Genomic DNA, 59,690 nt, shown 5'->3' with positions numbered 1-59,690 from the left:
AATTTCATAGATGCCAATAAATTTATGTGATAAGAATAGTTTACTGAAAGATGAGCAAAGTATATCTTTAAAACTTTACTTAAGGTGATAAATGAGTTTATTAGACTTCAATGAGATTACCAATTTTATATCAAATACGTTTTTTGTCTAGTATGTTTCAGTTGAACAGTGGTCTGCCTGAAAAAGGCTATAAAGACGAAGTGAGAATCGAGATAACGTATGTATTTTTCTACTTTAATTTCGTTCAATGACTGCAGACTTCAACGATTTAGATTGAAAACTTCCTATTTATAATTATATTAACCCATAAACCTGCTTTAACGGGCATTGGTTAGCATTTTCTTTTTGTTTAATGTTTTAAAGTCATTCCCAGTATTAAGTACTAAAAAACACAGATGGCTGCTACTCATAATTATTAGGTTATTAACTATGGAATTCAATAAACGACAGTCTACTGTGAATGTCAACTGCCTACTGTCAATTGCTTACTGTCAACTGCCTACTGTCAACTGCTTACCTTCAACTGCTTAATGCTTACAGCGACTGTTTATTGCTTACTGTTCATTGCTAAATGCCAACTGTTACATCTGTCAAATACCCGATTAATTGCCTGAAAGTAATGTTGGCTTTTTACGTACTTCTTCCAATGTGTTTATATGTTAGAATGAGGCCGTTTGAAACAGTATTGGTCAAGGAATTACTCTGTATCATTTATGAAGACTTTGACTGAAACCTTGGAACTCGTTACATTTATACATTAGCATGTATAATTCTCTTTGTACTAAGCAGAAAAATAAGTATATATCTTTGCAGACATCTGGAACCTTTCGAAATAATAGACCTGTAAACTTTATTTGTATCATAGTTTGGGGACTTTCTGTTGAAAATGTGTCAGAGTTAAATCGTTAACATATACATGCACAGTGCGTTAACTGGAGTGCAGGTATTAGTTACCCGCACTCCAGAGCATGTCCATTGATTGGCTCATTTTTGCTGGGGTTTACTTATTGTGGCGGAAGAGAAAGGGAAAACGACAGGAATATGCTATTCAGATGCTCGTTCATTGGCTACTTTTTCCGGGATTTCATATTGTGACAACAGGAAACGTGATATTATGTTTGACTATGATACAAAAGAGAAAGACCATCGAAACACTCGGCATGTTTGACTATGATACAAAAGAGAAAGGGCATCGAAATACTCGGGGGCTTCGCCCCCTTGTACAAATCAGATAGCCTTGTGTTTCGATGCTCTTTCTATTACAAACCAAATATTACAAGTTTTTTCTGTCATTAAATCTTGTTCGGTAATTTTGAGCTACCAAATATAACTGCTGGCTTAATTATTTATACATGTATATCCCTGTTCAAGCTTCTAAAAGACAGACATTTAGATACATTTACCATATAACATGTATATTATAATATTTGTTCATTAAATGATATTGACCCTACCCTATAACTATAGAGCTTAATGGTATTTTTAAACGGAGGCCTTGTAATGTCATGAACGTTGTTGCTTTTACATTTAAATTACAACGGTCAGTTTTATGTTAGCATTTTGAAAAAAATGCTATAATGTTTTGTTAAAAAATAATCTTAATAATGGTGCCCAAACATAGATATATAGATTTTCAGACAAAATTATCATACCAGTCACGTTTCGGATTACCAGTTGTTTATTCAAGTACTGTGAGAATACACTTCACAGCCTAAATCATACATGGAACCTTTTAGTTCTATCTAAAAAAGTTAATACTTGTTCTGGTGATTATTTATACCTTAATTCTACAAAGCCTTAGATTTTACTCAAGAAAATGTTACTTTAGTTTATGTTAAAAAAATTATTCGACAGATGCATGTTGACTAACATGTCAATTATTGTTTTATAATTGGAAAGTCGATGCATAATAAAATCATTGAAAGATCTTTGAGTTACGTTGGCATTATTAGTAATACAAAAGAATGTTAGTATTTGTTTAACGATATAATGAACTGCGCTATCCTAAATTTGAGTCAATGTTATGCCTTCTGCATGTAATTTCTTAGTTTTTGCAGTATTGCCTGTTTTACTTTCTGATTTTTAAAACTTATGATAAAGGCATTAAAACTACAGGATAGAAAACAGATTAATCAATATATTGCTGTACGACCGTCTTTTTATTTCAATGTCTTAAGAAAAGAGTGTTAAGGTTAACTTGTAAAGCTGTTTTGAAGAAAAGTATTCAGTAAACTTGCCAAATATTGGAGCTTCAGATGTATTTATTATGGAACTATTAATATAACGTAATTTTCATCTTCCTAATACATACTTTACGCGATCCTATGCATTTAAACTTGATGGACTAAGACACTATTTAAATGTGGACAACGTTGAATATTGTTTTTTTCCAACTTGGTCATTTTACAAGAATGTCAGACGTTTCACTCCCAAGACGTTTCACTATTGAGACGTTTCACTCCCAAGACGGTTCACACCTAGACGTTTCACTCCCATTTTGTCAATGTATGGACGTTTCACTCCCATTTTTTTTCTAGGAAAGTTAACAAGTTTTAATTTCATTAATATTAAACAGTGTTAAAAGGAAATTCAATTTAATGTTTCATTTTGTTGATTTCAATGGTATTGTTAATACAAATTATTAGAAGATTACTCATTTAATTACATATTGAGTGATAAGAGGTATAAATGAAAGAAAAATTTCTGAAATATCACTTTTATTATAAGTGTAACAACATGAGGAAATTCTATTTATAGTAAATTTAAAAAAAGATAGAATAACATAGAAAGAACAACAAAGACATAAGTACATGTTTCAGTTTAAATATTGAAATCACTACCAGTAAAGTAATTAATATTATTCAAATAATAAAACATATGGATCAAAGAATAGAAAAATACCTTATTTCAAAACAACAATTAATAAAGAAGATAAGATAACTGAAATAATTGAACTTAAAGTACTGAGTGTTAAGTCATTGACAAAAAAGTGAAATCCCACTTTTTAATTTATTTTTATTAAATTTAAAGTCTATTTTAGTTCAATTCAATAGTTAAGGTCTATTATCAGTATAGTATATCAAAATTATCAACTCACATTTGGGAGTGAAACGTCTTGGTGTGAACCGTCTTAGTGTGAACCGTCTCAATAATAGTGAAACGTCTGTCTACCATGTTACAACATTCAACAAACAAACTTTGCTTTATGGTTAACATATATTTAACCAATTTATATTGTCACAATTTTCTTTTCCGGGGAGCTAAACATAAACAAAATTTCAAGAAAATTATAATATTTTATTTTTAAAGAACTTTTTTATTTACAATTAAAACGAAAAACAAAATACACTAATTGATTATAACACCACATAAAAAGTATGTTTTGTCGCAATAATGAGACCAGTAAGCTATTATTTTCTTGTATACACCGTTATTTAAAAAAAATTATGACACGCCTGTAAAAAATCAAAATCTATATAAAATATGTGTAAAGTTTCGGGGAAAGTAATTAATATAAAAGCAGAATCATAATTAAAAGTTATGTTATGAATTATATAATTGTTTACCTTAGTTGTCAAACCTCTAGAACCCTGATACAAATAGTTATGACTTTCATTGGGTGATTCTTGCAAATACGAAGGCAGATTTGCTCATTGGTTTTACTTCCGGTAATTGCAAAAAGAAATAGAAAAAATAACCAACCTAAAAGTTCACTTTTAAGTGTGTATGTTAACAAGATAATTATAAAAAATATATAAAAGATGGAAAGTATCAGAATTTTTTAAGTAAATTTAAATAGTTAAGAATTTAATATTTCTCAGAGTTTTTCAATACCACAATTGAATTTAAACAAGAGGATAACGATGGCTTTTCATAAAGTAAAATAAGCTGATCCAAACTGTAATTTATCACTTCATTTTTGCACGCTTTATGTTATTGAAATATTGAACGTTTTTGAAACAATTTGAATACAGTCAAGTTTGTCTTTGTTTATGCTTTCAGGGTAGTCCTTTTCCTCTTCCATTGTAATTTCAATATCTTAATACAGCTGAATTGGTTTTGTTACTTGTCCAGATCTTCGCCTCTCAATCGAGGAATAGTGGGCTCAAGCCCGTCCCTGTTGATTGTTGAACACAGATTCTTTGTGAATAATTTATTATTAATATGATTTACCCTAAAATGAGTCCTATATTTGACAATTTATCAATCACCTGTGCAGGAAGCAGTGGAACCATTTCATAACATAATCAAAGCAGTGTGCAATGGTGGGACGAACACAAGTCATTGTAATAAATTCGAAATTACAAATTATTAGGCTTAATTATAAAATAATCCTTTTAAATTCACTTACCATTGCAGTAGGCAATGAGCAGCAGGCTGTCCAGTTAGCAGTAGGCAATGAGCAGCAGGCTGTCCAGTTAGCAGTAGGCAGTGAGCAGTTGACTGTCGTTTATGGAATTCCGTAATTAACTATGTGTTTGATGTATAGTTAAAATTTCTTTCGGATAATTGTTATTTTTATCTAAACATATGTAGCTTCTACAGACAGTGTTTTTTTGTTATCCTAGACCTTTACTTTATTAAATAATGGTGTGGCAAATAAGGCTTTCATTTTCGGTAGATAGTACCACCAGGATATAGAGCAATGCCAACCTCAACATTGTTGCAGTCTGACCAGACTCTATGCTCATGGTGGCTGCTGTGTTTGGATACTTACCTCTTGCTCTTTGGCTTTTTAGAAGAATAATTTTTTCCCTATATACATTATTATAAGAAAAATAAATGACCCCTGGGACAGGGCCTATTTTTACCACAAGAATTTTATTTGAACAAACTTGGTGGACACCCATTAGAAGATGTTTAGCACTAAATATCTGAATTCTAGCTCTTTGGCTCCTTTAGAGGAAGTTTTTGTTTTGTTTTCACTAATATATACATACAAGGAAAACAATGTCCCCTTTGGGTGGAACCAAGTTTTACCCCAGGGTTTTTATTTGGACAAACTAGGTAGGCACCTCCCAGAAGATGTTTCATGCTTAATATCTAAGCTCTAGCTCTTTGTGTATGTTAAAAGAAGAGTTTTAAGTGTTTTCTTTAAATGCCATGGCAACCATCGTTTTGTATGGAATTCAATTCTTTGAACAATTTTCAAAGGGCATTCCTGTAAAGTTTGGATGAAATTGGCCAAGCGGTTTATGAGGAGATGTCGTTTAAAGTTAAAGTTTACGGACGAAAGACGGACGGACTGTCCATGCCAAGTTTTTAAAAGCATGAGAGCCTACTGAATCTTGATGATTTATTTTATTTGTGCTGTTTATTTTACGAATTTCGATGAATTCATTCCGAACGCTTAACGTTTTCAGTGTAAATGAAGTGGAAACATCAGACTCAAGTATTATTATTGTACAATCTGACAGCAAACACAACAAATCTGAATATTCCTTTCCTTTCGACTGGAACAACCTATGTCCATTAGTGGAATGCAAGATTTCAGTTCATATCCTAGACGGAAAAATAGAGGTAAATCATTTTAAAACTTAAAAATGAAATTATAAGTACACTGGTAAAATTTAAATTTGCGATGATTGTGTTCTATTTAATATCTTATTATACGAAAATAATTAACAATCCATGTGGCTCACACACGGAAATTTCAGCAGCTATCGGTACACTGTATTATTTATTTTAAAAAGAGTGGGGCAGATTTTTTATTATATAGATAGTTTTGATATGCCAGTTAAAACATTTTAGTTTTCGATATCAATTTGTCAATCACCTTAATCTTTTGAATTATATTACTTATTCAAATAAACATTATAGCGAAAAAGGAAATGAGATTAATGCCATTTTAATATGCAGATTCTTGCAAACGATCAGAAGATGCAAGGAAGCATTATAGAGGTACCCACAACTCTGATTAAAAAGATGAAAAGGGTTTCAGTTTTAATGAATTTACATGGTGGTGTTGGTTATGAAAGACTCGACCGCTTTGAGTTTACAAAACAAGGAATGCTTACTTTGTCATAAAGAAACAGCTGTAAGGGGTAATTGTTGAAGTATTTTTATATTTTGGAATAGAAAATAATAACTATTCATTATGATGGAAAAATAAATTGGTATATTTTACGAATAGCGCTTGCATTGACAACAATGACTTGTTTGAAGAAACACATTAAAAATAATGCTTTTTTGTAGACTGAGCAACTTAAAAAAAACACTAGTTTGATCTCTATCAAACAAACATATCAAAATCAAGTTATCGTAAAACTATGATTTTAACATTGAATATAATAAAGTATTTTCACTAAGATATGAACATGTTAAATGTAATTATCATGACCATAAACATCATCTGTAGAGATTTCGTTCATATATATATCAAGATCCATATATTCTATGTCAGTTCCAAAGCATTGAGTTAACATAAAAATCAAAGTCATGTATGTAACCCATTTGCTGAAATATCTTTGTGAAATATTCATTTTGTGCCAAGTCTAAGTAGCGCGTGAGCCATTACAAGTGAACGATCTTATTATATTGTATAAAATATATGTTGTGTTAGTACGATGGGCAGGGACATGACCTTAGCGAAGTAAACACTGGCCAAACGTATTGCGGGTTTTTGTTTTCGAAAGTATTTGTTTAGTTTTTGAACTTTTGTCCTGAAGATTAAAACATCTGGTTATTTGCATTTAACATCAATATCCTGAATGGCGAGAGCCCGAGTTGTAAAGAAAATGGTATGCATTACCTTATTTTTACTGGCTTTCCGTTTTGCAATGCCAGACTCTTTAGCCAAATTCTTCTTGTTCTTTTTTTTCATTCGACTAATAGAAATGATTCATAGAAATGAGCCCATTTTTTGTAACCACTGACGACAATTGCAAAAGACCGCCGTGCAATGTAATTTGGATATTCTTTAAGCAACATCTTAGCGCATTGCACGTGAGCCTTTTTCATCTCATCTGTCAGAGAATGGGAAACCATTTGGCACAGATCTTCCTTGTGAAAAGAAAAAACTTTTAAAAATGATAAGAGCTACATCTAACGAGATACCAACGATTCTAACTTTTGTCCGTATATGGAACAGATATCTTCAAAAATATCTTTACACCATATGTCATGGGCACAACTATTCTTGATAGAAGACCGCATTTCAATGGTACATTCTGATATTCTACAAAGAACTTTGTTGATTTACAGTAGATAAGTGCACAATTTTCAGCAAGCTATTAACAAGGCAAAGTGAGTATGTGGTATCAATATAATGTTTACCTGTATATCTATCCGATAACCTTCATTTCCTCGTATTTTTCGCAAAATTTAGCAATACAACGTTCTAGATAGATTCACATTTCAACATTTTTTGTATAACAAAATAAAATTCTGCCTTCGAAATAGATAATTAACTGTGCCAAATTTAATGGACATATTTTATCATATTCAATGCTTGAATCAGTAGGAAATGACTGGTGTTGTAAGTCACTCCTTATTTGCGATACTCTTGTAACCCTGCATTCGATACTCAAAAACGTAGAAAGATGGTGATTTTGAGATGTTCAGTGTACAAGAATTTAACATCGACCTGGTTTAATTTCTTTAACTGTTTATTATTTTCTTATTATGGAACTGTATTAATATCGATCGCTTTCTTTTAAATGATATGAGATTGATGCAAACTTCTAGTATATTTTCTCCGGTTATATTTTATTTGGAATTAACCCTTTTGTATTCTTGGCATTCAGTGTTTTTGAAAGTTTTTTTTTTTTGGTAGAGGGAAAAATTTTTTAAAAACCCTTTTTAAATTTGAAAATACGCCCCCTTGGGTTCCAATGTAAATTTACGGGCCCAATGTAAAAAATAAAAATTTTGGGAAGAAATTACAATATTTGTAAAAAAAAAAATTTGGTTGTTTTTTGACGAAAAAAAAAATTAGAAAATTTTAACAAATTATGTGAATTTTATGTGTTTTGTATATAAACATGTAAAAATACATAAAAGAAAATTTTGGATATTAAAGTCAACAATTGTAAATGAATGTCATTAACAACTTAGCAAAAATAGACTTTGTATTGTGTACTCAAATGTTTCTTCGAAGTATGACTGGTTATATTTTCAGTGTATTTTTACAAATAATGAAATACAATATTAAGCTGACACAATGTTTTTATAAATTCAATTGTTAATATATGACTTTACAAAATAGCTTTTATATTATCAAATATTTTCAATTATGTTTTATCTCTAGTCAATATTTAACTGATAGCATAGCTTAAATGACGTTATTTATTACACTGATAAAGTTATTGGAAAATATTTGTTTTTATAAACTTGAAAGGTCTTAAAATATTAAGCTGACACAATGTTTTTATAAATTCAATTGTTAATATATGACTTTACATAATAGCTTTTATACTATCTAATATTTTCAATTATGTTTTATCTCTAGTCAATATTTAACTGATAGCATAGCTTAAATGACGTTATTTATTACACTGATAAAGTTATTGAAAAATGTTTGTCTGTATAAACTTGAAAGGTGTTAAAGTTTATGTCCAGTAATATGAACTAAATGTTTTATAAATTATACAACATCTAACAGTTAGTTTGTGTTGTTTTTACACCAACGAAAATAGTATTAAAAGAACAAAATAATCAAATACCTCTCCCTTGAGTGTCACTGTCTAAGTTTGAAAGTTTTAGTTGTGGTTTATAGTGATTGTGACACAAATACTATTTTGATAATACCAATACTATTTTGATAAACCAGTCAATGACTTTTTTAACTACAATTTACGCTTTAAGGGAATCCGACAGCTCCTTGAAAGTTTGGTTGTAATACAATAAAATACATCATGATACATAATTGAATAATTAAAACCCCAAAAAAAGCAAACCCCCACTCAAGGTCCATTCATGTTACAAAATATCAGTTATCTAAAGTATGAACAAAATTAATCAATAAACAATTATGTTTTCATAAAAGTAGATTTGATATATTTTCAAAATATGACTTGATAAACAAGTATATTCAGAAGGAATATAATATTTACCTTGCGTAGTATGACAATATTGTACAACATGTTGTCTGCCAAAACATGAACAAAGTCCTGCAATATATAATTTAAGTTCTCTTGAATTAAGACATGAATTCATATCAAACCTTGTCTTTCAATTTCAATTCGAGCCCGAGGTATTTGAATTACACTGGTTTTTCTCAACCTTTTATCGAGATAAAGCTGTAAGATAGAAAAACAAACAGATTTGTGCAATTTTTAAATGTTGTGCAGTCTCATTTCTTTAATCATTTACATAGTTTGTGCATTAACATCTTGTCTCATTCTACATAAGAATTTTCTAAAAGTTGACAAAAACAGGAAAGGTAATAACTTTCAAAATGGCTTACTATCTAGTTAATACTATTAATTTCATTTATGACCTTCTTATGAAAGAATAATTCCATGTCAGGATGCATCTTCTGAGAGAAATCAACAAAGATGATAAAGACATCCTAACAAAGGGATATTTCATTTATATAAATTCTTTTGCTCGGAATGGAGTATCTGTAAATCACAATAGAATTAACCAAGTCTAAGGAATTAACCAAAATCTACGGTAACATAAATTCTTTGCACGATTAGCTTATTATGAATAAAAAAATAATAAAACTTTTATAGTGCAGAAAAAAAAACATGGGGCAAACAATCTTATTCTTGATTTTTAACCTTGTCTTCCAATTTCAATTCAAGCTCAAGATTATACCATGGGAATGTCTTTTTTGTTGTTTTTGTAACAAAGTTATAGTCTATTTTATCACGATTCAACCATTTGACCATTGAAATCAAGGTAAGGTTTAGACCGAGATGATACATGTATGAATTGTCCTGTTCTGTTCATGTATGAATAAGTTTTACCAATTAAAGCAAACTTTTAAAGCAATTTGACCATTTAGGTGTAAAAATATTTTAAAAAAGATAAAGAGATTTATAGCCTTGTTAATGCAAACATGGTAAAATGTCTTTCTTAAGGAATTTTATTTTGAATATATTTTATTTCAGAACAAACATGTTACGTGCAGCACATACATGCATCATTTAAATTGCTGTTCCATCGCACCTTTGCAAGTCTGGTTATATCACTAATTCAATGACTATCAAATATTTGAAGACATAAGACACAAACGATCTGTAAAATACTTTAATTTAAATATAATATACCTTTTGCTCGGGTTTAAGTCTCTGCAAATCACACCAGAATTAGCCGAGTGTAAGAAATAAACCAAAATAATTGCCAAGTTTGGTTTGTAATATATAGAGATTTCATACAATAGAACATGTGCTTCAAGTGGCCATTTTAGGGCCGAACAATATGTAATGCATGTTGAGATTAGGAAACTGGAACAAAGGAACCACGTCTCCCGTGATGAAAGTTTTCAAATCAAATCAGAGATAAAACAACTAATGAACAGGTAACACAAATTGTTTACGAACGCACTCATGCAAAAAAAAAACGACAAAGCCGCTTATCTCGTGTTGGGACGACATAATAAACATCTGTACTTAGTGACAATCATAAGTTTATAAAAAGCTAACAATATGTGGAAGGTATAAAGTTTAGTTTATGCAAATTTTTGTTGGCAAATAACTCTTGTTATCTTTGGTGAATTAACTTTTCAGATTTAAGTCCCTTTTAAACAATTGTATATTCTTCATTATAATTAATAATTGTCTCCCTCTAAGTACAAAAAACAAACAGAATTTGCTTGAACGTATTGCACTTGAATACAATATTAGTTTGTGTTTTCTCATTAAAATATTCTTTTCTTGCAAATGTTTGATTAAATGTTTACCTTCTGCCAAAAATGTCTTTTTACACGCCCAATCATAAATTTATCACGACATTAACAAAATACATGTAATCTCAAAATAACACTTTTACACCAAGCTCTGTCTATGATGCAAAATTATGATGTTAATTGGTGCAAAATAATAATCTGGAAATTAAACTAATGAAGTCACTTTTGTATCCATTTACGAAGGTCTTTAGCCTTTAAAGTGAATTGATCTATAATGGAAGGTCTGTAAAACAACGAATAATTACGTTGATAGTATTTTAATAGTACAAGACATAACTACAAAGCACGAAATAATTATACATGGAAGTTGTGTGAGATACATGACCCCAATATGTACATATATTTATACAGCAGATAATAAAATGTCCTAGAACAAAATATTAGTATTTATCATATAAATTTTCGTTCTAAATCACTTAGATCTTAATCAGAATATCCGAATGATACATTTCTATTATTTTAATATTACTTGAAATACTGATGGATACTGTGACATTGTAGACTTATCCACTTAAAAGTGGCATGGCATACATCGATTATCACCAAAATGTGATATATGTGTTTTAAACACGTGTGTAATTGTCGGTATGATTTTCGATTATTTACTTGATCGAACTTCTTTTTCATATAGTTAAATAGAAATTGGTAAATATATGTTAAACGCTTGGCAATTACATGTTTAAAAAACTGTGGAATTGATATCGTTCAATTTCTTGCATCAATCCTTATTATATATTACAAAACAATACTTACAAATTAGCATGTCCCTGGTATAACAAAATGTAATAAATAATGAAAAACAAAAAATTCAGAATAAAAAAAGATATATCATTGTGAAATTATAACTTATCACGAAAAAGTACCTGGTTTCTTCTGTAAGCCGAGAAGATTGATCTTTTATCAGACTGCTTTGTTGTTTCTTCTTTCGACTTATTATAGTTAAAGAAATAATTTGGAAGTATTTGATTTAAATATGTAATTTTTCAATGACAATGATATTCCTGAAACATTCAAACCAAATCCTTTGCAACATGACTTAAAATAGAATAAATCTCGTTCAATGATATTCACTGTTGAGAACAGAACATAAATATTCAATTAAATTCTTTTCTTTTAATTAAACACATTGTTTAAAGTATAAAATACGATAATTGAAAGGCAGGTGAAAATATACTAGTTTATTCAAAAGAGCGTGATCTTCAGCTGAAAATACAATACACATTTTAATGAAATTCTGCTGAAAAAAATATTGGCAATGATATTGATAAAAGTATTTTTACTTTTCTTGCGATGGTTTGGACATACAATTATAATTGAAAAATGTTCCTCAACACAAATTAAGTATTAAGAGTTTTCAGGAAGAAAAAATATGTCATTTCTAAATTATTTTGAAAGACTAAATAAGTTAAGTATTTGTAAGACAAGATTTTGATGGTGCTTGCTTGGATATTTTAATACTGTTTAACGTTTCGTGGCAGAAACCAATTTCTAAACGTTTCTACAATCTTAATTAAAAGTACCTATCTATACCTACCTATACAGTCATTTTATGAGTTCATTCCATTCTTATATTTCAAAAAGTATCCAATTTGACTTTTGAGTATTTGTGTACGCAAAAAGGTATGAAACGTCAATTTTCCTTTCAAGTTAGTTTATAAAAACTGTTTTAGCTTTTTTAATTTTTTGAACTGGATAAGTGCGTTACCGTCATCGAGATGAAAGGGCTGTGCGGTATATCCTAACATTGTGAAAAAGTATAAGGAATCATTTACTTTTTCTTTATTTTGTTTAAATGTTCTATAAATATTTCATCTTTTTCCACAATTGGTTCTAGTGCATAAATGTCGATTTCTAACGTAAGTTTATGATATAATATTTAAAGTCGCTATGACATGGTTTTAATTGGTGCAAAATTATCATTCTAAGAGTAAGCATAAATTACATTTGCGTGTATTTTAGTTTTGGAAAAATGCAATGTCTTTATCAATGTTTACTGTTTAAATGGGAACGGCACACAGACAACACATATATTGAACTATTAGTAATTAAACTAATAGATGTAAAATATAACCTTATGTTATTTTGCAAATTAAAAAAAAACAACACTGCTTTAATATTATTAGAATGTGTTTGTTGATCATGCTGACCTACTTAATTACGTCCTTCAATTGCCTTGTACAAACACTCGTTGTAGACTTAGCGTCTTAAGCTTATGCTTTGAGACTGGCACAATATTCCTAAAACGTATGCCTATAATGAAGTTGTTTTTAATAATAAAATATCTCAGGAGACATATAAATAGGCTGTACCAGAAAGCTGTGGTTACAGACACTTCAATTTATAAAATGGAGAAAAACAGAATCCTTAAAGAAAGCCCAACATTTGTAAAATGTTGCAGGCTCGGTTTAATAGAGCCTGTTCATTGACGGTACTGAAAAGTGCAAGTTACCGTCCACGCCCCTAGCATCGGCTTAAGCAGAATTCAACATTTAACACAAAAATGGTGAAATTTTGAATTTAGAAACATCCGCAGATATGTTCATACGGCGGTTATCATGGAACCTTCAATGCGACACAGTAGTGTCATCCCATGAAAAGCGGCGTATGGTCCCCAAGTAAAAGAATGCGTATGCCCTAAACGAGAAAACAATGGGCAGAACTAAATAAAATGGAATTTTGAAAGGGGATCTGAGGTTATGAAGCCTGCATATCACAGACAAGACGTCAAAAGACAAATTTAAAATGCAGGCAACATATCCTAAGGGTGATTATACAGTATTCAAGTAGGAACACTTGAACCACCCAAGTTGAAAAAGGCAAAATACAAGAATCTAAAATACCATCTCAAATGTATACATAACAATCATGTCGTGTTGAACGATCTTCAAGGATATATAAAGTCACTAACAATATTGTTACTCGCTCTGGGTGATTCATAGCCAATACAACATAATATTGAATATGCTTATTTTTAGGAATAACAATATAAAAAACACTGGAGTCACGTAATTCATAAACACAAAATGCATGAGCGTTTCAGTCTAGCTCTTTCAGAAGCTGTTCAACGATCAAACGATAAATCGAGAGAGCTAAAGCCACAGGGTACAGTATCGGTATCCAGTTGCCGCGAGAAAAAACCGTTGTTTGAACCTATGAATGAAGCCGAAATAAGCCGAAGGGAAATAAAGACGTTGAATTCTGGATAAACGGCTATTTATTCATAGAGAGTTAAACAGATCAGTAAGTGCAGATAGCGTTCAAAGTTATTATGGTCACCTGAAGAGTTGTCCTTTAGTGTTCTGTCATGGAATGTCAACGGTTCAAGTAAGCCCATTCATCCAGGGCCTTTCAGTCATTTTTTTCCTTAAAAAATCAACCGAACGACTTTTTCCGAATACTTTAAATATCACATTAAATATCTACGTTGATGTCCCATTGGTTTTCCCTATATGTACTCAGTGAATGACAAAAGAACCGAATAACTTTATTCTGATGTTTAAGATGTTTCTGATTATTAAGATGTTTATACTGATTCTTCATTTACCTTTAGTATTAAATTACATTCATTTGGACGCATTACTGATGGTGGAAAATCTGTTTTGTGAATAACCATAATCACAAACCATAGAAGAAGGAAATAAAACAAAATTAAAATCGTTCACATACCGCTGCCGAGAAACATTATCATTATTTTTCATAAGGACGGATCCTAAAAATAAATAGATTGCCACGAAAGTGAACAATTGAAAATCTTTAACCGATATTCAATTTAAAACAATTTTTTACCCGTACGATGTATCAAATTATAGGCAAATATTTCTTTCTTAGCAATATCAACAAGGTCTTAGAACATAATATTCACATAACAAAATGTCTTTATTTTCAACTCAATAACCGCAATCCGATTTGTACCTAAATGACTCTACTGCAAACCAGTTATCTGTCAAGCTCTTGATGTTGGCAAAGAAGTTCGACTTGTGTGATATTTCTTAGGCGTTTGATCGAGTATTGCATCGAGGTCTATTATATAAATTGAAGTTGACTGGTAAAGCGAACAATTACTTATGTCTGTGATTATTTGTCGGAGAGGAAAAAGAGAGTTGCACTTCCTGGATCCATGTCTGTAATTATTTCTTCTGGTGTTCCCCATGGCTCAATCCCTGGTCCTTTTCTTGTCTATATCAATGAAATCATTTAAGATAAAATTTCAACTGTTAGACTATTTGCCGATGATATAAAATTGTTGAAAATATGTTAACAGCTACGAATATTTTGAATGATGATCTGAAGAAAGTCACTAATTTGGCAAATAAATGGTTGTATACTTTCAACCAAAACAAAACTGAATCATTATTAATTTATTGAAAAGTTTCAAAGCCTGTCCACCCCCTTTTGCAATGAACGGTACTCAATATCAGAAGTTACAACGCACACACATCTAGGTGTTACTTACTCCAATGACGGCACTCTGAATCATCATATTGACACTATCAAAGCAAAAGCATGGCAACGAATCAACGTTATGAGAAACTGATAGAAAATCTCTAGAAATCATATATTTTACGTTTATAAGGCCACTTCTTGATTACTCAGATGTCGTATGGGATAACATAACAACCCACCAGGAATATGGAATTGAGAAAACACAGATTGAAGCTTGAAGAATTTCCACTGGGGCCACTTAACTTGTTTCTATTTCCCTGATAATGTTTGCGATATCATTACATAATTATGATCTTTGCAATTCTGCCAATTTTATATTAATGCATTGCAGCACCAAGCTTTATTCAAATGCTTTTCTTCAACTTACTGTTTCTGAATGGAATCAAGTTGAAATCAACTCCCAAATGATTACAGAAACTCTTCATCCTAAGTATTTTTAAAGGTAAGTTAAATTCAAATTCACAACAGATCCCGAAGTACTATTATAATGGTTTGAGAACTTAAGAAATATATCACATACGACTAAGGACACATTATAGTTCACGAAAGGGGCATTTATTTTACAAAAAATATTATAGACAGTCCTCTCTGCGAATATATGGGAAATTGAAGATACGTGCCATTACTTTTAATATGTAAAAAATCTTAAACATATTACAATAAATTATGCCATATACCACAGTAATTCTACGTAATGTTTTATCACCCTTTGTTCAAGTTGTCGTATAGAGTACCGTGAACAAAAGAGCGCGCATTTCAACTTTATCAGCGATTGGGGGTAGAAATGTATTAGCAGAGCTAGGTTTCGATCCTTGGACCTTTGGGTTATGGGCCCAGCACGCTTCAACTGCGCTTCTCTGCTTTCACGTATTATTATATAATTTCGGATTATGGATAACTATGAGATTTGAACGTTAAAAGATTTACAGCATTAAGGATATAGAAGCTCTTGGGAAATCTTGAAGCACAGCTCTCGCAACCAGACCTCTTTAAGGACAGGGTAGATTCGTGTGTCTCACACAGATGGTTGAATTACCTGTTGTAGAAGTTCTTTTTCTTGTTTAACGAATAATTGGAGCTTTCTAATGGCCCGTTTATCCTATTTACTCTGCTTTGTTCTTAGTGGAAAATACGTATTCGTATTCGTATTCGAAAAGGGAAAAGGTTTTATGTTTTTTAAGCTTACATATAAAATAGTATAATAAGGTACATTTTTATGAAAGCAATAAAATAAAAATTAGCAGAGCGAGGTTTCGATCCTCGGACCTCTGGGTTATGGGCCCAGCACGCTTCCACTGCGCCACTCTGCTATCTGCATTCATTTCGTTACAGTCATACATTCATTATATTGTGTTATTTACGAAACACACCATCTTCACAAATTCACAATTTCAATTTTTTAAATTCACAATTTCAATTTTTTTAATTCACAGTTTCAACTTCATGAATTCAAGATTTTATCAATTTACGGTTTAAACTTCACAAATCACAATTTTAACTTCTTGAATTCAACTTCATGAATTCACATTTTGAACTTCACGATTTGAACTTCGTGAATTTACGATTTCAAAATGAAATTTCGACTTCGTGAAATTTGAAATCTTGAGGTTCAAATATTTAATTCATAAAATTGAAAGCGTCCGTGAAGTTTAAATTGTAAATAAATGAGTTTGAAATCGTGAAATTCAAAACATGAATTGTTGAAGTTGAACCCGTGAAGCTGAAATCGCGAATTTATGAAGCTGAAATCGTGAATTCATGAAGTTGAAATCGCGAAATCAGGAAGTTAAAATTGTAAATTCACGAAGATGAAATCACGAATTTACGTTTTGAAATGTCCCCACCGATCTTTCGTAGTTACATGTACATATGTTTTTAAGTCGTCGCTCTGCCAATTATCTGAACCTTTTTTCAAGATAAAGCCGTGCAAAACGCAAGCAGATTGGTACAAACTTTGAAAATTCGTGCAGCCTTATTGTTTCTAATCCTTTACACAGTTTGTACAATTGTCTCATACTACTTCAAAATTTCCTAAAGTGGACGGTTACAAGAAAAGTAAAATGGCATTCAATGAGGTCTAGTTTTGTTTCATTCCTTCGACTCAAAGCCTTTTTATGTAAGAAATATCTTCATGATGCATCATCAGTAAGAAATCAACACAGGATATGAACACTGGACTTACTAAATGGAGGATAATATGGTTTATTTAACTTTTTTGATATTAAAGTATAGCAGCGTTCTTAACTACAGTAAAAACTCGCTATTGAGACCAATGAAGGGACTTTACAAATCTGGTCTTATTAGCGGGTTGGTCTCATTAATGAGTTTGGCCAAACAGAAAACTAGGCAATATATTAAGGGATACCATGTACTGTACACATGTTTAATTCTGGGCTAACCTATTTCAAATAAGAAGATATAAAGCATACACTATTATTTTTTTATTTTCATTTATTTTCTTTTACTTTTTAACATAATAAAATTTTTTAACTTCTTTAGAGGTACAAAATGTATTATGAATGTCTTTAAACACAAACATATTTTTACATTCTTGTTAAAAGAATGACACGACTTACTCTATTAAATCACCATTTTACTACAAAGCACACCGAACAATTAACCTTTAATTATTTTCACAGTTTTCATCGCCGATAACAACTTCAAAAACCTAATCGTATTTGTTTAAAATTATGGAACGAAAGAGATAATGATAGCAGCAACACCTCGAAAGTTTTCTGTTCAATACTTTGTTGTTTTAATCCCCCAGTTATGACATTAAAGGTGTGAAATTAAGAAATTATCGACAATATTATTGATCATTTCCGGGTTTGATACAAAGTAACTTTGACCTCCGCCGTAAACTGGATGTCGTTAAATGTCGTAAAACTAGGACAACTGTTGTTTACATCACGTGTCAAAAAGAGTTAAGCAATATACACGCATGTCAATATCAAATGAGAAAGTGCCCGCGGTCGTATTTATGGGTTTCCAAATGTAAATTAAAATAAAGAATAAAAAATTCGGGTCTTTAAAAAATCGTTCGTATTAGCGGGTTGGTCTCGAAAACGGGGTGGTCGTAAAGCGGGTTTTTACTGTACATCTTTTCATTAAAATGAAATGGAAATGGAAAGAATTTATCACTTCATCTCTGAACATCAAAGATTCGAAGAATACATTTAAAAATATAATATCCAATTTAAGAAGAAGTTTTTTTCTCGGAATTGAGTATCTGCAAATTACAATATGATAAGCCGAATCTAAAAAATAAACCAGAATCTACGGTAACACGAATTCTTGTCACGATTGACTTGTTATGAATTAAAAAGAAACCTTCATTCTGCAGACAATAGGACATGTGCTTCATATGGCCATTTTGGGGCCAATATAATCTGTAATTGATGATGGGATAAAGCAACTTACAGAAAAGGGCCAAGACTTACGTGATGAAGGTCCTCTTGAAGTTTTGTTAAAATCAAATAAAAAATAAAGTAGTGAATACAGCTATTGTGCAGACGCAAATTATTTACGATGGCACACGCGCAAAAAAGGACGATCAGAATCAGCTCATCTTATGCTTGGGTTAGCTAAAAAACAACTGTTAATACTTTGTATCTGTCATAAGTTTCTAAAAGTGATGTAATATGTATGTTTCACGTGATTTTCAAATTATTGTTGGCAAATAACTCTTGTTCTTGTTGGTGAATTCACTTGTAAGATTTTATTCCCTTGTGCAACAATTTAATATGCTTTATTATTATTAATAAGACAATGCAACAATTTAAAGTCCTTCTTATTCTCTATTATAATCTTTATTATGCTTTTAAATATACAGTTATAGATAGGACTGTAAATCAAAAGTTTCATGACACACCCTAGCATTACCGTATCTTAGGATATGTCTCTTCAATAAAACGAACACAATCTGTATAGAATACATTGCATTTGAATACAATAAACGTTTGTGTGTTCTCGTTAAAATGGTCTTTTTCTGCAATTTCGATTAAATGTTTACGTTTTCCTAAAATGTCTTTTTACACGCCCAATCATAAACCTATCACGGCGTTAACAAAATAATCTAATTTTGTAACACTTTTACTCAGAGGCTTGTTTATGATGCAAAATATTAAGTTAATTGGTGCAAAATAATTATCTGTAGATTAAAGTTATGAAGTCACGTTTGTTTACATTTTTTGGAGGTCTAAAAACTTTAAAGTGCAGTTGTCTATAGACCTTTTTACGACGCGGTCCGTTGCTATGAAAATCAATCGGAAGTAATATTTATCGCGCATTCCCTATCTGCGTAGGGCAAAACAAGAACATCGCAATACATAGAAATATAATAGAAGTCCATAGACAATTCCGAGTTTGTTTAATGTAAAAGTATAGAACTATATGAAATAACTTTTAACAAAAATATAAAAGATGCCTTTATAGCGTTGTGACCAAGTTTGCCAAATAAAATGCATGGAAAAGACGACAGTACTTATGATTTGACAAATATCCTGATGTTCAATATTGACATAGGTCACAACATGAATATAAATAATATGCCCTCTGAATGGTCCTATCTAAGAAGGTCATTTTTTTCAAAAAAATCAGATTTGCTTTTATAAAAAACATAATTGATTATTGATAGATTTTGCTCATACTTCAGGATATTGATATTTTGTAACATGTTGGAACCTTGGATGGGCTTTGGTTTCTTTGCTTTTTCATTTATTCTTTTACGTATCATGATGTATTGTATTCCAACCAAACATTCAATGAGTAACCATATTCCCCAGAAGACACAAGCGTTAAGTGGAATCGATCAGTAAGTAAGCAAAATGAAATTGGTGCCACAATCTCTATATACCACAACTAAAACTATCAAACTAACATACGATTCAAAGGGAGCCTTATTTGACCATAATTCTTTATATACGTAACTTTGAGATATTTTATTATGTTTAAAACATTTAGTTTTCATATTAATCTATAAAAGCTTTATAATAAACATATATTTTCAGTTTGATAAATAGTCATTTAAGCAATGGTATCAGTTAAATATTAAATAAAGATAAAGCGTCATAAATTGAAAATATCTCATAATATATTGGGTTAAATATCATACAAACAATCACTTTATCGAGCATCGTTTCAGATAAATATTTCAAGGAGCGAAACCATTCCGACATTTCTGGCCCCAGTGACCTTGACCTTTAACCTAGTAACCCCAAAATAAATAGGGGTCATTAACTATAATTGTCCAAACAGTATGTGAAATATGATGACTTTGTTGTACACATTTTTTTTAAGATAATCAGCGGAAACCATTTTGGTCTACCACGGGACAGTCTGACCGACAGACATTAGCAAAACAATATACTCCCTCTTATTCGAGGGGGGATAATAATTATATCAAAATGACACGCCTTTCTTCCTGACAAGGTATCTCCTTTAAGCCCTTCTCACACAAAACACGGTTGGGCACACGGTTCCCATGCGGTAAAATCGGTTATACACGGACTAGTACGAGTATCTAGCTCCAACCGTGCCAGGGGATTAGTTGGTATGAGTAAGACTCGAATGTAGCACGAGCATGTACGAACAAAAGACGGAAATACTCGGTCAAGAAAGTTTGAACATGATTTGCATACGTATACATACGATTAAAGCACGGTTCCAAGTACGGTCTAGTACGGCCTGGTACGATTAAAAACGACTTTTATTCGATTTACTCGACTTTCACAGGACTAACAGAGGGTCCCGCCGAGTTATGTTCAAGTTATGCTTGAATTATTACAAATACGTGTATGTTTTTATATAAATTGACCCATTCTGATGGCTTGGCTTAATAAATTTTCGAACATATCAACATTTAAATACGCAAATGGTAAAATTTTGAGTAAACAGTATTGAATTGAAAAATATTGAAACCACCGCACTCACGCACACACACTTGTTTAAAGAAAAAGTTGTCATATAATTCCTAGACCTATTGTTTTGATCAGTTAAGAAATAAGAAGCTCTTTCCACTACTTATATATTGAATATTAATAGAGGTGTCATTTCTGTCATTAATAGTTTAAGCCAATAGAGAAAAAAGGCAATAATCACAAAGGCAAAACTTTAATATTAAGTTTAAAATGAAAATCTTAATTACATATTTCATTCTGTCAAATCTGTAATACACTATAAAGTAATATCTGTTCAATAAAACTGAAGGGCATGTGATTAAACTCCAGATATTTCCAGATAAAAAGTTACTTGTTCGACAATTTCCTGTCATATATTTCTTAAAACTGGGCTTTGAAATAGCTGAAATGTCATTTTGACATTGCATTCAACTTGTCACACATAAAATTCATGTTTCTTTAAAATTAAATTGAACCTATCCTGCAACATTTTCAATTGTGATTTGTCGTATTGTGTGTTCTTAAAGTGACATTATGCCCATCAAAGGACAAATAGTGAATGAACTGGTAAAGTCAAAATAAGTGTTTTTTGCCATAATTCCTTTGAATTTGATAACTTACATTGCATAAACAATAAATAATGCAAGGATCTAAGCAAAATTTCTGTAAATATACATCAGAATTTACCTGTAACGTTCAGATTATCAAAAGAGTGGGGCAGTCTTTTTATTCTATAGGTATATTTAAATTTTATCCTAAACATTTTCCAGTATCAACTGTTGGTCAAACACCATTTAAACAGTCAAACTTTTGAGATATAAAGACAATTCAGCTGAACTTGACTATAAAAATATGATCATAATGTCACTTAAAAGTAATCTTTTTCTTCTCTAAAGTATTGATAAAAATGATTTGGTCCTCTTACTTCTTAACCAAATTCAATGCAATATAAAATGCATGTTTCTTTTCACTGTACTTAGATCTAAACAATTGAATTTGAGATTAACACAAATAAGTACAGCGGGTCATTATTATCATTGCAAAACAGGTTCTTGTTTCAATGGTATTTGCTTAAAATTCAAACAGAGGATAAAATCTTAGAATGATCTGCGAACAAGTAAAAAGAAAGTTCTTAAGACCCCTGCATACAGACACTAAGATAATAAAAAGTAAAACTTAAGTCATGATTGTGTTTGAAGCAAGGATGTCCACAGTTTGATAGTTAAAAAAAACAGCATCTGTATCTTACCGTATTGGTTGGGATCCCGACAGATAATTAGTTTCTTAAATGTGAGGAAGCTCTCCAGCTAGCTAACAAAACATAGGTCCTTCATCTTACGTACCGTCCTGACCTGAAATAATGCAAGAAACATCTGAGGTCTTCCTCAACCAACCAAGCTTGAAGGTTGCCAGGTGATCTTTACTTTGTTGGTACGTGGTATTAACTAACCAATAAATATAATGTCCGGAAAAATAGTTAAATAGCATGCCACTTTGTGGACAAAGCTGGAAATACGGAAAATATATTTAGTAAATCATAATGCTATGGTCCGTACTTAATATTAAGTTATTTTATAAGTTTTTATCTATTGTCATTATCATCAAGTGCGAATTTGATATTGTGTAAAATATCGCGGATACATGTTAAATACAAGTTTATTTCAAGTTATTGAAAATAATATGCATATAAAGTAGATATAACTATGGTAAGGATACGTTGTTGGGGAATAGTAAACGGGTGTCGTTTATTTTTTTTAAGTTTGTATTTGTTGAGAAGGGAAACTAGGAGATATAATTTATTTCGTTTGCAGGACGCATGGTTGTATAAACTGTTTTTAAGCTGTCAGTACAGCTTAACAAATTAGGGTTTTTGTCCATGACCTAGCAGTACTTGATTAATTTGGTGACAATATGGCTGAAACATGCACTAATAATCGTTTGAGAAATGGACAGATGTTACAAATGGGTCACCTCTTCCGAGACTCGTTGGCTTTACTTGTTGCATGTCCCTCTCCTCCTTTGGCCGCCCTTGTGTTCTTTCCTGTGTTTTGTTCGTAGCTTCTGGATGCCTAACTGGTGTGACTGGATTGTGTTGGGGTTTGTGTTCTGTGAACGTCAACGTGTCTTGTTGATCTTTGTTCTCATTTTTCTTTACAAAATTATTGAACAAGGTAAGAAAGTTAATATTTGTTTTGGGTTACATAACGCTTAACAAGTTTACTCTCAATAAGAGTACGCTTTAAGCATAAAGCAAATTTTGTAACAAATATTAATCTTTATCATATGAATACATTTAAATAGGAAATGTACGTCATCGATATTTATGTTGTTTAAAACATGACTTTTTGCCAGATCTTGATAAAAACTAATGAAGCACCAAAAAAGTATATTCATCACAAGTTTATCTCAGACCTCTTTACTTAGTCTTATTTGTAATCGCCACGATAAGTTATATTCTGTTAAAATTTGTAAGATCATATCCATACATTACAAAGAAAGATCATACATAACAAAGACAGATTTATGAATAGAAGCATGGTCTAAACACAAAATCAGTTATTTATACGAATTGCTTATTCAGGTAAAAGGTCAATTTTCACATTCGTACCGACTCTGCACGAGTTATTGAATGTTGAAAATGTTTATCGCATTATTCAGTGTATATTTGATATTGTGCCAAATATAGCGGACTAATGTCAAGTACACGTTTATTGCAAGAATACATTTTATAAAGGCCGGGATATTGTGTTAGGGGAGCAGTATAAGAAATTAATTAAATTGCACTTACATAATTTAAAAGTGGGATCAACTCGGTGATCGTGTGATCCGCTCGTAGACCTGTACGTCCATAGTTTCAATATTATATATATTATATGTCGTCTTACAGGAGTATCGTGCTGTTGGAACCTCGCCCAAGCTCGAATGATAATTGTATGGTCCACACCAAACACCTCACCAACCTTACGATGTTGAACCCCTTGCTCCATCATACCAAAAAATAGATAAATAAGGAATCCCTAAAGAAAGCCCAACACGGCAAAATTGAAAATGTTCCATTCACGACTTTGAAAATGTTCCATTCACGAACTTCCATTCACGACTTTGCTTCTGATAAATACCTTCTAACAATTGCATTCGCCATTATTCAATCTTAGATGTTCAATACTCCATGCAAACTCTATATCCTCCCCGAACACGGACACTTATTAGACATCTAATACCTTAAATAAAACGTGAAGCTCATATTTATTGCTTTTATTGAAACCTCGAAAATTGTCAATGTATCTTATTTAATAAGAGGATACACAAACTTTGTTTGCGAAGCTGCATTCCCTTTTGTTTTTCAAAACAATGCTGTTTTTTTTTTAAGTGACAGTTTGCCCATTCTGGGGTATACACTAAGTGAACAGGTGGAAGTCAAAATAAGTTTTTATATTGCCATAATTCCTATTAATTTAATATTTTACTTTATGTAAACAATAAATAACTCCCGGATCTAAACGGAATTTCTGTAAATATCAATTAGAACTTACCTGTTACTTACCTTCATTTTAATTAAAAGAGTGGCGCAGTCTTTTTATATATTAGGTCAATTTTAAATTTTATCCTAAATATTTTCCAAAATAAACTGTAGGCCAAACACCATTTTAACAGTCAATCATTTTAATTAAAAAGTCAATTCAGCTCAACTTGACTATGAAAATATGGGCATAGTGTCACTTTAAATGACTGCATTGTAATGACTACTCATACTGTGTTAACCAAAAGTGTTGCAGTTAAAGCGTATGATTTTCCTAGTGAACGTTTATCTTATACTTAAACTGATTTCAAGGTGCAGCAACTTCTCAATTGATTGAGATAAAGTCTAAGGCTTTTCGGCGTTGATTTCACGGTACCTTTAAATCGACCCGAGACCATTTTAGTCCCCCCAACAAGTCCCAAATCTTCTTGGCGATTACAGGGGCTACTGCCCCACTTCAAACCCCCTAAACAGAAGGGGGCACATCCCCCTGTGGCACCCCCTTGATGTACCTCTTTAATGGGGGGTGGCGCCGAAAAAGTGATCACTCTTTTGAACAACAATTCTCAAACGAAAACAACCAGTGTTTGGGGCCTAAATTGCGCATGTTTTACATTATTTGAGGCCTCAAATGGGATGGGATGTAAAGCCTTCAAAACACGCCTTTATGAGGTGAAAGGTTAAAAGTAACATAACCTTTTTATTGCATCTGCTGCCCTTTATCATAATCTTATTAAAATCCATTATTCGATTTTTTGAGCTGTACCCGCTCGGCAGTCATACGGTAACTTATTGATAATGACGTAACCAATTTTACGTGCAAACGGTCTGCCGTTGCTAGAGTGCAGGTGCAAAATGACCGAAAGTTGCATTTATATGTATTTTTGGCATAGTAGGAAGTCGGTTGATATTGATATTGGCACATGTCACGGTTCAGAACTGTTCATTATTTCGGGGTGATGATGTGTAAGCGGCCGGATAGCTCAGTCGGTAGAGCCGCGGTACGGTATTATTATATCGAGCAATATCCGGGGTACGGTATTCCGCAGTGATGACTGTTTGGACATGCTTTCATAAATTTTATAAATGGCACGAACTTGTTCTTTAAAAGTTCCTATACCAGGCCTTAATAGTTTTAATCTACAGTAATGTATGTAATATTTAGCAGATAATATCTAATTTTAACTACAACAAGATGTGTATTACCATACAATATATCCAAATGATATTAATGATTTTAATGTTAAGGTTGCATCTATTATTGATGTTAACTTTTAGTTCTTCCCAAAAATGTTGTTTTACATTACAGTCATATAAAAGATGAATTGATATTTCTTTTAAATTATGGCGAAATGTACAATTATCCTCATTAATCATACAATTATTTTCTATAGAACAAAGTTTGTTGCAAAATTCTATGATTTATTTTATACTGAAACCATATTAACTTAGAGTCATTTGTAAACCATACTATATAAAGAGTTCTATTCTAACATAACACTGTCATTTATATTCTTTAAATCATTTTCCACTTATGTAGTGATTATGGATATTGTTCTTCAGCTTGCATTGCTCTATAAATAGAACGGCATCCTTGTTTATCTTTATTAATTATGCATATAGGAGTTGGAATAGGAACATTATATTTATATATGTTTTTGGTAAATCTTGAACATTTTCGTTTTTTAAAATTTTCATTTACTGAAGCTGCTATTCCTCTATATTCGAAAAATAGCTCTTATATTAAATTATAAGGTAAAAGCGTCAAATGTATTTAACAACCCCTCTTGGTTGATAAGATCTCCTATAGAAAGAATACCAAGATCTTCTTTAGAAGGAATATCACATAATTATTAACCTTTTAAAACAAATACTGGAGTTTGCAATTTTGATGTTTGGATTATACTATAAATTCGTTCAACCAATTCACATGTAGCTTTCTAAACTACCCATAAAACATATAAGGTCTATCATCTTTTATCCTCCAAATTTACATTCTTAAGTTATGTTTCTTCTGACTTTATCTCTGCCATTATTCCAGTGAAACTTAAAGATTTCAGCTTTGTATTCTTCGACGAACAGTTTTGATCTAGGACGATGTACAACATATTTAATAATGCAGTTGTCAGCCTTTTACAAAGTGAAGTGAAACTAAAGGCGAATGTATAAATATTTCATTAGACCATGGTAAGATTTGTCTAAAACATGCGCTAAATTGCTAAGGTGTCTTTGACGTCCGACATGCAACAGAATATCTCTGATCTTTCAGCCATTAAAATATGACTTCGTGAAATGTCACGCACAATTATATATATATTTATTTATACGTTGTGTTTCTTGCGTTATTTTCACGAACATCATGACGAAGACAAGCAGGGCTTGTGCTTACGGTTTCTTTTTCTTCTGGTTGTTCGTTGTTGTATTAAATAAATCATATAGTATTCATTTCACGAAAAGTAAATACAGTTTGATGTATTCCGGACGCAGATGCATTCCAAATGAAACTATTTTTGAAATGCATAATGTTTCTGAGATCATACAATGCGGCAAAGTTTGTCTTACAACCAATGGATGTCGAAGCGTTTTCTATCAGCCAACTGATCGTGGATGTGTCGGATGCCGTGCCAGGCTTGGATTTTGCGATAATAAGTTTATGAATTTTTCTGATTCACTTGCCTTTGATATGCCGAGTAAGTACCTTTTCTCTTTTAATGATCATTATTTTTTATCTCTACATTCTTGACATTTGATATGTATATCAATGAGAATAACAGTTTTAGGATTGCGGAAATCCAAAACTTTAAATGTCTTTCTTTTATATATGAGGTAACAAATGTTCTCTATCAAGTACTGAATGTTTGTATGCCTTAATTTACTTAAAATATTGGAGCTTTCAAAACACGGTATAATAAACTCGCCACTATTGTTTTATACCACGACCATTTAAAGGAATAGGAATGGATGGATTGATGTGTGTCTTATATAAATATTCATCATTTAAAAAGAGGAACCATGACAGTTTTCCTATTGACATCAACCCTATAAGAGAGAAATTCGTGTTTTAAGACACTATTTTTTACTTGAGAAATAAGTTCATGGGCGCCGCCATTTTGGCGTCCTGTCATTCTCACGAGACAGATGAGACCGAGATTGTGACGTGTTATACCCACTTCCGGTATAGGTGTACACGCTGGTACAACTGAAATATATCTTGATGAAGAACTTATTAATTTTATTGCGTACATTATATATTATTTATGAAAACATCATATGGAACTGAATTGCTTTAATTAATTAATTGAAGACGCCGCGACATTAATTATCATTTGTCCGATATTCAAGCTTGCTGATGATCCCACCACATGATTTAAGTAATGACTGCTTAAGTTTCAAAGATAAACCATAAATTTAATTTGGGTACTATGAGAAACTTCTTCAAATTGACGATATATCCTTTTATTTTGTATTTAATTTTCGCTACACAAGCTGTCCAAATAGGGTACATCGCCGGTCATGTATCTTTTTTTTTCAGGTAAAATATCAACTAAATCCAATATGCTGAGGACGCGATCTTCCGCCATTGACGCTAAAAATGAGAACGGCGCAGGAAAATCGGCAGCCAGACTAATATCGTATAAAAACAAAACTGTCCGTTAGGTTATTTAGAACCCAGTCAAAACTGGTACCAACAGCAACAGGTTGCCCATTCCCCTATAATTACGCATATTCTCGGGTTTATCCACTTCCCTAAAGCTTTTTTCCACGTTATCTACTTACCAAATTCTTTTCCCCAACAGATACACATTTCTACTACCGTAAATTTAATCCAATAAAACAAAAAATCATTAATCTACTAAATATTTAAAATGATTATTGGTAACTGAAAAAAATGTGTTGCTATTTTATGACGTGCTGTAATTTACTATAGTATAATTTGACAGGTGTGGAACCTAATTCCCCCTAAGGTCATTCAGTTCACTGATGAAGCGTAAAAAATAGATGTCTATTTCTTCATTAGAATATTTGAGACAAGGGTGATTAACCAATTAGGGCAACATTGTGCATGATCAAAAGGTCTGGCGGCACAGAGGCATACAAGGAGCAATAAAAATCGTCAGTACACAGTGTGACAGGAGCATTTGGTGCAAATTAGGAACAATTAAAACGGACAATGCGCAGTATTAGACATAAGTAGTAAGAACCAGCAATTGTGTGAATAAATTATGCAAATTAGATTTTTGAGCAGCCAATAAAAATGATTTGCCTGCAGTTAATATAAGGCTACGATTACGGTGCGCAGCATCATACGTTGACAGACATGTTAACAATTTACTTTTCAAAAGAGTTGCTTATATTTTTGAAATGTGTACACCAATTATAACATATGTTCACACCTTTAAATTTGAAAGTCAGAATCAAACTGCAAAAATTTAATTATATGTACTATTAAGAACACGTTTTAAATGGAAGTGGCTAGCGTACGAGCCCGTACGGCTAGCCAAAAGTTTTAGCCGTACATGAGTCAAGTACGACTAGCAAGGACACGCTGTATTGGCTAGCCGTACGACACTTTTCAAAATTTTATGGAAGTCGAAAATGCATATGTTATTTTATGACTTTAAGCGAGGATTTTAACCAAGAAACAGCATTAATTGTCTTTGGATGTTAACTTTGTAGAGATTAATCGCCTTGATCGCTATATATATCGATCTTTGTCATCGCAAGATGTCGAAAAAAAACAGCCTTTGCTTGCATTTACACCAATTGAAATAGTTTACTTTTATTAAGTTTAATTTTCGACACCTTTTATATGAAAAAAAAACAACACACACTGAAAATGATTGTTGTTAGGCTCTTGATAATTGCGACAATTACCGACGGTACTGTATAGAAGTTTGTCCATCAAGGAAAGTTTGCATGTTCCGTGAAAGGCATTCTAAAATTCTATTGTCAGTCCCTGGATAGGTTTTAATTAAGGCTAATTATTTGATTGACTGTGCTTTTATGTTCGATATTTATCTACTGTTTTGAAAATTATATAATTGTTTTTGCATGTCACCGTTTTTTTTTTCTTCATCAATGTTCTTTTTATATTCCTCTCCGATCATTTTTTATTCGATCCATGTGCTTAAAATTAACAAAAATGATTTAATAATTCATACAAATAAAACAACAAATGATAAGAATGAAAATCAACAATTTTATAACGTTCGACTTCCATATAATTTTGAAAAGTGCCGTACGGCTAGACAATACGTACAGTGCGTCCTGGCTAGTCGTTCGTGACTCACGTACGACTAGAACTTTTGGCTAGCCGTACGTTTCTTTATTTTTTATTTTTGATATTGTTACGTATTTTGAACCATAAAAAATCTCCTCTACACCTCCTGTGAAAATAAAATTGTCTGGTCAATACTTTATTATATTAATATTTCCTTACGATTCAACTAGATTTATCATGAATCTAAAGATGTGGGGAAATGACATCACGCGCACCTGTTTTTATACGGCCAATACACGAACATGGCCGCGCTTACTGATTTGTAGAAATCGGTGATTTAGCGATTTAAATTTTGTTATCATTCGTTTAAAATTATTATTTGGCGGCAGAAAATTTGCAGACTTATTATTTATAGTATTCTTTTTCTGAAATCAAGTTTTTATTCTAACCTTGTCTTTCCCTTTAAGTTTGGACATGGATTTGTCCGTCTGTCAGACCCGCTATTCCACTGTCTCGCTCTTCCGTGTCATTACCATGACCGGTTTGTCTTACGTAAAACTGTGAAACCAAAATTTTCTACATGTGACATTACGCAACTTGGACGCCTACTAATCAGAGTTAAACAGGGTAATGACGCCTAATAAGACAAACGTAGCATTTGTATGTCCCTTATTGACCCTTTCATATAAGACCGGATTCAAGTTGTCGCCCTTGGATGACAGTCATTTTGGGATACAATGGACATCGCCGATACGATTAAGTATATTAATAAAGGGATATAATGATCTTAATCCTTTCTCTTGTAAGATAGGCAGATTGAAATTACCAAAAAATTGTGTAATAAAATATTATATAAAAAGGGTGGTCAAATGAATAAATAATATTATTGTTCACCATGATATGGTTAACGATTTGTTTTAATACTGGACCATATGGATAAAAAACTTGCTGATCATACTTACCCTTTTCGTTTAATTCTAAATAATAATCAAAGCACAGAAGGCGCTGACTTGTTTTTGGTCTCAGAATGTCAGAAAGTTGAAGGTTGTGAGATTATAAACCAATTTGTTTTTGTATAGTGCCACCAATGTTGTTTCCAGTGTTATAACTGTAGTAAATTGGCTATAAGGCTGATTGCAACACTGATATTCAATTCAATGTTTATTTGGCTTAAACAATTAAAAAAGGGTTGCCTTAACTGGGTTTTGAGCTCCAGCCCTCTCGCTTCCTAACCGAGCGTGTAACCCCTCGAACACGGTAGCAGCCTGAAGAAAACCACATTATTCTAATTAAGGGTTTGTAGCCCTTATTAATTTCACGGTTAACCTGTTGTTTAACACTGATGTAAATAATCATGGAGCTTAATATAAGCATAATCTGTAGAAAAATAACACAATATTAGAAATCTTCGACCGATCGGGAACTACTTCTTCTTCCCCGAGAAGGCTTGAAAATTAATGCACCTGTCATTTGAAAATCTTTACGCAGTGATCTTCCCTTAATTTTTCGGTGTTAGTGTACTTTTAAAGGGAAGTAACAGCTTCGAGGAGTTTGGACTACTTTCGGTATTTGCAAAAAAGCACATAATGGTCTGAAATTTCGCTACCATTATTTGTTTGGCCTGACGGCCCAAACAAATAAAAGATTGTCGCACCGCGTTTTACCAGGCCTAAATCGTACTAACTTGATAATAACAGATATCTATGTCTCTGCGAATATACAGTACACTTACGAACTTTCGCTATATGTATATGCAGTATTTCGATAGAGCGGAAGTCAGTGCGCGAGCATGCGCTTTGCCATATCTCGTTCAGTTACCGCTCACGTTTTAAACTCGGTTGCTATGAAGCGACACTAAGTGTACATGGCTTTTACGACTAAAATATCAGACAAACACATTAAAGCAATACACATAAACTACACATAGTTGTTTTCCATATTAATATTTTGCATTTGAAACTGATAGTCAAACAAATATCTCAATATTCTTACCGATTTAATGTATTGTTAACATGTGATGACAGCAACGCTGTGCGTTAGATTACTTTCGGTTCAGAAAATTCATTTGTTTACCATCAAAACTCATATGTTTACCATAGGAACCATATATAGATAGAAAGCAAATTAAACAAAGGTAAAGAAAAAATTGTCCGTTTCTGAATAAAAAATCGAATAAATAAATACAAAGTCTTTTTAAAAAGTCCCTTCTTTGAGTTCATTTGAAAGGGGAATAATTTGGTGGAATTTTAGACAGGGAAACAGGGAGTTATCTTTCATGGCTAGGGAATATGGCCGTCTGAAACCATGCAAGCAAGTTTGTAAGTGCAGTACCAAAGAGATATTTTTAGTTTCAAAATTGTAAGTATTCTGTAGTTTTCGACAAATCCCTGTGTAATAATGAATTGCAAGGTTGATTAAATATAACTTTGATTTTTAAGCATTACTAAGACAAAGAAAAACAATAATATAAATCTATGTAGTTTCAAAAAATGTTTAGGCATAAACAGTTAAAATTCTTTTGAATGTTCATAACTGTGTACTAGTTGTGTACGCAAAAAAACTATCAAAAAATCGTACATCCGCCAATTATATTAAAACTTGGAAAGTGATATTTTCAACTTGATATTTTTTTTATTTAATTCATATTCTGCTTAAAAATATTTTTTTAAAAATCATAAGAAAAACAAGTTGTGAAATACGTACACAGAAATTCGTTATTAACTGACTTATAATTTTACGTATTTTTTTACTTTGCCAGTTGGTCGTCATTCTCAGTAAGGCATGAGCAGTAAAGTCCCTAGGATGATCCATAACCAAATTCGGATCATAAAATATTTTACGACTTTTGGTCCCTCTTTTAGAAGTTGGATCAAGTTATTCTATACTAATACAGAATCATGTGTTATTATAAATGGCCACATGTCAGACTGGTTCAAACTTCAAAGGGGTTGTCGTCAAGGTGATGCCCTATCGCCATACCTGTTCATCATTTGTGCAGAGGTACTGTCAATATTAATAAGAAAAAACAAAGATATCAAAGGTGTTATAATTAATGAGAAAGAGTATAAGATTTCACAGTATGCTGATGATACTAGTATATTTTAAGATGGCACAGCCAAATCATTAAGAAATACCATGGAAGTTTTAAAATTCTATGCAGAGATATCAGGCCTTAACATTAATATGGAAAAAACCAAAGTAGTCTGGTTTGGCTCCTACAGAAATAGCCAAGTAGTTCTTTGTCCTGACTACAATCTAGATTGGAACACTGAAGTTTTTACAGTATTAGGTATTAAATTCTCAACAGATCTGAAACAAATTGTAGATTTAAACTTTGATTTAAAAATTGAGGAATTAAAAAGATTATTTGCTTCATGGTCCAAAAGACTAATCTCTCCATTAGGAAAATTAGTAGTTATAAAGTCTTTGGCCTTAGCAAAATTGAACCACCTTTTTTTTAAGCATTCCTAATCCACCTACTGAAAAAATCAATAAAATTCAAAGTTTATTTTATAAATTTTTATGGAATGATGGTATAGATAAAGTGAAAAGAAATATTATTACTCAAGATTATAAATTCGGTGGCCTTAAAATGGTAGAATTGAGCTGTTTTATGAATAGTTTAAAATTGACTTGGTTAAGACGTATTGTTCATAATGACAATAAATATAGTCAGTTGGTAGAAAGTACTTTGCCTTGTATACATAATATTTTTAAGTATGGAACAGATTTTATAAAAACAAAACTAAGTTGTGATATAAATCCTTTTTGGAAAGATGTAATGAAAAGTTATATGAGTCTTTCTATGAAAGTTAAGCCAAAAACAAGTAAAGATATTTACTCTATTAATTTATGGTACAACCCTGGCATAAAAATTGGAAATTCTTGTGTTCATCTAACTAGATGGATTAATGGAGGAGTCCTATTCTTAGGTGATTTAATCAGTCAGACAGGTGATTTTATTCATTCAATGAATTTAATGAAAATATATAACATAAGAAGCAACTTTCTAGAATATATGGGGATTATTAGAGCACTGAATGAGTTTTTAGAAAGAATTCATGCCAGAGATCTACCTAAGGAATATAAGTATAATGTACACATTCCTCAAACATTAGGCATAATTCTTCATGATAAAAAAGGTTGCCAACAGATTTATAAAACTATGATTGAAACCGGACAATATCCTAACTTTCTTTTGAAATGGAAAAATGATTTAACAGAGGCTGTAGAAACAGAGTTTCAATTTAATTCAATATATGAATTACCATATAAATTTACAAAGGATTCAAAATTAATCTGGTTCCAGTTTAGACTGAACCACAGAATACTTGCCACAAATTATTTGTTGAAAAAAATGAACATTGTAAATAACGATATATGCACTTTATGTAAATCTGAGAGTGAAACTCTTATTCATCTTTTCTATGATTGAGAAATTGTCAAAAACTTTTGGAGAATATTACAAAATTATGTCAAAGATAAATGTAATATTACTTGTGATGATTGGAATGTTACTGACATTCTTTTTGGTAATACAAAATATGACAAAGTCTTAAATGGTTTGATTTTAAATGGAAAACATTACATTTACTATTGTAGAGTTAAACAAATAAGGCCTTCTATTGCTAATTTTAAAACTCAAATATATGCCAGATATACAGTTGAAAAATACATAGCTAAACAGAATCAAACATATGAATTGTTTCAGAAATCATGGCAGAAATACAAAAACCTAGTAAATTTAGAATAGTGTTTGTGTATTCTGTGTATTGATGAAGGTTTAAGTCATGTATTATTATTCTACAACTTTTCACTTCACTGCTGCGGCACCGGGAGACACCACCAAAAAATCTAAAATTCCTTATTATTTGAAATTTCAGATTTGAATCTGAGATAAAAATCCTTCTAGTAGATTTCACCGAACCCTTTTTATTTTCTCCATTTTTTATATCCTTTTTCTTTAAAAAGCATATTTATCCCAAAGGTACAAAATTTAAATATGGTATTTAAATTTAAGCATTCATTACTACATTACTTTTAGCTATAGAGTAAAACTCTAAATATTATTAAAGGGGGAGGAAGGAATGGCTTTTTTCCTTTCCTGTTCTCAAAATCACTGTACAATATGAAAATCCTCGATTGATATAGAATTCTCTCTACTGCATCAGAATAAAGCAATATTGATTTAATATAGTTATGTACAAATGATATGGTTAATACAGGTTCAATTGAAATCAATGTATTTGTACTGATTAATATGGTTTCATATGAAATTACTGTATTTGTGCTGATTGATATGGCTTCATTTGAAACTATTGTATTCGAACTGATTAATATAGTCTCATTCAAAACAGTTGTATTTGTACTGATTAATATTGCTTCATCCAAAACTACTGTATTTGCACTGATTAATATTGCTTCATTTAAAATTATTATATGTGTACTGATTAATGTGGCTTCAATTGAAAGTATTGTATGTATACTGATTAATGTGGCTTCAATTGAAAGTATTGTATGTGTACTGATTAATATGGTACTGGTACTGATTAATATAATTTCGGGTGAAACTATTATATTGGTACTGATTAATATTGCTTCTTTCGAGACTGATTTGTTGGGTTTTTTTTGGACTGATTAATAGGGCTTCACTTGAAACTTGTGTATTTGAACTAATTATAAAGTTTTTCATAGGAGACTATTATACTTGTACTGATTAATATGGCTTCATTTGAGAATATTTGTTTTTATACTGATTAATATAGCTTCATTTTGAAACTAGTGTATTTGTACTGATTAATCTGACTTCATCTGAACCTAGTGTATTTGTACTGATTAATATGGCTCCATTTAAAACTATTGTATGTGTACTGATTAATTTGGCTTTAATTGAGATTATTGAATTTGTATTAACTATGTACTTTGATGCATGATAACAGTCAAACCTGTGACCAGGGTCGCACGGAGGAGAAATATAACATTTCCTATATAGAAAAGAAGAGGTCTTTATCAAGAGAATCCTCTATCTGTAGTGTTAGTTAGGGTGACTTTTGTCATGAAATTGATAATTAGTTAGGTGGTTTGGACACAGTTTTGACTGTATATTGATTGCCAATACATTATATTGACCAAAAAATATTTCTGTTACATGTTTTGTACAATATGGGAAATAAAATGTTAATTACAAAAAAAAAAAATATTTTACGACTTACTAACGTGACATAATCTGATGCAATTTTATAACTCTAAAATATGCACCCTGGTGATTTATGATATCACAGCCAAGTGCCGCTTGTATAACATACAACATATGCACCTTGTTAATTAATATGTTACGGCCAATTGGCGCTTATATACACACATCTATTTATTTATAAAATTAGTTACTAGGAAAAGGTCTTTATTTTCATAATCATAAGAATATCTTTTTATCGTCTGTTGCAAATATTACGTTATAAAAGTCATTGCCACATGGTTTTCGTTCTTTCAGGAATATTTATAAAATCATATCCTTCTCTGGTTCTTTGAACGATTTTTTACATGGCATAATAAAAAGAAGAAAAGTGTTGATAGAATGTATTCTGTTATTGTTCTTTTAAAGTTTGAAAGACAATCATGAAAAAAACTGACAATCTTATGTTCATGTTAATTCACTGTGTATGGGTGTTTATGAAATAAAATTTGATTTAGTTATTAGCTATTTACTCTGGCATTAGAGAAAATCTAATAGATATATATATTCACTTTGAAAGTCTGATGTTTTACCCCGTAGCAAGAATAAATCTGAATCTTTGTTTTTGTATATTTTATTTTTATATTCTTAATATGAAATATATATGCATAAGTCAAATTTTTTAATGTTATATTCGTAATTTACAATCAGTATTTACGTATTAAACTTTCAATAAGCTAGCATTTTACGCGGTTTGTACAATCCCCCATTTACGTCACATCCGGTAAGGGAAGTTATTTTTCCTCGACGCTTTTCGCTTAAATGAACGGGTCAATACTTAAGAAGAGATATATATGAATATTTGCCCTTGTGTCCGTCAGTTCCGCTGACCTGCTGTCACGCTGTCCGTAATTTTACGGACAAAACAGTGGGATGTTTGGGCATCAGGCTCCTAGCTAAACGTGTTGCACATATAACTTTATCAGTGCAAGTGTTCAAAATAGAAAAAAAACGGTATCCCCGTAAACGCCCAAAATGACAAAATTGAAAATGTTGCAGACTGGATTGGATTTGACCTGATAATTGGAAACGCCCCCTGTCACTTTGCTCAGCATGGGCATGTTGAAATTTTAGATTTAGAAACACCAGCAGTTGTGTTTATTAGGCAGTTGTCTTAGGATATGTTTCACATCTTGATTTTTATTGCAAAAACTGTTATGTTTATAAGAACAAGTAATTGTATATATTTCAAGATCATACAACCGAAAGTGGTGCTTCTGTGTTCTCACATTTCTGAATGATTTTTGAAATCATTCCAACGTAACTTCTAAAATATCAGCAAAATGATAATTGTAACTTATTTTCGCTATTTACTTCTTTTCATCTGATTCAGTTGGAGCAGAAAAGAAAGAATTGGAGACATATTCTGATTGCAAGGATATATTATCGACCATGTCCTCACCTAAAAATGGGATTTATGACATAACGCTACGGTATTCAAAAACAAAAATTAAAGTGTATTGTGACATGGAAACTGACGGTGGCGGTTGGACTGTAAGTGTAGAATAAAGCAACCGTTATAACTAGAGCAAATATTTTTTCAACATCGAATAAAGTTTAAAAAAGAGTAAAGAATTATTTTATTGTGTAGGCATTAAAATGTATAATTGTGTTGTCCAAACAGTAAACTCACTTTGTGTGTGTATACTTTATAGAAAAGTATCCTTTTAATTTCAATGTTTTAGTTCAATGTTTTAATTTGAGAGATATTGGCCTGATACAAACGTTCGGAATTTTCTTAAAAGTTGACAAAAAATGATGCTGATAGGCCCTTTTAATCGCTAAACAACTTAAATGACTTGTCCATCTTACAGTCTGAACAGAACCATTCATCATGTTCGGTAATATTGTTGAATATGTACTGATTGAAAAGCTAACAGTACAGGCCAAATTCAGTTACATTAACCTTTTACCCCATGAGCATATTGCGAAAAATGGCCGTTTTCATTGAAAAGCCTCCTGTAACAAGTTCAAACTTCTATGAAACTATGAAAAATGCTTCAATATTAATGAAACTTGGCCCATATGTTGACTACACCATAGCCTCTGTAACAGCATGCTCAATGGTAAAAAATCACTATTTTGCATTGTTTTTTTCCATCAAAACTGATTTCAAAGTGCTGCAACTTCTCAATGAATTGAGATAGAGTAAAAGGCTTTTCAGCGTCGGTTACTAGTTACCCGAAGATCGACCCGAGGCCATTTTTAGCCTGTCACATGTCCAAAATTTTCTTGGCGATGAGGGGGACTCCGCCCCCCTTCAACCCCCCCCCCCCCCAAAAAAATAGGGCATTTTTTCACTGTTCTAGGCCTCAAAAGGGGGGGGGGTGACACAAAGCCGTCGAAACACGCTTATATAAGGGAAAAGGTTAAGCAAGCAAAGGGTAAAATGAACTAGGTTGGAAGAGAAATTGATGTAAATGATAACAAAACCCTAATGTTTGGAATTAATTCAACAAGATTCTAGAGCATATCAAATATTTTTCAGGTTTTTCAAAACAGATTCGATGGGTCAGTTGATTTTTATCGGAATTTCTATGAATATGAGAATGGATTTGGGGATATTGATGGCGAATTTTGGTTAGGTATGTTAAATTGTGTAAAATGAAGAAACTTTTAATTATTGAAGAAAATTATAGAAATTATTTTTGGATTTTTCTTCTACGAGCGCGATAAAAGGGTTGATGCAACTAGTTTAAACTGTATAATATCGACTTTTAGAGATTATTATAGTATTATGACAATCAAAATAGTATCCGTTAAGGTGTTGAGGATTTGATAACTTTAAAACCGGCAGTTGCATGAGAGATGATGGTGTTTGCATTATATCTCATGTTGAACAGACTTAATAAAACCGGGTCTGCACTTTATAACAATTTATTTATGAGTTCACTTCTTCCTTGTTATATTCCTATTTTCAAATGTTATAACAAATGTCAGCATAGTGATATTTATAAGTAATACAGATATAAACAGTCCAAGAGAGGGGGGAGAAATAATACTGTTTATTTTTTACAGGTCTTAAATATGTTCAAGAAATGACAAGTTTTACACGGGAAGAATGCCTGTCAGAACTTAGAATTTCTCTTATAGGGAGTGAATCGGAAAAAGCCTACGAACTCTACACAAACTTCTACTTAGGGTATGGTCCTGACTACAGAATTTACCTTACTCCAGGAAAAGAATCAACAGGTAGTTCTTAAAAGTTCCTTTATTTTTATCATATTGTACGACTTGTTTTGACGAGATAATCTCAAAATATGAGAGAAACAGAATCCCTAAAGAAAGCCCAAGGACGGCCAATTTGAAAATTATGCAGGCTCGGTTTGATATCCCTGTTCATGGACAGTACTGGGAGGTTCAAGCTTCTGTCCATGCCCCAAAGCACCGACTAAAGCAGAGTTCAACACTTAACATGAACAGGTAATAACATCCGCTGATGTGTTCATATGGCGGTCATCATTGAACCTTCAATTTGACACGTTAGAGCTATTTCATGAAAAGCGGCATATGGTCCCTAAGTAAAAACAAATGCGTGTGCCCTAAACGAGAGAACAATGAGTAAAACCAAACAAATTGGAATTTTGAAAGGGGGTCAGAGATTATGAAGCTTGCATATCACAATTTAATTTTCAAACTTAACCAAACTCAATCTAGTTTAATTTTCCAAACTATATTAAAAGCAATATGGTTATGATTAAATGTCGAGTAGTCCAACTAAACACAGGTTATAATGAATAGAAATTGTTTTTATTCATTTGTAGTTCAGCGCAAAGAATTTTCGCTGTATGACCAGAATGGAGTTGTCTTTTCAACATTTGATAGAGATCAGGATCAGTCAGTCAGTAAATGTGCTGTCAACTATCATGGTGCGTGGTGGTATAGCGATTGTGCTAGACAAAACCTGAATGGAGAGTACATCACACCTGGAACAGCACATACCTACATCAATAAAGGGCATTTTTATCACTCATTCCAGAGTTTTCTAGCCCTTAAAGGATCGAGGATGATGTTCCGAAGAATGTGAAGACGGATAGTGAAACGGATTCCATTTGTTAAATTGACACAGTCTGTGCATTAACGTATTTAACTGAACAATTTAACCAATGACATGTGTATACTAACACAGTATCCAAAACGATATAACAGTGCGCATCAGAAGAAAAAAAACATTAATTTTATAATTTATAATTGAAAAATTCACGGTTGTTTATCTTCAGTGACTTAACCGATCTTTAACTATACTTGAAAACTTGTTGTACTTAAGGATTGGGGTTAGTTAAGTATGGAACAGAATTAATGCATTTATTCCATCTTGCTTGAAGATATTGGGATTTACATTATGCCTGCTTCCATACTTCTTTATGTCACTGGAAAAAAAATCTGGAAACAAAGTGTTCCATCCTTTTGAAGCATTAATCACAAGAAAAAACATGAAAATTGCAGACTCGGGTCGATTTAGTCTGTACTTGAGGAATACGTTTTGCTGACTGTAATCATGCGTAATGATTACTGAATGCACTATCATTGCAGCTTCATGTGTTCCTTTTTCTAAACCATCAAACTGACATATTTTAATATGCTTAATTGCATCTTTCCTTAAGGACAGCGTGGCGTATAAAAGAACATTCTTTGCTTGTTTTGATATACATGTAACTAAATGGAAAATGTTAAGTTCCTGTCAGTTCCTTCAATTTGCTATAACTCAACCACTTACATTGTCGACACTTTTAGCTCTTCTTTTTATTCTTGAATTTCCTTTATGTTTGGTATTTTACACTTATAAAGATCTATATTTTTAAAGTTTTATGGAATGATATGCCGAACAATTGAAATATTTTTCAATCATTTTGTTTGTTTCCATCTTGATTTTAAGGTATAACTTCTGTTCTTTTGCATTCCTATCCAAACAACTTTTCAGACGAAAACTGATCAAACATCAAGAATTTCTTTTAAAGATTATGCTGTTCCATCTAACTTTACAATGGTAATAATCAAACTTTTAATGTTTATGTTCAGTCTGCACAATATTTATTCCTTTAATTTTAAAGTGGCATTATGGCCATCCAAGAACATATATTGAGTGAGCAGGTGGAAATTACAAATGTTCTTTTTACAATTTACTTGACATGTACGATAAATAACTTAAATGTCCTAAGGAAATTTATGTATATTATCTGTTACGTTCAATTTATAGAGTGGCCTTTTATATTTTCGACATGTAAAAATACAATATAGCTTTATATAATGAGGTATTAAGTTTAACTATATTGTTATATGTTCCTATTAACAAATGTTGAGCCGTTCATTCGAAATGCAATTTTTATTTTTCTGAAGTCGGAAAAACATAGTAAAGACGCCGCCTTTCCTTGTTGATCTTGTTTTTCATATTTTATATAGAATATACTTTACACCAAAAACAAAACAGATGGTTAATTATGCGATATATTAAATAGAAGATATACCTGAATTTTTTTTATAAATTTGAATTAACTATTTTCAAGTGTCTATATAGCGCTCAGTATGAGCTGTGTGAAAATACTACAGAATGATGAAATCCGACGGACAGGGGCGTGATAATGAATGATCCAAAATGGTGATCTGACAGATAGGCCTGTCAGTCCGTTCACATTCCATTGTTTATTTTAAATAATGAAAATTTAGCAAGTATCAGATTTCAAAAATCTGGAAACAAAGTGATCCCTCGGAAGCATTAATCACAACAAAATTACAAGAGAATTGCAGACTCGGTTTGATTGAGTCTGTACATGAGGGATAATGAATACGTGCAGCATCCCTCACAGCCATCACTATCAGAATGACATTATTGCTAACTTAGCGAGATGTCCTCAAATATGTATTAACATCTGGTAACTAAACCTCAGACCAACGTTTCTTACAGTGATAGTTACTACAAAATGTCATTTGCCTTAGTACATGTATCTTTTCTCTTCTTCACACATGTTTATTTGCACAACTATCTGTTCCATTTTTAAAATCAATAAAACATTACAAGCTTAGCACTTTCTTGTCTCTTTAAAATTTAATCATTAGGCAAACGCAGGATGTTCACGGCATCAGGTGATATGCCGTGATCAGGTTTCTTACAAAGAAAATGTGACATATAGGGCGATAAGGCAGACCTCTCTATTCTTTTGATGTTTCACGTAGAACATTCTATTTGAAGGAATAATAAAACAGGACACAAGTCATGACAAGCTTAATTTTGACGTAGAAACCGTCCGTTTTTTTTTTGTTTTTTTTTTGGCGTTTGGTGTTTATCCCCATTATTGCAAACAAACAAAAATCCTTCCGTTCCGTGATAACCCAATTTCACAAAAGCGAACATTTTTTCAAACGGATGACATAATTATTTGATAAATGTCCACAAAAATAACGTCAGTACATTATAAGTAATTTACCGTCATTTTCAATTCCTAGGATAAAGCTCGGCTAATCTGTTAATTCACTCAAAATGAAGAAAAACATGCAGACACCTTACAATATATTTACTGTGAAATGGTTACTTTTAACCATCGTAAGCAATAATCTATGCGTCGACAAAGGTATACTAAATCTTTTTGGGTTCTATTGATATTTTGATTTTGCGGGGATTAAAGTCTGTATGCGACAAATTAAACATTCACGAGGAGTGTTAAAATTTGATTCTTCATATGTGTCACTAAATTTATTATTTAATTACCTCGAAGTATTCACCTCCATCAAATCTACCAAGTTTTAGTTCCGGATCCAATTTTGTCATTGTCATTGTCTCTTTAGCTTTGGATGCAAAGAAAAGTATCGAGGGGCAAGGTCAAGTATGTATAGAAGATAAGGGTGTACAACGACATTGCTCTGCTTCAGAATAGCGGGACCCTTGGTTAAAAAGAAAATAGGGTACGTTTCCTTTTACAACGCATGGTCTTTTGAGAGACCAAATCTTGTTTTGGTCTTTTCGTTGGCTCATCAAGATGAACCAAATTTTGACCAGTGCGACATATGCAAAAGACCATACATTTTAATTTAGATACTGGCACACCCAGAACCCACGACGGAAAGAATATCTCGACACAGACTGCATAAATGGGTAAATAAAGAGGAAATGTCATGAGGGTAGAGTCACAGTTTGAGTTTCTCTTTAAAAAGAGCTTTGGATTTTTTATATTTAATTTTTAAAAAGTTAAAAAAAAACACTGTAATTGACCAATTTTCTCCTACACATATGGTGGGTGTTCAAAGGCTCATCTGGACCAGCGAAATTCACATATATTTTGTATCGCTGATCAATTTTGAAGATAACATTTGGGGTTCATCACCATGAAAGGCATAGTGTTCTGTCTCAAATTTCAAGACTTTCATTGGTAAATATAGGTTCTGTGACAGTTTCTGGCCTATAAAATACTTGAGATCTGACAGTTTTAACTCGACCCTGAATGAGCTTTAAGATTCTTATTGCTGTCCCATGATGATAACTTGAGCCTTTGTTTACATAACAAAGATTAATAACAATGCGAAAAATAGTTTGTAAGGCAAATTGAAGCCTTATGAATAAAACAAAAGCTTAACGAGGCATTTCCATGTGTCATTATATCGCAACAGTAGGCAGAGCGTCCGTGTCTGTGTTGTATTCATGCATTTACATGTTCGAATCATAGTTAGGGGTTAAATTATATCTCGAAGTTTTTATATATCTTTTTCTTATTTCCAAATAGTTCGCATGAGTGGAATATAATTTTTTGTACACAGGTTGATATGCACTTGTGTAAAAAATTTTAAGGATAATGTCAAAACGTCAGGAAAGCGCATTATTAGAAATGTAAAAAAATAATATGAAATATTGATCCATGTATATTAAAATTATGAGTTATTATTTTCGTTATCGCAGTTTGTTAAAAAAACATTTGTAATTCGATTTTTAAAATGAAATAAAAAAAGAAACAAAAAAGGAACGGAAAGAAATAGAACATAAAAGGAACAAATTATATTCAAACAAAAAGGGAGAAGAAACACAATCACAAACAAACATCATTATAACAATAGCAAGTGCGTAGTACGGGTTCGAACCTGTGATTCAAATCAGTTTAAAAAAAGTTTTACAGTGAAGTTGATTTACCACCTGATCCATCACGATGGTACACATTCCTCTTAGAGAGTTGTTGACATTTCAAATCTCGGATAGTATGCAGACTTATCCTTTTCCATGTACCGTTAAGACCAAATTATCATCCTAGGCCAATACAATACCAACCATTTTATGGTTTTGACCACTGATGTTGCACCCGAGGTTAGCCATAGTCATCTTCCTGTTCGCCGCTATATGACCTAAATTGTCATGATGCGCCGTAAAACCGAATCAAACAAACAAGTATCAACAATTATTTTCAGTAGAACAGGCCAAGTCGTTCATACGATGCAACCGTAACATTTCTTCGTGTCCCAAACGACGGAAACAGACAACACGTTTTTCATTTTTAATATTTTACTGTAAAAATAAATATCAGCTTTATATATTAATGGTCATGTCTGACCTTTTCAATTGATGCAGAAGCTTATAATGAAATCCAAATATTACACGTATGAAAGTTGACAGATAAGCAACGCATTAATTTAATGCATACATTTTTTTCTGTCGTACCTCTCCATGACATGATTTTTTTCAAAACCACTACATCTCCATCATAAATTAAAATAGTATTACACTACTATAAGTATGTTATATTATTTCTTTATCTTTGCATTTTTAACAATTTAATACCCGACTTACTCTAAACTATTTACAATTGCTGGAAAATAATAACAAGAGGGTGTATTTTAAAGAAAAAATTACCAAAAAAATCTTCAATGTGGTCACTTCAGATTGGATAAACAATTCGGATTAATATAGCATCGAGCACGATAAGCAATATTTAATTGAGCTCTTCAATAACATTTGCTTTGGTTATATACCTAACATATGTATCTTGTTTTACATGTATTAGATTTCCATAAAAAAAGTTTTTTAAAAACAAATATTTTAAAATTCGATTTTGTCTCTAAAAATTTAGGGTAAATCGGAAGCCCCATGTTATTTTGAAAAGGGCAAAAAAATTCATCCCTACTGATAGATACTGCTATAAAGTTTTGCTTATACAGAAAAAGAAAACCGAATATATATATATTTTTTTAATAAAACTTTTTATATCCCCTGGGGTGAAATCCTTAAAATATTTTTAAAAATCCTTTGGTTTTATTTTTTAAAACAGTTCAAACCTCCAAAAGCTTAAACTAACGGACAAAAATTTTCAGAAAAGTTAATGTGTTTTCGAGGTTTTCTTCAGGGCAATGTAAAATGTGAAAAGTCAAGGTTTTCAAAGAAAACAACTGTCATTCCTGCAGTAACCTTTTAACTTTTAAGTGTTCATGTTGAAACGATATCATTAAATATTTAAATGCTAGTAATATAATTTGTCCGAAGTTGGAATGGAATTTCATTAACTAGCTTCTTATAATTACTTCACTGAACTGAACTTGAAATGCACCGCGTGCACCTTTCTCGCTTAAAGTCGACACAGTAACGGTGGTAAGAAATATGTGTAAATAGTAGGGTAAAATAAGCTGTATCTTACCAATAATATACACAATACATTTCTAGTAGGTAGAGGTAATTTCTGGAATCTATGATAAATACAATGTCCTTGTCAATGTCGAAAGAAACTCGTTACGGTCAAGACAGCTGATAACATTTCAATTAAAGTGACATTATGCCCATCCAAAGGTATATAATGAGTGAACGGATGAATATCAAAATAAGTTTTCATTTTGCCATGATTCCTTTTTATTTAATAATTAAGTTCGTATAAACAATAAAAACGCAGAGATACCAACAAAATTGCTGTAAATATCCATTAGAATTTACATGTTACACTTAGTTTATAAAAAGAGTGGGGCAATCGTTTTAGATTTTAGGCAGATTTATAATTTTATTCAAAACATTTTCCAATATCAACTGTTGGTCAAACACCATTTTGTCAGTTAATCTTTTGAAATATAAAGTCAATTCAGCTCAACTTGACTATGAAAATATGAGCATAATGTCACTTTAACTACAATTTGTTATACAAATGACCTTATTCTATTTTGTTATTTATTATGTGCCAAAACGCAATGATATGTATAACACTGGGTCTACCGTGTACTACGAGGACCTCAGTTGTCTTATCTTAGGTTCACTACACTTGAATGATATGCCATATATCAGACAATAACATGACCAAGTAATTTCACATAGTTAGATGGTTACAAAAATATAAATCCATTCAAACTTCGGTATATATATATTGATGCAAAGCAGATGTATTCACGGTTGTATGTTTTTTGGCACTGGCTAAATGCTTTTATAAGTTTGATTAGATTACCTTCAAAAGATAACACTAGTTTGGTTTGCATTAAACATCTGTGATTACAGAAAATATCGCTCTTGCAAAGGTTTTTTGTTAAAGAGACTACGTCATTGACATTACAAAAACTTGCTTTCGCCATAAAAGGTTTGCGTTAAGTCGGTTTGCCAATTTCCTAAAATTGAGCAAATAAAAAAGCCAAAAAAACCTATATATTCAAAAGAATCTAGCTGCAATAGTTCGAAATATGATGTCTGTAATACATGTAGAAATAATTTTTACTATTTTTAGAGTTTTGATATACAAATATCTGGAAAGGGGATATCCTTCGGACACCGTGTAAACCACTAGCCTTTAATATGTAAGCTTTACAATAACTTACATCTTTTATTCATCGCACACTGCTTCATTCCCCCATTGCTTGGGCATGTCAAAAATAGATAGTTTATTATCAAGCTATATATTTTCAATAGATAAAGTAATTGTTTTGTAGGACATAATGCTTAATACATTGTTTTCTTGCTTAACAAAAACATTACCATTTATAATACCATTCACATGGAAAAAGGCCAATGTTTGTGCTGTATTTAAAAAAGGTGATCCATCTCTTCAAAATAACTATCGTCCGTTTTCCTTGTTGTGTTGCGTCGAAAAGGCTTTTGAACATATTATATTTAAGTATTTGTTTATTTTCTTCAAGATAATAACCTCCTTTCTTCCGTACAGTCAGGCTTCATCCCAGGTGACTCAACCGTTAACTAGTTTACGTACCTGTACAACACATTCTGTAAAGCTTTAGATGACGAACTAGAAGTTAGAGCTGTATTCTTTGATATAAGTAAAGCGCTCGATAAAGTTTGGCACAAAGGTCTTCTCTGTAAGCTGAAAACGTTGTTTGCCTAACTGGCTGTCTGACTATCTTTCTAACAGACACCAGGCGGTTATTCTACCTGGTGTCCAATCAAACTGGTCGATAGTAATGGCTAGAGTCTCCAAAGGCTCTATCCTTGGTCCGCTACTAATCCTTATTTTCATTAATTACATCGTCGAAGATATAGAATCTAAAAACAATCTTTTTGCTGACGAAACCAGTTTACATATTATTGTTGACTACCCTGCTTCTGCTGCTGAAACACTTCAATCTGATATCAGCTTGGGTTGAAAATTGGCTAGTTACCTTCAATCCATCCAAATCTGAATCTATGGTTATCTGTCGTAGAAGAAATAAACCCTTCCATCCCTCATTTCTGAAGCATAACCAAAAAATAATTACCGCCAACAGTCACAACCATCTTGACCTCCATCTTTCAGACTATTGCTCTCGTGACGACACATACCGAGCCTGAAAGAGGATAAACATTATGAGGGAATGGAAGTTTCAGCTTGACCGTAGATCTCTTGAAGTGATAAATTTATCTTATCGCATGGCTGTGAGGTTTTTCTTTGTTCTTTTCAACCCATTATACTCAGTACTTTATTGATATATAATAGTTTAGTTTTTTTGCACCTGCTATATATCGGTGGAGATTTTTTAAGAAGGTTCAAAGGGGGAATAGGGTATAGGGTATAGGGTCAAAGACGGCATGGGGTAAAAAAAAAAAAGAAAACGATTTTTCCTTTGTAGTTTCAGTGCTAAGACCCGGACAAAATTCACATAATATAAATGAGCATATGGCAATAACTCCAAAATAAGGCACAGCAGAGTATCCTTTCTTTTGCAAAGCACATCTATTTGATGAGATCTATCTACCTACAAATTTTCTTGTTGATTCCTCGAGCTCTTGTGATTTCAGAGTTATGTCCCGAACAAAGTTCAAAGTGTAAAAATAAAAAAAGGGAAATAACTCCAAAATTTGGCTAGGCTAATTTACCATTATTTTGCACTGCACGTCTACCAAATGAGATCTTTATACCTACAAATTTTCTTGTTATATCTCTTATAATTTAAGAGTTATGTCCCGCACAAAGATCGCAGTGTAAAATTGAAAAAAGGCCAAGCACCCTCCAAAATTAGGTGAGACAGAGTTATGGTCCTTTTTGTACTGTACTTCTACTCAGTGAGATCTATCTACCTACACAGTTTCTTGTTGATTCCTCTTGCTGTTTCAGAATTAATTTTTATATTCCCTTTTTTTACAACAGCAAAAACAACTATTAACAGCAGCGCTCGCTTTCTTATTATTTAATATCTAGCTGTGGGGTCCTTTACACAGGATTAGCTGGTATTGGTTTACTTTATCTAGGGAGTCAATTTGAAACAAAATTGAAAGGGCACAAGAGAGGGAAATGCACTTTTAACGATTTCTATAACAAAAAATAATTTAATTGATTAAACAAGATCAAAAAGGAAAGGCGGCGTTCAATGAAACTGTGGCAAGGAGCCCAGGAGGACCCCAAACAAAAACAGGACAGGACTCGGGATGTTTCTACATAAAATATCTTCTCGGCCTAACGGCCTCGCCATTTGTTTTGGCCGAAACATCCTGCAATGTCGTCCCAGCCATTGTTATACACCCGTAACTAACTCGTTTCATATACTATAACTATTACTTCCATCCGACCAATTTTGGAATACGCCAACTTTGTCTATCTAAACCGCACACAATATGAAAAACTCGAGCTTGACAAGATTCATAATGAAGCGTCTTGTATTGTGTGCGGTGCTACAAAACTTGTATCATTAGTTCAACTCCATAGTGAAGTTCCTTGGGAATCCTTAGAATCTCGAAAAAATAATCATATGCTAAAAATGAAAAATGGCTTAACACAAGATTACTTGTGTTCTTTACTTCCACCTACAATAGGTGAAACTTCGTTGTACAATTTACGCAATGCTACAAATATTCAGACTATTCGAACACGAACAACTCTTTATCAAAATGCTTTCTGATTAAATGGAACACCCTTCCTAGTGAAGTACAAACTTTTCTTCCAAATCCCATTTGAGACGAAGCAGCTGTAGTTGTCCGACTAATTTCTATGAAGGCGATAGAAAATGGCAGATCTATCATGCTCGTCTTTGTACTGAATGTTGTTCTCTAAATCAGCTTTAAGATTAAAAATTTCTCCATCTCCTCTTTGTCATTGTGGCATAGTGGAAAGTAATTACAACTTTTTCATTGAATGTCAACGCATTGTTGACTTCTTCACACTTTATCTAGGTTTGAAGCCGTTCATACCTACATTCTAGAACGCAATAGATTATTAAGCATATTCACATCACCTCTAATCACTGTATGCTTCCTATTCAAATCGTCGAATTATCCACATGATCCACATTTCAGTCATTTCTTCATTTCTATTTTGCTAAAAGTTTCTTCCTTATATTTTATTTTATCTTAATTTACGTTTTTTTCTAATAAAATGATGCAGTCTTGTATTCTCATTCTTTTTTGTGTATATACTGAACCAAAAAAGAAACTTTCACAAAGTATGTGCCAGTTGTTCAAGGGTACCACTTAGATGTACACACATATATACATGGAGTAGCTTGTAAAACTCGTTTTTTTTTCAAAATCGGTCAGCTAATCCTCGTATAAAAGCCCGATATGTTTATTCAACGTAAAAATCGAGTTTCAAACGGATTGAAAAACTGTACTAACATATCTACATTCAAACTTTGAGAAAGTTTCTTTTTTGTTTCAGTATATTTTTGTTTGATATTATAACTAAATGTTAGAAACAATTATGACTGTAATTATTTAAAAAACGGATGTAAAATTAGATATATCTATTATTTAAGGAGAAGGCCTTTATAAGCTCAGTTTTCGGACCCAATCCCTTTTCAATAATTCATGCTTTTATTGTGTACATTATTTCTGCTATTATCTGTATAAACTATGTTTGATATTATAACTAAATGTTAGAAACAATTGTGACTTTAATTACTTAAAAAACGGATGTAAAATTAGATATATCTATAATTTAAGGAGAAGGCCTTTATAATCTCAGTTTTCGGACCCAATCCCTTTTCAACAATTCATGCTTGTATTGTGTACATTATTTCTGCTATTATCTGTATATAAACTGTGAATAAACTATGTTTAATGTATCAAATTAATTGATGAAACAACATAAACTTCATATGAAAACAGAATGTCATTTTCGTTCTAGTCTCATTTCTCCAGATATGTTAGCAGTTAGCATTGTTACATTGTAGGTTTCATAAATATTTTTCATTGGTATAGCTACAAATAATTCATTTTACAATAAAACATTGTGGTGACAATAATATGTGTTTATTAACATAGAAAAGAGAAACTTTTCAAGTTTTCTAATTATCAATATCAATTTGAATCGTTTTTATTCTGCTTATTACTTTCTGTATAGTTCAACAACAGAAGGAAACATCAGTTGTTTATTAAGGATAAATGAGCCGCGTCACGACAAAACCAACATAGTGCGTTTGCGACCAGCATGGACCCAGACCAGCCTGCCCGTCCGCGCAATCTGATCAGGATCCATGCTTTTCGCTTACCAGCTCTATTGCAAGTAGAGAAACTGATAGCGAACAGCATGTATCCTGATCAGACTGCGCGGATGCGCAGGCTGGTCTGGATCCATGCTGGTCGCAAACCCACTATGTTGGTTTTGTCGTGACGCGGCTCAAATATTTAATCAGTTGAAAGAGTTATTGTTCACGATTATGTAAGTTTGATTTCCACTCGTATATTATATCAAAATGTTAATTATGTTATGTTCAGTATCGGTGCTTAATTTGCCCGTTTGTTGGTTAAAAAAACTAATATTAAGTGTCGAGTAAATAAATTCCAAAGTATTATATTTTCAGAACTTAATGAAAGCGGTTGAAATGAAGATAATATAATACTCATCATGAAATTTATCTTGAAAAAATAATATTTCAAATCACATTGATATTTAAATAATTTGTGATTTTTGATTTGTATGCGTACGTGTGCTTGTGCATATGTGTACGTGTGCGTGCGAGAGCGCGTGTGTGTTTTCGGACTGTTTCGGAAGGTTATTTAGCACAAAAAAAAAACTCAACGGCCGCTGTGATGAAGTGTCGCTGATTTTTTTCGTGTTATTTTCTCTGTGTATATTGAAATTGTTGTGACTATTTACTTAAGTATGATTTCTTGTTTGCAGTCCTGAAACGATCCTTTACCGTGAAATAATCGAAATATTTTTTCTGCAAGCCTATAATATGCGTTTATGGCTTTAAATTATAAAAGTATTATAATCAAATTTTGACGTGAGCTTTTATATAGAAACTAATGATCTTCTATAAATTTTTAATTAGACCCATCTACCATATCTGCAGGAGAATGACACTACACACGTGATAAAATATGGAAACTGTAGGTCGTTAAATTCAATACGCATCCTGTTTTCCTAAATGTTGCAAAGGTAATAAATTTGCTACATGATATAAGTATTTATACAATCTAATAATAATACGTGTTATATTACCTTTATCACCAGCATATATAATTTTTGACGAAATTGCATTTTTTGACGGAATAATGTAATCTAAAAAAAACACTCGTTGAATGTTGTGCTTATGACATATTTTTTATTTGTTTGATTTTATTGTTTATCATTTAAAAAAAACCTTATGCTTTACTATCCAGTTTATTTGTTAAATCATATTTTAAGAAACCGGAAGGCCGTGGAAAGGTGTCATGTACATGGTGTATTTAGCACCTGGTCAGACTGAATTGCACCGAGCCTGTGGTTCTTACATTTTTTTCATTTATTTTATTTATAATTGATGAGGCCGACCAAAGACTCCCCACTTCACTTTTTGACTGCAAAGAACAAGATTCAGATAGTCATGAAAATGCCATGTTTGTATTTTTATTGATGATGAAGCTAATTATGAAATGCAGATATTACATGAATGATAAGGAGGGGAAATATTTAATGCATGCAATGTTTCTTGCAAGCCGGTGCGTGAAATGATTTATAATCAACAGAATATACCATACCATACTACAAAACAAGCATATAATTTCATACTTTCATTTCAATTCATTGCACGTTCATATAAATAATTATACAATATGATATATTATGATATCTTGATTTATAGTTTATAATAAATACCAAACATTTTAACCAAAACAATGACTATAACCTCATAAACAATTACTGAATAATTATATTATAAAGTATATGTGCAGAAAAAAAGTACCAAAATATGTCCATAATACCAAATTGCCCTTTTTAATTTATTTCACAGATAGATTACTTTGATGAATTAAACAATCTGCACTTTTAAGAATCTTGCACAATAAACTAACTTTTCTCAGGCAACTATTAGGTAAAATCTGCTCTTTTTGAAATTCATTTACATAATTTAGATTAATATTGCATTTATTTTGTCCCTTTGGACAGTGTTATACATAGGTAATTTCGCAAATTAGTTAAAAAAAAAGGGGGGGGGTTACAAAACTATCCATATTCTTAATTGATTGAATTAAGTAAAATTAAAAAACAAATCAAATAGCGAAGAAAATTTAAAGAAACCAATTAAAAAATGAATGAACCTTTTTAAAGGACCATTATGCCTCAGAAATGCTATCATTTTTATTTCTCCAAAAAGCTTTTTAATGCTGGTATCTTGTTACAGTTTCCAAATATTTACTCATTTGCTAAATACATGAACTGTCTTTTTGCATATTTAGTTCTGTTGGCGAATGGTATAAATATAGTGCGCTAGTATTTTGTATAGAAGTCGAAATACTCCGTTGCTTACATTTTTGCTTCCTTTATAATACAAAATTTTGCATTTAAAGTGCTTTGTTTTTTCAGTTGAAAAAAATTTCTAACAGTTTTATCCATTATTTTAAACTTTTAATTTAAAAACATTTAAATTTTTTAAAGAATTGGGAAGAAAAAATATGGATTTTTGGGGCAAAAATAATGAAACCTTTTAAAATAAACACAAAATATAAAATTTTTTTAATTATTATTAAAAACTTCTAATTTTTGGGGTGCCCTTTTAATTGTTTACAACAGTAATTTTGGGCCATCCATGAAGGCTTTAAATTTTTAAAAATTTTTGCCCAATTTCCCTCGTTTCAAGTTTCTTTAATTTTGGTTATAATTTTTTAAAAAAAGCAGAGATACGGAAGCAAGGGGAAATGCACCCAAAAGGAAAACCCGGGGTTTTTTCCCCGTATCCAGGGGGGTTTTGGGGACGAAATGGAAAGTATAATATTTTCCCCAATGATCTAAGCACTCGTAAAAATTCATAAACAAATGAAAAATTGAGAAATAAACTTATAGAGAACAAAACTAATTTTTTAAATAGGGACGGGCTTTTTTTTACCCCTTTTAAAGGGTTGACGTTAAATTGTTAATAAAAAAAATTTTTTTTTAAAATGCTTAATTTTAATTTTTCATAAAGAAAGTTTTTGCTATGAAATTTAATCAGTATAATGAACTTGCACTTTTTTTAAATTGAACTAAAACGAAATTTAAATTTTTTATTGAATCGGGAACCAAATTAAAAAATTTAATTTTTGGTTTTGAAAACTTTTTAATTTTTTTTTTAGAAAAATTTCAGCATGTAGGATTTCTTTCCCCGGGGTTTTTCATCTACACATCGCTAATTTGACTTTTTTTTTGGCTATTTTAAAGATATTTAAAGCCCGCTTTCAGGGTCAAACCCAAAGGGGTTTTTTGGTTTGCGACCGAAATGGTTTTCGGGCCCAACCCTTTGCCCCTTGCCGCCCTTTTCCGGATGGGGATCCTTTGCTGTTGGCTTTACCAACTTTTTACAATTAGAGAAACTGATAGGGGAAACCATGGATCCTGTTTAAGACTGCGGGGGATGCACAGGTTTGGGTCTGGACCCATGCTGGTCGCAAACCCATTTTTTTGGTTTTTTAAAATTTACGCGGCCCAAATATTTTTATTTAAATTTTGGAATATCCCTTTTTGAAATTTTCGTCATTATCAAACCCCTTCTTTTAATTTTTTTTCCCTTTAAATTTGGGAAATTAATTGTAATGAGGGGGAATATCGTTTTAAACGAAAGGGAATTTAAAATTTTTATTTGTGGTATTTTAAACAACCTAAAAAATTTTTCAAAATTTTCAACTTTTTAAAGTTTTTTTTTTGGTTTGTTATTTTTTCCCAAAAAAGCGGGTCATAGACTTGGGGATATATTTTTGTAATATAATTGTAGCCGGCAATGTCATATCTCAATTAAACATTAAGTAGATATGAATTGAAAATTCTTAATTGAAACATGCATTATCAAACAAAGGTGATTCAACTTACTTATCTTAATTTTTGAAACACGGCTTTTAAAAAATTTAATTATGATATTTTTACATTGGTACCAATTTTGCATAAAACCCAATTTTTTTATACGCTTACTTCTTTATGTTAAAATAAGATTTTTATACTTCACTTTAAAAATGCGGGTATTCCACATTCAAGGTTTGGGTTCTAAATAACTTTTGGTTTACGAAATTTGATTAGTTTTTGGGCAAAAAAAGTATGTTAAATTTTAGTCTCATTTCTCTTATTTAGAATATGTATATTTATAAATTAATATTTGGAGAAACATATTATAATTTTTTGGGAAGACTTTTTCTTTACGAGGGGAAAAAAAAAAGAGGGGGCTTTTATTTCGTTATAAAACAACACCAGGTTTTTTTTTTTGGGAAAAAAATACCTCCCAAAAGAAAAAAACTTTGGAAAAAACTCTAGCAAAAATTTTTCCGTTTGGGGCACTTTTTTGTCTTTTTTAGTTTCCAGAAAAAAAATCAAAATAATTGTGAGGATTTGGGAAAGGGTAAAAATTTTAAATGTTTTTTATTTTTTAAAACGTGCTAGAAATATAAATTATAACCCATCATGTTTTTAAATTTTTTTTTGTGGTAAAACGTTTTCCGAATTTTTCGTAGGAATGCCCTTCAGTTGTTTTTAAGTAAAAATTATTTTAAAAAGACCCCAAAAATAAAAGGGTTCCCCGGAAAAAAAGGTAATTATTTTTAACCCGAAACCCCTTGCATTTCCTCCCCAAAACAAATTTTTTCAAAACTTTGTGTGGGGTATGAGATTTAAAAGTGTCAAGGGTTTTGAAATTGGAAGTTAAAAAGTTTTGTTTTTTTGAATTTGGAATTTGTGAAATGTAAAGTTGTTTAAGTGTGAAGACTGTAGTGTAAAGTTTTTATATTTGTAAAAATTTGTTTTGTCACTTTTTGGTTTCTGAAAAATATAAAGTTCCTTAAGTAGAAAGTAACCTGTTTGATTTTTTTTCAGATGCCTGAAATTTTAGTGAAATTTAACTGCCAAATTTTTTTTAAAAGAAATTTTTTGTTTATAAATGTTTTTTTTTGTTGTTTTGGGTTGGGTTTTGGGTTTTTAAATATGTCTTTTTTTTGGGCCCCATTTTATTTCCAATTTGAGCTAATTTTTTGGGAACAAATTTTAATGGGAGGTAAAACCCTTGGGTCGACGTATGTTTACCTTGGGTTTTCATTTAATGGCCCTTTAATTTTTAATTTTTAATAACATTTGAAAATTTTATGTCTTTGTCACATACTTTTTAAAGGGTTAAGGTCATTTGGGACTTTAATTTTAAAATTTTTAAAAAAATAAAAATTTGACCATTTTCATTTAAAATGAAATTTTGTCCCCTAGGAATCAAAAAATTGAATGTGGACGAAAGGGGGGAATAATTTTTTTAAATCCTAAAGTTTTTTAAATTGTTTAAAAAGGTCAAAATGTAAAGGTCCATGTTAAAACCTTTTAATAACACATTTTTTTAAATTGTAAAAGGGGGAACCACCCCCTTTTGTCCGGTAAAAGGGTTTCAAGGTTCAAATGAAACCTTTTAAATGATCATGAGTAAATTTAAAACTGGCCATTTGTCAAAGTGCAATTGATGGGTACTTCAAAAATTTTTTTTGCAGTTTGCACATTGAGAGTTTTTCCTTTGCCACATTTTTTTTTCCGGAATCTTAAACCCAAATTTAAATTTGGCCCTTTTTTTCTAAAAATAGTTTTTATTTTAAATTTGTTTCGGGTTTTCCCTATCTTGCATGAAAAAAATTTTGGGGCGACTCCCTTCTTCGGAATAAAACCCTTTTTGTTAAAAATTTTTTCCCCCTTGTTTTTCCGTGACATTATTTTATTTTGGGGACTTGTTTTTTTTTTTTTAAATTTTTTTAAGTCTATTTAAAAGAAGGAAAAAAAAAACCCTTTCCAAAATTTGTTCCTAAAAAGGACAATTAAAAAAAAACTAAAAATATTAAGCTTTAATAAAAAATTTTTTTTAATAAAAATTTTAATAAATTTTAATTTAATAAAAATTTTAATAACAATAAGTCCCATTTTTTTGGGCCAAAATCCTTACTTTAAAATAAAATATTTATATTAGGGGAAAATTTGTATAGGGGAAAACGGGATTTAATTCGCACTTGTCTTCCCATGTTTCCATTTAATTTTTTTCCCAAAAAAAAACCAGGCTATTTTGCAAAAAATTTTAATTTTTTTTTAACAATTTTTTTAAAACCCGGGGCAATTAAAAAATTGTTTCAAAAAATTTTAAAGGAAACCTACGAAATTAAAAATTTCGTAAGTTTTTTTAATTATTTCTAGCAGACGTATTTTTTTTTCTTTCAGTTTTTTCCTATTTATTTTCCCAGGGTTATTTCATTTTTTAATCGGGAAAATCTTTTTTTAAATGTAACATTTTGAAGGGTATTTAAAAATTATTTAAAATTTTTAAAAATTTTTTTGACCGAGATTTACGTTTGTTTTTTCTTTGATAACCGGCAATATTATTCATATCAAAAAAGGGTTTTGCCCCGAAACACAAAAAATTTAAACAAACCCGTAAACTTTTAGGGCCCCCCTATTCAAGTTTCTATGAAATTTTAAAATTTTTAAAAGGACGAAAATTCTATCAGGTTAAGGGAGGCTTTTTAAATTTCCCCCCAGTTTTAAAAATTTTTCAAAATAGGAAAATTTTCCAAAATGAATTCCCCTTTAAATTTTTTAAAATTTTTTTTCTAAGGTACTTTTCCTTTTTTAATATCTTTTTCGGTGTTTAAATTTTTTAAATTTTGCCCCCAAAAGTGGGGGATTTTTTATCTTATCGATAATTTCCAATTTTAAGACAAACCGTGATATAAAAATTAAGCTTTTCCAATAAAAACCCGAAATTTTTTTTAAAAGGAAATTGTTTTGCTTGGTTATAAAACTAATTTTGGGAATTTCCAAAACAAACAAAGCAGAGGGCCCAAAAAAGTTTTAAAAAAGTTTTATAAATTTCCCCCTTTTGAATGATGGTCGATAAAACTGTTTACGACAGAAAAAAAATTGCCCACTCGGGATAACAAGATCCTTGTGCCCATCTGTTAAAATTTTGATTTTAAAATTAACGAAAACCCATTTTTTACCGGCAAAAAAATTTGACAAAAGAAAAAAAGGTTTTTTAAAGAAAAAAAATTTTTACAAAAACGTCCCGGGCCTGCGGGGAGGGATTTTTCCCCCCGGGTTTTTTTTATTTTTTAAATTGTTTTTTTTTCTTTCATTCAAATTTTTAAATTTTTTAAAATTTGGACAATTTGGGGGCGTTTAATAGACAGCTTTAAAATTTTTAAAATAAATTTTATTTGTATTACAAACATTTTACTATGTAGTTTTTTAAAATTTTGAAAAAAACCTTTTTTAAAAAGGGAAAGAGAAATAAAGGGAACCCCTTTAAAGGGGAAGGCCCCAAAAAACGAAAAAAATTTGAAAATTTGTCGCCGACGGGGGGTAGTTTCTAGTTTTTTTTTTAAAATTTTTTACGAATTTTAAAAAATTTTTAAAATTCAAAACTTTTTTAACTGCGGCGACTAATTTTCTGCCATTTCGTGTCTTCCCCTCCTCAAAAAATCGAAGGGGGAAGACAACGAAAACACGAAAAATATTTTTCATTTAATCGATTTTTTTCGCCTTTCGTTTCTTGATGCCGCCAAACAGGGAAGACACGTAAATTTTAAAGGGCCCGACAAAACCGAAAATTTTAAATTTGGCCCGAAAACACAAGATCTTCTTCTGTGGGAATTTAAGTTGTTAAAGGGGTCGAAACCATTTTTCCCAAATTCCCGTGTTTTTCGTTTTGGAAAGGCTTTTATAAAAAGGGGCCCCAAACTACCCGTGTTTTGGGCCTTTCCCCGAAGAGGGCGAAGAAAGGATTTAAGTATAGGGGCCCCAAAAAACGAAGATTTTTTTTTGGCCAACCAACACGAAAATTTCTAAAAAAGAATTGTTTCCCGCCTTTTGAATTTTCTTTTAAATTTTGTTTAAAATGTTTTGGGCTTTTTTTTGGGTTGTCGGTGCCTTAAAAATTCAAAGGAGGGAAGATTTTTAAAAATGTTTCTTCTTTGGTGTTTTCCCTTTCTACTCTTGAGGGGAGAAGACCCAAATAAAGAAATGACGGGAAAATCAGACCCATGTTTAATCAAAAAAGGCCCGACCGTTTAAAATTTTACCGGGGATGCCCCAATTTCTAAGAAAAAGCAATTTTTTTTTGAAAATTGGGAAAGGTGACAAAAAGGGGAATTTTTGAAAAAGAAATTTTTTTTAGAGGTTTGCTATTTTAATAAAATATTGTAAGAAGTATTTTTTAAATACCCCAAATTTTAAATAAATAAAAAATTTTCTATCTTATAAACTAAAAAGGAATGATTAACAAAAGGGACTGGATGTTTAAAGGTTTCGCTGGTTTTTAAATAAGGGGAAACTAGTTTGTTTTAAAGGTTTAGTTGATTTTTTTAAAGGGGAAAATTTTTGTGCCCCCAAAATCACGGGGTTCCAGCACTTTGAGCTGGAATTTTTTTTAAATTAAACTTTTTTGGGGATTTGGTCGCGTGGGCTTTTAACCCCCAACCAGTTTTTAAAAAAATTTACAACCCATCTCCGAAAAATTAATTTGACGCGATGAAAAAAATTGAATAAAGGAAAGGGTTTTTGTTTTTTTTTCAACTCCCAGGGGATCAAGGGGCAAAAAAAGTGTGATTATCTTTTTGTCTTTGACTTAAATCAGGTTTGGGCAAATTTTAATGGGATGGTGATTTTATTTTTTGATTTTTAAATTTTTAAATACTTATTACAGGGGCTGCTTTTAAAATTAAAGGGAACACCTTAAAAAAAGGGGAAATTTTCAACTTT

The 59,690-nt window shown here is 31.5% G+C and overlaps 1 protein-coding gene and 1 non-coding gene across 2 annotated transcripts; one reads left to right on the top strand and one right to left on the bottom strand.

Moving 5' to 3' along the window:
- Window positions 1-16,536: 16,536 nt before the first annotated feature.
- Trnam-cau (transfer RNA methionine (anticodon CAU)) lies at window positions 16,537-16,608 on the bottom strand. Its single transcript has one exon. It is a non-coding gene; the product is annotated as a tRNA-Met (tRNA).
- Window positions 16,609-27,074: 10,466 nt separating this feature from the next.
- LOC132760202 (angiopoietin-2-like) lies at window positions 27,075-40,195 on the top strand. Its single transcript, XM_060752120.1, has 5 exons — window positions 27,075-27,405; window positions 37,502-37,662; window positions 38,657-38,765; window positions 39,187-39,360; window positions 39,933-40,195. Exons 1-5 carry the CDS (start codon window positions 27,075-27,077, stop codon window positions 40,193-40,195), a joined length of 1,038 nt encoding a protein of 345 aa, XP_060608103.1.
- The last annotated feature ends 19,495 nt before the right edge of the window (window positions 40,196-59,690 follow it).

Source organism: Ruditapes philippinarum, unplaced genomic scaffold, assembly GCF_026571515.1.
Source record: "Ruditapes philippinarum isolate M1 unplaced genomic scaffold, ASM2657151v2 ctg4895_1_1_1_1, whole genome shotgun sequence".
In the NCBI taxonomy this organism is placed as follows: Eukaryota; Metazoa; Mollusca; class Bivalvia; order Venerida; family Veneridae; genus Ruditapes; species Ruditapes philippinarum.
Note: the sequence above shows the minus strand (reverse complement) of the source record. Positions and strands in the feature narration are given on the sequence as shown.

Coding starts and splice junctions, on each gene's coding strand:
- LOC132760202 (XM_060752120.1), top strand. CDS start 27,075: ATGACGAAGACAAGCAGGGCTTGTGCTTACGGTTTCTTTTTCTTCTGG. Junction 27,406..37,501: donor ACTTGCCTTTGATATGCCGA/GTAAGTACCTTT, acceptor CATCTGATTCAG/TTGGAGCAGAAAAGAAAGAA. Junction 38,766..39,186: donor TTGGTTAGGTATGTTAAATT/GTGTAAAATGAA, acceptor TATTTTTTACAG/GTCTTAAATATGTTCAAGAA.